The sequence below is a fragment of the Sinohyriopsis cumingii genome, chromosome 1 (genome assembly GCF_028554795.1).
Source record: "Sinohyriopsis cumingii isolate HCF-2022 chromosome 1, ASM2855479v2, whole genome shotgun sequence".
Lineage (NCBI taxonomy): Eukaryota > Metazoa > Mollusca > Bivalvia > Unionida > Unionidae > Sinohyriopsis > Sinohyriopsis cumingii.
In genome coordinates this window covers 502,193-574,281 of record NC_142961.1, presented here as the reverse complement: position 1 = coordinate 574,281, position 72,089 = coordinate 502,193, and the positions used below count along the sequence as shown (strand labels likewise).

The 72,089-nt window shown below is 36.9% G+C and overlaps 2 protein-coding genes across 2 annotated transcripts; both read right to left on the bottom strand.

The window, feature by feature from the left end:
* Window positions 1–18,660: 18,660 nt before the first annotated feature.
* Window positions 18,661–26,536, bottom strand: LOC149806304 (SPRY domain-containing SOCS box protein 3-like). The gene has a single exon (XM_089951382.1). The coding sequence runs from the start codon at window positions 26,277–26,279 to the stop codon at window positions 25,590–25,592; it is 690 nt and encodes a 229-aa protein (XP_089807508.1). The 5' UTR covers window positions 26,280–26,536; the 3' UTR covers window positions 18,661–25,589.
* Window positions 26,537–52,500: 25,964 nt separating this feature from the next.
* LOC149806303 (SPRY domain-containing SOCS box protein 3-like) lies at window positions 52,501–55,706 on the bottom strand. The gene has a single exon (XM_089951368.1). It carries the CDS (start codon window positions 55,407–55,409, stop codon window positions 54,720–54,722), a length of 690 nt encoding a protein of 229 aa, XP_089807494.1. The 5' UTR covers window positions 55,410–55,706; the 3' UTR covers window positions 52,501–54,719.
* Between the last annotated feature and the right edge of the window lie 16,383 nt (window positions 55,707–72,089).

Below are 72,089 nucleotides of genomic sequence, written 5' to 3'. Positions count from 1 at the left end.
TAACAACTCAAGAGATCCATCGCATCGAAGCTCTGTTGGATCAGAGTTGGGAGACAAGGCGAAGAAACGGTTACTTGTCAGACATTTTCAAGCAAAAAGTCAGGATCGAATTGACCACTTATCAATACCTGTGAAGAAGAAAAAAAAAACAAAAAATGGATACCTGAGAACTTTATTACCTTTTGAACCACAGTTTGTACACTGCTTCTTGGAATCCTGTCGTCTGTGCTAAAGATGAACTCCCTCATTGCACACCTCAAAACCATCAAGCTTATGTGATCAACACGGACGACAGTCATCTCCCAGGAACCCACTGGGTAGCCGTCTACTTTCCTCAAGAAGGATGTGTGGAATATTTTGATTCCTATGGACTGCCCCCATTGGAAGACGATATCATTGACTTTATGAGAAGAAATGCTCAGACCACACGATTCAATAATGTGAAATAACAAGGCACATATTCCTTGGTGTGTGGACAGTACTTTGTGTATTTTCTGCATCATTGCAGCCTGGGCTATTCTTTAGAACATTTAGTGACTCATTTTGATGCTCGTCATTCTTCTAGAAACGATGTGAAAGTACATCGATGGTTTTGTGACCAGTATGCTTATCTTTTGTCTCTAACTAGGAAACGTAGTGTCCATCAATGGCCTAATGACTTCCAACAGTGGAAATCACAATTTCATTCACAACGTTGTCAGCCCTGTTTAAAGTAGAGTGTGAATTGAAAAAAAATGTTTGGTATTTGAAAAAAATGTTTGATGTTATAGTGTTGGATTATTGTTAAAAAAATGTTAGAGTTGTTTGTTAGTATGAATAAAAAGATGTTGTATTTTGAAGAAAAAATGCCTTTGTGGTTTATTTGGCTATAGGAATCTTGATTCATGCTCTTTGACTTCTCTCTATCCCTCCCATAACACTATTTGAACGTTCCGGCTAGAAAACCGTGTAGTAATGTTTTCCTTCACGTCCGCGCTTTGACTTTAAGAACCGGGGAAGTTTCCAGTCTGCCCATCCATTGTTAACTCATCCTCCTACGAAGATGTGCTCCAAACTAGCTAAGCTAAACGAAGCCTACGTGAATTTGCATAGGGTCAGACACAGTCTGATACCGAAGCCAGAAGAGATAGAAAATGTGAGAATGCTAAAAGTCACTGAAGACCTGAAAGAAGAGCTCTTCAAGGAGGAATTCAAGAAGGAGAAAGAAGAATGGATGGAGAAGTACAGACTTCATAAACAGCAGAGAGAGCAGCAACAGCAGCAGCATGAACCTGACAGAGGCTTTGTCAACAGTTGTATCGACACCAAAGAGTTCTTCTTCTCTTTTCCGAAGAAGCAGACCTTATCCTGTGAGAAAGCCTGTCGTGAGAGGAGGCCGCCATCTTATAACCTAAGCGATCGCCATAGCTTCAAGTTCCAAAAAAAAAATTTCAGGGCTACCCCATACTCTCGAAAAGAAATAACATTCCATTGTCTATGATATATGTTAGTCAGTTAGAAGAAAAAATACAGAAGTGAGTCTATAAGCACATGATTACTTTATCTTGGTTAGAAAGTGCGACTCTAAGTCCTTCGTTTCCGTCGCTTATCAAAATTTTAAAAATAGTAATGTTCTGTAAAAAAGTGAGAGAGTGTTTCTTTTAGGTTTGTGCGTTGTTTTTTTTTTGTTGGTGATAATATGGATAATGTAAGTTCGGGTACAACGAAATTAAAAGAATTAGGCCCAGAACTCGGTGTGGAGGGAAGAAATATACGCAACAGTAGCGGGAGCAAGAAATGCAGACCTAGCCAGTTAGCACTCCACCCACCTCGAGAACACAAATAACATCTAGTCAACAGCCGACTATACCTAACAAACAACCTGCCCCTTAAAGAGTGGTGGCAAAACAAAGGGCCAATTATGTTAGACAAACGGTATGGCAAACTCAAATGTAATTATCGGAGGCACTACGTTCTTTACTGGGGCCCCGAGTGGCCGAGTGGTCTAAAGCGCTCTCCGTTACGGATCACTGTCATCTTTGTCTGCGTGGGTTCGAGTCTCGGATTCGGCTAATGTGGGTATGTGAGAAAGCTTGCCAGTAGCTTCTCGTGGGTCGGTGGTTCTTTCCGGGTTTTTCCCGGGTTCTTCCTCCACCATTAATACTGGCCGCCATGTATAGGCTATCGCGTGCTGAAAAATGGCGTTAAACCCTACAACAACAACAACGTTCTTTTCTCACTCCGATACTACAGGCAATCTCAGCTGAAAGAACAACCACAACAACAATAACAGCGACAGACACCATAGCAGCGGATTTGAAACTATCTACCTCAACTAAAGAATTAGTATCAGAACCAGAAGAGGAAATTGAGGCGGTTGAGGAGGAGGAGGGGGACGCTGACCCTCGTTGAGAAGTACACCGAAATGGGACTAGATCAAGCATTGTATGACGTCAACAAAGCAGGGCAGTTTATTAGAGCCACACAATACGTTGCCTACAAATCTCTAGACACCTTTAAACCAAGACCTTCTCAATGGGGATTAGGGTCAGAGTTCTTCCCCAATTCTACAGACAAACCTACACTGGATACCCCCTCAGTCAACTGGTAGAAGCCGCTGCTTACATTGCCGCCCATCATGGCAACGCATTTCCTGATATCAAGAATCATGAGACTAGGAGTGCAGGAAAGAACGTGAAAGCAAAAGAGAGACGTGTTACCTTCTAATAGAAAAAACAACCTTTTTTAGGGCTCCAAAAGATTGCTTTTTATTAAATAGGGAACCATATTTGGCTTGGTATCCCTCCTTGACTAAACTATTCTCGAAACAAACTTGACCCATTGGAACACCGCAACAAATTTAACTTTTTAAACCTAACAGTGACCAAACTGGTATATGTCTCTTAGACATAATAATTTAAATAAGAACACTATGGCTATTTTTATGTACACTAAGTACTAATATTAGATAGATATGTTAGGAAGTAGGAAATTTAACAGAATCGTTAGATTTGAACTAATTGCACAAGTGGTTAACACATTATTGGTACTTTTTACTGTCCATTAGCAAAAAACGAGACTTGATTTGAAATAAGTACGGGCTAGCGTTTTGTTGAGTACTTAACACCCATGGCTATCTTTTTGAGCACCTTTTTCCTCCTTTACCACGCTCGGACAGAAAAATGAGTGTGTGGTGAGACTATTCCCACTCATGTTTAAAGCCTTTCAGTCAGGTTGTTAAGGACTAGTTAGTCCTACACCTGAGTGGCTAAATTTAAAAGTAGTCTGTGAGTACATAAAAGCCTGGGAGATGAGGCTCTCTTTCCTTCCCTAGGAGTTATTAAAAATCACGCGGTGCGTTATTAAACCAGTGATATATGCTCCATTAGAGCGAAAATCACTTTAATTCAAGTAAGCAAGCAAGCAAGTTCGGGTACCGTCTCTAGCACTCTCGAAGACACCAACTGTCTGGGTTATTTTCTTTCTTGCAAACCCCTATGTTCCACTTCTGTTTGTGATAATAACTTGTGATACTTCACATTTTCTAAAGTGGAAATCTTTACAAGCCGTACAAAATACAAAACTTATATGACTTTGGCTTTTGACACTTGCACAGACTCTTAACTTTATAAGTATCACGAGAAAATTGTATATCCCATTTTTACCATTTTCAAAAACACGCACACACTTGCAGCTTGACCAGAAATATGTACATCTTGTTTTGTGGATAAGTCACAGACAAGTCCAAGTCCATAGGTGGTTATGAACGTTAGGAATATCCCCTCATTTTTTCAGAAATATCAAAGCTTGTATGTGCATTTTCCCTTTTCCACTCTGTATTAGTGCTTAGATTTGTTCCAAAAAAGAAAAAAGAAACGAAACAATTTATAAGAAAAAACAACTGAATTTTGAATTCAGGTTTCTCTCTGTTTATAATTTTTTTTCAAGTTGATGGTGCATGACAGAGTACATTCGCCTACCTTTCCAAAGTGAGAGCCATTTCTTCACATGTCACTGCCTTTGTTAAATTCGGTTTCATTGGTTAGTTATCGTTAATCTTTAATTTTTTGATGCATTTCTTTTTGATAGAAGATTTAAGGCTTTCTAGTGTTGTAACGACATTTATGTTGTTTAGTCTGTTGATGAAATTATCTATAGCAAAGTGCTTAAGATTTTTTCAGGTTTTTTATTATTTCAAGCCCTACAAAAGGAGACCAAGTTTGTTTTCAAAGAGGATTGAAACTGTAAATTACACGGGCGTGAAGGAAAACATCGTTATGTTCATTCTAATCATGCTTGCCGTATCTCTTTGTGTTTTAGAGGTCATATTTCTTCTTAAATAAATACACGCATCAATAGACAGACAGATTGGGTCATCATCCTTGAGTTTCACTGTACTTTCGGTTCTTTACTTCATACGAACCCCAAATTTATTAGTTTGAAAAAACAAAAAAGATAACATGCCCCTCAGTACTGTAACACGTCTGTTCTGACTCTACCGATGTGAGTGTGAGTGTTTATGTTAAAATGTTTAAGTGAGATATAAAAAAAAAGGTTAGCTTGAAAACGCGAACCAATACTGTGACGCTCAGTATTTTGATGTGGTAAGAAGAAATGGTACAACACACACAAAGAGGGCTTGTAAGTTCACATTTCAGTCTGTCTGCACTGTAACGGTAACAACGCAAGAACATAGGGATTATTATGCCACACAGTCCTAGAACAAAACAATGCATCACCCGTTGTAAGCCATTTCATTGGCTATACTTATTTTCTTACCGCGTTCACTTCGAATTGACTTGAGTAGCTATTCACACAGTGACGAGAATGGCCATGCTTTACTGGGTCTATCCTATAGGCGATTTATATAAAAAAATATTTTAAAAAATTAAACTAATGCACGAACAATGGTTCCATGGGCGATCCCATGGAAATTGTGTCCGTCTTATTGCAAAATACATCAACATTTAATTTAACCGTGCAGATCGCTAGAACAAACCTCTGATCATATACATTTTGAAAAGTGTTGTGTGACACGGATCGCCATTGTCGCTTGGTGTCTGCTTTCTTCTTCGAAAAGAGATCGTTTCGTCTTGATTATAAAAATTTAATTTGACTAAGTTTTGCGCACTACTTGAACTCATACATTTCACGTTGTAGGTGTAAGCCGTCGTTCTCAGTTTTCTGGAAGTTCGTTTTTGCGTTTCTCAGATGTGATACTATTTTTTATGGACCGAACGAAATTTCTTTTGGCGTGAATCAGGACTCGTGGTTTTGTGGTATAAATGGAGAGCATTGATGAAAGCTCAGTTATGTCGTCTTCGAAATCGCTGACACGGATCTGAGCTAACACTTCAGGTTTTGTGTGAGGCGATACGGTACATCATTGCCTTTTACTTCCTCAATGAAATTGTTTCATCTTGTTGCAAAATTACATTTGACTAGGTTTCATACGCAGCAGGTCCCTGTATATAAGGAGAGTGTCATAGCGTCAGAGCATTCATTCCACTCTCAAACGATCAAGAAGATGGAAGAGTCAGCACAGATCGACCTGCTGGTCAAATATTTGCTAAAAGTCATACGAAAGCATAATTCACAGGCGAAAGTGGCAACAAAACTTACTCTTTTGGTCGTTGATTTGATGAGAGTCATACGAAAGTGTGTGCTAATGAAGTTTGCTATATCTGCAAAGGTAAATGGGTATTTGTCTCCAGAATACCTGCTTCGTCTAAGAAAGAGAAACAAAAGTCAAGATACCTAATATCGTTGTCAGGAGAAAGGACACTGGAATTCAGAGTGCCCTACGAGAAAAGAGAAGAAACAGAAACAAGACGAAACAGAGAAGAGGGATTCAGAAGAAGAAGAAATTGAAGATGATGAAGAACTTGTGCCAGTAAAGACATGGAAATGGAAAAATTGACAATGTGAGCCGATGCGTTGGCCCTGATGTGAAATTTCATACTACCGTCTAAAAGAGAATAGACCAGAAAGAAAACGTAAGTGTCTCTTGGTCTTGACATTGTATAATAAGGATGGCGTGTTTTGTTTTTACTCACACTTTATGAAATTGTGCTCTTTCACCTCTCTCTATCCCTCTGGATCACGTTTTAGTTAGAATTGAAATGGAAGGATGTTTTCCTTCACGCACGCTCTTTAGGCATGCAAGTCCGTAAACAATAGTCAGTCTATTCATCCATCATTTTGTGTCTTGATGTTTCCTAAATCACACACTGATGCCATAAAATAACGGGTTAAATGGGTTTTGTAGTGTTGGGATTGGGGGGTGGGGTGTAGGTGTTTGGCAGAGTTGGTCATTGCAGGTGAGGGCTTAGGTGCTTTCAAAAAACTTTTTCTTCTTCACTCTGTGTTGATAGTATATTTGGGGTTTGTATGCGTTCGCGTACGTTTGTGTGGATAGTTTATTTGGGGTTTGTATCATCTCCCTTCTGTGTTGATAGTATATTTGGGGTTTGTATGCGTTCGCGTACGTTTGTGTGGATAGTTTATTTGGGGTTTGTATTATCTCCCTTCTGTGTTGATAGTATATTTGGGGTTTGTTTTTTCCTCTTCCCTCTGTGTGTGTATGTGTGTATGTGTGTGTGTGCGTATGTCTGCGCGCGTACGTTGTGTGTGTGTGTGTGTGTGTGTATTGGTCTCTGTTTGTTCGTATAAAACTCCCTTTATCCCTATCAAATACATTCTACCTACCTACCTACAGTAGCGCGTATTCAGGTCAGCCACTTGCAACACTGTTGACACTTATCCCCTAGTGTTCAGTACAGTGACGTCACTGAGGCTGGAAATTTCGAGACTATAAATATGGACTTGGGGATTTCCACAGGTTGTAGCTATATATATGTACTAGAGTTCATAAACAGGAACGTCACTCAAGCTGAGGCTATAAAAAGATAATGGGATTTTCCAAAGGAATAACCCACAAGTTGGAGCTATAAATAGATAGTGGAATTTCATAGGAATTTTAGCTGATTATAGCTATAAATAGATACATGGGTGTTTATCGACGATCGTCACACAAGTTGATTTTGTAAGTAGTTACTAATTTTATCCATTTTATAGTGTGTGTGTGTGTGTTTGTGTGTGTGTGTGTGTGAGTATGTCTGCGCGCGTACGTTGTGTGTTTGTGTGTGTGTGTGTGAGTATGTCTGCGCGCGTACGTTGTGTGTGTGTGTGTGTGTTTGTGTGTTTGTGTGTGTGTGTGTGTCTATTGGTCTCTGTTTGTCCGTATAAAACTCCCTTTATCCCTATCAAATACATTCTACCTACCTACCTACAGTAGCGCGTATTCAGGTCAGCCACTTGCAACACTGTTGACACTTATCCCCTAGTGTTCAGTACAGTGACGTCACTGAGGCTGGAAATTTCGAGACTATAAATATGGACTCGGGGATTTCCACAGGTTGTAGCTATACATATGTACTAGAGTTCATAAACAGGAACGTCACTCAAGCTGAGGCTATAAAAAGATAATGGGATTTTCCAAAGGAATAACCCACAAGTTGGAGTTATAAATAGATAGTGGAATTTCATAGGAATTTTAGCTGATTATAGCTATAAATAGATACATGGGTGTTTATCGACGATCGTCACACAAGTTGATTTTGTAAGTAGTTACTAATTTTATCCATTTTATAGTGTGTGTGTGTGTTTGTGTGTGTGTGTGTGTGAGTATGTCTGCGCGCGTACGTTGTGTGTTTGTGTGTGTGTGTGTGTGAGTATGTCTGCGCGCGTACGTTGTGTGTGTGTGTGTGTGTTTGTGTGTTTGTGTGTGTGTGTGTGTCTATTGGTCTCTGTTTGTCCGTATAAAACTCCCTTTATCCCTATCAAATACATTCTACCTACCTACCTACAGTAGCGCGTATTCAGGTCAGCCACTTGCAACACTGTTGACACTTATCCCCTAGTGTTCAGTACAGTGACGTCACTGAGGCTGGAAATTTCGAGACTATAAATATGGACTTGGGGATTTCCACAGGTTGTAGCTATACGTATGTACTAGAGTTCATAAACAGGAACGTCACTCAAGCTGAGGCTATAAAAAGATAATGGGATTTTCCAAAGGAATAACCCACAAGTTGGAGCTATAAATAGATAGTGAAATTTCATAGGAATTTTAGCTGATTATAGCTATAAATAGATACATGGGTGTTTATCGACGATCGTCACACAAGTTGATTTTGTAAGTAGTCACTAATTTTATCCATTTTATTCTAAACCGTTGTAACTTAATTTTCGGGGATATGTTTATTTTCCTTTAAATTCTGGGACAATTTCGTCATTTTAGCGTTACTTTTAGTCACATCCATTTTGTCGTTGAGCATTTCCTTGATTATAGCTATTTATAGCATCATTACAATTATGCAAATTTTTGAACACCCCATCAAGATTTCAGGTCTTGGTAATGCTTTATATATAAATCTCACGCTTGTACTACTGTATGTATGTCTCTGTCTCTGTTGTGTTTGACCCTCTACCATCATTGTCCCTAGACAATCCCACCATGTTCAATTCCCCTTGACGCTATACAGACCCACCATGTTCAATTTCCATATGTTCAATTCCCCTTGTCCCTAGATAGACCCACACTTTATTCCCCCATGTTCAATTCCCATTAAGGCTAGAGTGGCCCAAGACTTTTTCCCATGTTCAATTCCCCTTGAGGCTAGAGTAGCCCAAGAATATTTCCCATGTTAAATTCCCCTTGAGGCTAAAGTGGCCCACGATTTTTCTCCATGTTAAATTTCCCTTGAGGCTAAAGTGGCCCAGGGGGTGTCTGTAATGCTAATTCCCATTGAGGCTAAGGTGGCCCTATTCACTACTAACCCGGGAAAACCCAGGAAAGAACCACCGACCCACGAGAAGCTACTGGCAAGCTTTCTCATACATCCACATTAGCCGAATCCGAGACTCAGACTCGAACCCACGCAGACAGAGGTGAGATGGCATTGATCCGTAACAAAGAGCGCTTTAGACCACTCGGCCACTCGGGGCCCCGCAATCAGTGTAAAAACGTGTACATTATTGCAAACAAACGATATTCTCACGGATATAAACATGTGAATGTTGAGCTTCAGGTGCACAAAACATTAGATCGTTATGTGTATTCTCCTAACTGAGGGTGAACACAATACACAGATCGCGTACACAGTGCCGTCTTAAGGCATGGGCACACTGAGCAGTTGCCCAGGGCCTCACGCTTCTAGGGGCATCATGCTGCCCATTTTGTTAATGAATATTGAAAGATCTTTTGGCAATTTAATTTTCTTTAAAAGTGCAGTGGGAAGCATGTTTCCCAACTTAAAAAAATAGTGACATCTAGCGGAATTCATTGGGTGGGTAGGGCCGGTAGGGGGCCCCAGTGCATTGCTTTGCCCAGAGCCTACAATGTTGTTAAGACGGCCCTGCGCGTACACTAGATAGTTAAATGGCCATTCACGTGTTCTCATACTCCGCAGCTCGTGATGCATACTTTGTTACGACCCTATGGTCACAAACTACTTAAAAGAAAGAAGCAAAAAAAAAAAAAAAAAAAAAAAATTCTGAAATCTTTGCAACGAATTTAATTATCTAAATCATAAATTAAAATGTGAGAGGAACTTACAGCATTATAATGTGAATCCAGAATAATCCTGATAAAGTTCCATGAAAGTCCTAAATCAATGAAAAATTCTATATAAATTTCAAAACCAGAAATGTACTGGTCCGCCAACAATCGTGATGTTTGAAATGGCGTTGTCCTTAACGCCTTCGAATAATTCACAGTTCCAGAATAATATTGTAGTCCAAATAATGAGCACCTTCTATTTATACCGAGCAATCCAAACAAAATGTTTTTCCTCTCGAATAATATCTAAGCATGACATAAAACACTTATGCAGACTTACAACTGGAACACGAGATCTAAGAATGACTCTAAAATCGGAATGAAACTGATTGCTCAGTTCTCTCTTAAATTCCACAGTCTACTGCGGCTTTTATTTCACAATAGACCCCACATAACGAATGTTACTACTCATTTTTCGTCGAACTTTCCTATTCATGTGACCTAGCCCAACCAATGGGAAATTACTGAAGTCTTCTAGAAACATCGAAACCCCATCAATAAATGAGAAATTAAGCCAACGGCGCCAATAAGTCTTATTAGTAGGATTATTATTATTAATAATTGTCAACACATATGTAAGCATCTATTTTTAGAATTATATAATACTATGCTCAGGTCTCGTAGACAAAATTTAAATAAAGATATTCTGTACAATTTACAGCCATGAATACAATTTATGAAAATTAGATCAATAAAATCATGTACCAGGAGATGCAATATATATATATATATATATATATATATATATATATATATATATATATATATATATATATATATATATATATATATATATATATATATATATATATGTGTGTGTGTGTGTGTGTGTGTGATTTGGATTTTTTATGTAGCTTGAACAATTGTTCAGTCATATCGCTACGATGTTTTTAGTGTGGCAGTTTACACTGATGTCTAGCACTGGAGGATCATGCTCCAGAATGGTAACATCAGACCTACCCAGCCACATTATCCTGACACCAGGCCTACCAGTCATGTTGAGCACCAAGCGAGACACTGCTAATTCCATTTTTATAAGTCTTTGGTATGACTCGGCCGGGGTTCGTACCAGCAACCTCTCGCATCCAATGCGGACGCTCTAACCAGTTAGGTCACTTGAGCGGTCGTTCAATTGTATAATGAAAACAGAAAGTTCATATTTGATAAGACCAATTTTTAGCTGACATGTTCTCCATCAGTCTTTCCCTTTCTAATTGTTTTAAAAATATGTACACTTAGTTATGGTATAGCGTTATGTTAATAGACGTAAAGACAGGGGTGTAGTGCTGTGGGAACGGTGTTCCCTTTCATTTTGCGTTCCCTTACCTTTTGTGCGCTCGCTATAGCGCCCCCCCCCCCTCCCCGACCGCATCTGAGTAGCGTGCGTTCCATCACTTCTTTATTGCATTCTCTCGCGTCTGTAGATAGCACTACACCGCTGGTTTAAGGTTTCCAGCTTGTATAGTTCTGTTTTGTTTAATATCGTGATTAAAATTAATATAAGAAAATGATCAAATTCTAGTACAGGCTGTGTAGAAGAGATCATTAGAACATTGAGCTTCGCCAGATCTTGATATCAACTAATTAACAAGAGTTTTCAGAAATTGAAACGTTTAAAACTGAATCTGCACGTGGCGAAAACAATATTCTGTTCATGAGAAAACCTTGTGATGATGAGTATGCAGCATAAATAATGCGTATTTCTGGGAACAAGATTATTTAAGGTATAGATCCTTAATATAGATGACTGCTACCTTCTCCTGCATACTGTTTTTTTTTTTTTTTTTTTTTTTGTTTCATTGAACGCGAGCAATTTAGAATTAGATCATGAACCAGTTAGGGAGTGTGCTTCTTATTCGAATTAGCTGATGAAACGTGGTTAGAGATGAATACATTATTCCTTTATAATATTTTTTGTAAGTAAAGGAACGAAGTATTCACCTGAAGAGCATCCATAGAGATAATGCGGAAGAGCTTGAAGGCCCCCCCCCCATCCCCCATGAAAATTGCGTTAGAAATTTAAAAAGTTTGAATTAAATGACTAAGTTTTATACATGTTTTTTTTTATATCCTTGACACTTTTGGTTTACGAAGGTACACAGACGGGAGGGTGTGCCTTAGGAAGAAAAGAAAAATGAGTATATAATAAAAAGGTTACTACATTTGCGTAGGAACATATACACTTGCTTTTTTCTTCTCTGAACTATACTGTACTCCTAACGTTGTGCAGTATAGCTCAGAAAAAATCCATATTTTCCTATACAAACGCAGTAACTTATCAATGACTCATCTTTGTCTTACAGTAGAAGCTTAGCATTCCGCGTACAACACGTTTTATCTTTGTCTTACAATAGGAGTTTAGTATTCCGCATACCACACGACTTATCTTTGTCTTAGAGCAAAAGTTTAGTATTCCGTATACAACAAGACTTACCTTTGTCTTACAGTAGAAGTTTATTATTCCGTATACCACACGACTTATCTTTGTCTTAGAGCAAAAGTTTAGTATTCCGTATACAACACGACGTACCTTTGTTCTACAGTAGAAGTTTATTATTCCGTATACCACACGACTTATCTTTGTCTTTCGGTAGAAGCTTATTATTTCGTATACAACATGACTTATTTTTGTCTTACTATAGAAGTTTATTATTTCGTAGCGTATTAGTTCGTATACCACATGACTTATCTTTGTCTTATAGTAGAAGCTTAGTATTCCGTAGCGTATTACTTCGTATACCACACGACTTATCTTTGTCTTATAGTAGAAGTTTATTATTCCGTATACCACACGACCTATCTTTGTCCTATAGTAGAAGTTTATTATTTCGTATACACCATGACTTATTTTTGTCTTACTATAGAAGCTTATTATTTCGTAGCGTATCAGTTCGTTTACCACACGACTTATCTTTGTCTTATAGTAGAAGATTAGTAGTCCGTATACAACACGACTTACCTTTGTCTTACAGTAAAAGTTTATTATTCCTTTTACCATACGACTTTTATTTGTCTTACAGTTAAAGTTTATTATTCCGTATACCAGACGACTTATCTTTGTCTTACAGTAGAAGCTTATTATTTTGTATACAACATGACTTATCTTTGTCTTACTACAGAAGCTTATTATTTCGTAGCGTATTAGTTCGTATACCACACGACTTATCTTTGTCTTACAGTAGAAGCGTAGTTTTTCGTATACAACACGACTTATCTTTGTCTTACAGCAGGAGATAATTATCTCGTATACAACACGACTTATCTTTGTCTTACAGTAGGAGATAATTATTTCGTATACAACACGACTTATCTTTGTCTTACAGTAGAGGCTTATTATTTCGTAAACAACATGACTTATCTTTGTCTTACTATAGAAGCTTATTATTTCGTAGCGTATTAGTTCGTATACCACACGACTTATCTTTGTCTTACAGTAGAAGCGTAGTTTTTCGTATACAACACGACTTATCTTTGTCTTACAGCAGGAGATAATTATCTCGTATACAACACGACTTATCTTTGTCTTACAGTAGGAGATAATTATTTCGTATACAACACGACTTATCTTTGTCTTACAGTAGAGGCTTATTATTCCGTAAACAACATGATTTATCTTTGTCTTACTATAGAAGCTTATTATTTCGTTGCGTATTAGTTCGTATACCACACGTCTTATCTTTGTCTTACAGTAGAAGCTTCGTTTTTCGTATACAACACGACTTATCTTTGTCTTACAGTAGGAGATAATTATCTCGTATACAACAAGACTTATCTTTGTCTTACAGTAGAATCTTATTATTTTGTATACAACTCGACTGATCTTTTTCTTTCATTAGAAGACTAGTATTTCGTACACAACATGACTTATCTTTGTCTTTCAGTAGAAGATTAGTATTTCGTATACAACACGACTTATATTTGCCTTTCAGCAGAAGATTAGTATTTCGTATACAACACGACTTATCTTTGTCTTTCAGTAGAAGATTAGTATTTCGTATGCAACACGACTTATCTTTGTCTTTCAGTATAAGATTAGCATTTCGTATGCAACACGACTTATATTTGCCTTTCAGTAGAAGATTAGTATTTCGTATAAAACGCGACTTATATTTGCCTTTCAGTAGAAGCTTAGTATTTCGTATACAACACGACTTATCTTTGTCTTTCAGTATAAGATTAGTATTTCGTATGCAACACGACTTATATTTGCCTTTCAGTAGAAGCTTAGTATTTCGTATACAAAACGACTTATCTTTGTCTTTCATTAGAAGCTTATTTTTTGTATTCAACACGACTTATTTTTGTCTTTCATTAGAAGCTTAGTATTTCGTATACAACACGACTTATCTTTGTCTTTCAGTAGAAGATTAGTATTTGGTATAGAACACGACTTATCTTTGTCTTTCAGTAGAAGATTAGTATTTCCTATACAAAACGACTTATGTTTGTCTTTCAGTAGAAGATTAGTATCCCATATACAACACGACTTATGTTTGTCTTTCAGTAGAAGCTTGGCATTCCATATACAACTCGATTTATTTTTTCTTATAGTAGAAACATATTATTTTGTATACAACTCGTTTGATCTTTGTATTTCATTAGAAGTTTAGTACTCCGTATACGACACGACTTATCTCTGTCTTACAGGAGTAGCTTATTATTTCATAAAGTATAATTTAAGAATTCCATATACAAGATACGATGAATCAGGACCTTCATCATTTGCAACAATTGTCTTTAAACTGGTTAGTGAAGCTTAATCCTGTATAACCATTTTGCATAGTCCTTTCGTTTATTGATTATGACGTAACTCCTAATTTAATGATGCATGAAATGAATATCAACTTGAGTGATTACAACAGCCATCTTAGCATAACCCTATTTTTTTTTATGGACATACACATATTTCTTACTAATAATGCCAACACTCGCCCATGCTTCAAAAGGCGTATACACACTCTATCAAGACCAGCTCTAAACAGTGTGTGTGTGTGTGTGTGTGTGTGCTGGAGATTTAACGTAGCTTTAAACAAAATTTCAGTCATATCGTTACGATGTATGCAGTGTGGCAGTTTATAGTGATGCCTAGCACTGGGGCATCATGTCGCAGACATGTAGCGTGATGTCCCACCCAGTCAATTTATCCTGACACCAGGCCGACAAGTCCTAACACTAACCTCTTAATGCTGAGCGCCAAGCGAGGGAGCTGTTGGTACCATTTTTGTAAATCTTTGGTTCTCTAAAAAAGTATTTATTTGGCACAAAGCTTGAATGTGCTTTCAAATTGTAGGATGCACTCTCGAATTTTAACTTGTGTACACTAAAACAATTTCAATTTGAATGTGACAAAATAGTTGCAGGCTTGCAAATTTATGCTGCTATAAATGCTTTATACTGTGAAACATGTAACCATTCTGCACATACATGTATGTAAGATTAGCACCTTCTTAATGTATCATTCAGGTGTGTGTGTAACCTAGGCTATTATTTAAAAAAAAAGATTAATGTTAAAAATTCTTCTAACCTTGGTCACCAAAATATATGAGAGATGACTTCGACCAAACCATAGTTCTGGTCACAGGTAGCAAAACAAGCTCCCGAATGAACATGATGCTCTTCCGCTGAACCTTTTTGACGTTGCCTTCAACTCGTGGTAGAGAAGAATATGCCGATAAATCAACCCTTCACCCGTGATGATATTTATGTTGGTGTACATAAAACAGTAACTTCGTAGATAATAAAATAATAAAATTTCAGTATATGTTAGTTTGTGATTATCATTACGACATACTTAAAGAGATTTGCCTAATATTAAACAAGAACCAGTGAAAGAAATTATGATACAAGCTAAACAAATGAAATAATGATCTCAGCAAAACATTCACATTCGGACATCTTTGTTTCTTTCAACATAATCAGTATGAGATATTACAAACTATAGTCATTTTAATATTATATATTACTTCTTTCGTTTGACTTTTCTTGGTTCAAACATATCCTTGTTTATAATTCATCCACATACAAATATTCTCTTTAAAATCAATGCATGGAAGATGATTTACCGCCTCTCTATCCAGCATGTTCACAATTTCCCTTTTGTATTTATCGCCTCGCTATCAGTCCCTTCCCCACCCTTTTTGAGTTTGTTGAACTCGGATATTTGTTACAAACATATTAAAAGTTAATCCGTTTTAACCCTCAAACCAAGAGGCTCGATTCTTTATAGTGCGACCAAAACTATTTATGTGTTTAGTGTGATAATTTTCAAGGGGAGGGGTGGGAGAATATATTTCTCTCTACATATATGGTGGTTGGGGAGTGTTGAAACCAACCTGTTTCTTCTATGTAGTGATGGCAAAAACAAATATACTACAAGCAGTGGCGTACTAAGGGAGGTGCGAAGGGTGCGGTCCGACCCGGGTGACAGCCAGAGAAAAAAAGGAGGGGGGGGGCATTTGGAGAGTTGAAATACCAGTACAAGTTTTCAAACCAAAATTACAAATTAGCCAAAGTACAAGTTATTTCCAATTTTCTTATGACAGCACTGTACTGTTTAATAATCTACTTGCAAACATCATGTATTTGTCTGTGTGTTTACTTTTTTTAAATTATTTGTGGGGGTGCCAAAGGAAGGATCCGCCACGGGTGCCAAATGCTTAAGGTACGCCCCTGGCTACAAGCATTATTTATTCAGAGAAATACGTCCTCGAAATGAAAGACGCTGTCATTAAGGACGGCTAATTTAAAGACTGGACGTTTGCTAATTTCCTCGCTTACCTTGACTGTCATAATTTTATCCAAGCTTCATAATCTCGACCCATTGACTCGCAATGAGACAATGGGATAGGCAATTCAAAAGAAATTAATTTATTAACGAAAATAAATTGTGTCAAGCACTAAGATGCGGAGTCCACAGTCGGCAAATTTGATAGTTGTCAAGTCCACGATTCTGTTCCCAGACGTATTCAAATTTAAAGGACGTAAAAGCAAATAAATTCAGAGGCACTCTTTGGGGGATAGAGAAATGAGAGTAATTGGAGCTCCTGTAATGCAGCCGCTGTGCAAAGACCGCACGTAAAGGAGTTTCAATAATTAGTGCCCCATAATGCAGCTTTTGTGCAAATGTGGCTCGTTAGAACAGTCACGTACTAATCAAAACCAATCAGAAAGAGAGGTGAACTATGTTGCTGCAAGCAAGGTAAAAGGTGCTTCCGGGTTATCCTTCTACCTCAAAATTTCTACGCTTAACTGAAAGGGCTCAGAATGCCATAACTTCTGTCTAAACATATGGCAAAATCTAACGGAAATGCCGAGAGAACAAAATCAAGCAGATGGGAGAAATTTGTTTGCAGAATGTTTCTTTAATTTTCTAACAATTAATATAGAGGAAGCAATTCAAATAATTATTTTTGTAAGCCTTATTTTGTGAAAATATTTACAAGCAATAGTGTTATAACTATGACAACACAGCATTAGTAATGTCAACAACAATTAATCAGAAACGACAATAATAACAATACTTACAAGGTATTATTATTATTATTTTTATTATTATTATTATTATTATTAGAAGAAGAAGAAGAAGAAGAAGGGCAAAACTGTCTTCATCAGATTACTAAGTCGTCGTCACTATCACCATCACCAACGTCATCATCGTCGTCGAAGTCGCGGTGGCTCTAATTAACATGCCGGACTCCCACTAGAAGGGTGCGGGTTCCAATCTTACTATACGAGTTGCTGAGCTCTGCAACTGATCTGAGTTCCTGGGCATGGCACATTACTCAAATGGCTTCAGCACCAAATCAGCTTCATTTGTTGCTGTGCCTAAAACACTATAAACTAGACCAAACCAAATCTTAATCATCGTCGTCGTCGTCAACATCATCATCATATTAGAACTAGTTCAGGTACACGCAGAACCTAAACCAAAAGCCAAATTACAAAGCTACATTTCAAAGAACCTAGAGGCGACATTCTGTCTAGGGTCATACTGGAGACTTATTACACACACACAAACACACACACACACACACACACACACACACACATTATTATTCCCCCTGGGACAGTTGCACCCTGATTCTGTTTCACCTGAAGTCGCTTGGCCTCCGAGTCTAAGACCTTGGAAAATAACCACCATGCTGTTTTACGGGCTGGATTGTATCATGTGATCGAATCGAACGTAGTGTGATAAGTGTCCGTCCATTTAGTACGTACGCATGGAGGGAGGGGAGTTAACCCAAATGCATACGCTTGCGTATGGGGGAGGGGTCTACTGATAATATACGTACGCATAGGAAACGGGGGTGGGTGTGAAACCTCGATAATAATTTGTCTAATACGTAACCTGTCCGACGGGGTTCAGTCGGTGTTTGATTTTTAGCGGACACTAAACAAACATTTTAAAGTTACGCAGCTTATTTCTTTGATGCAGACATACATTAAATGTCAGTGGACTGTTTTTATTAAACACGTTAATATTATTAATCCTTGATCGTTTCTGCGTGGATTAAATATAGTCGTTTCAATAGAACTCGGGTGGGGGGTGTCAGTCGTACGTAAGCGGGGGGGGGGGGGGGTAAAAAGTACGGATGTGTACAGGGAGTTGGATGGGTGAAGGTTTGCCAGATATTTGGGTACGTACTAAATGGATGGCCCCTAACAGGAGTGAAACGACGTCCATTTGATTAATTCCCTAAAGGGAAGGAGTAGTAATGCCCTACAAGTGTTGTTCCTTCAGAATGATGTTAGTAACTTTCTGAAGGTACACTGTGGCAAGGTCAACTCCCGAAATAAATTAGCTTTATATAATAAGATCGACCCCTCAAAAAATTACACAAAAATGAAATATGTTATGATAGGAAGAAAAAAAATAACGGACAGCTTAACATAATACAAGTATGACTAATATAAGTTAGTCAAAGGCATTAGCAATCGTTCCCTACTCAGCATAATAAACACCTACGTATTTGTGTGTGTGTGTGTGTGTGTGTGGAGAGAGAGAGAGAGAGAGAGAGAGATTAACTCTTCCATACAGATTATGTGACTCATTGAAAAAAGAACAATAGGCATGCCTTGGTAGGAAGTTTGTGAAGTAAGTGTGGATAGTGTAACACTTATTTGGGGCAAAACGATGTTTAGAACTCTTACACAAAAACAGGATGTACTTAAAAATTTTAAACGTTTATCACACAGTCAGCGATTTATAAAAGAAAACATTATATAAAATATAAATCATCCATTGAAAATTCTTGATACTGCATATAACTAATTCAATACAATACATGCATTCATTTAATGTAGTTTTACGAGTACTGGTTAAAATACATACATTCAGATATACACATTTGCAACATCACAAAAATGTATAAATACACTACAACTGTACATTTTAAAATTTTCCACCTGTATACAAATGCTACTTTATAAATACATTTTTCTATATTGCACAATTGGCCTGATTTATTCATAATTTATGTAGATAAATTAGAATACGTGTAAAAATGACACAGCTTACATAGAAAGAATATTAATATGAGAAGAAAAACAATAGTGGAGACCACATGACAACAAATTAACAATGAAATATAAAACAACAATACAAACTTCCACTAAAACAAGATTTTAAAAAAGAAATATGCAAAGCTTAATAGTATTTCGTGTAATCAAAGCAAGTTTCTCCGTTGCAATACAGAAAAGCGTGTATTGCACGCAATATTTACGTTTATTATAAACAAGCGCAGTTATTGTATCATCGATTTCTGAAAACTTGTTCAGGCCGGGTCGAGAACATAAGCTAAATCGTTTACATTCTTCGATACGCTATAAGCAATGGCTTCGATATTGTATTGGACTACACTACAGAAAGTATACTGGAATATACTACTGACAGTATATGGGACTATATTGCAGACAGTATATGGGACTATATTGCATACAATATATGTGACTACACTGCAGACAGTATACTGAACTGTACTACAGACAGCATATTTGACAAAACTGCAGACAGTATTTTTGACAAGACTGCAGACAGTATATTTGACTGCATACTGGTGGTTGTGTAATACAGTAATATTGGGCTAAATATACCTGCTTTGACTCAATTTTCTTTTTCTGAATTTCGAACTTCTATACCAGTTGGCCATCTCATAATGCTAGGGAATTGACACTGTCCGTTAGAAGTTCCTACTTAAGACCTACATAATGTTGAATGCGTGTAAAAAACACACACACGCACGCACACACACACACACACACACACACACACACACAATGCAAGTTTTAAACCAGTGTCATTTTGTTTTTGTCCACATGAATTTCTTGTTGATAAACAAGCAGTTACCGACAATTCAATTATTCAACAAACTTCTTTTATATGTTCATACTAATCGCTATTACGATTTAAAGTACATTTTAACTAGTCGTCCGTGCTTATTTGTTTGAAATGCATTACAAGAATGAGTTATTAAAAAGTGAGAAACTGTATTAAAATCTCTTCGTTCTGACGAAAAGTTGTAATATACGTGACTGATTAGTTGTTCAAAATCAAGAAACAAAAAAAATTAAAAAGTCCATACACAAATATTAAATTGCACTACTTTCTAGGTTGAACAGTTGGATTACTTTCCTGCTTTGTCTGTGATCATTGTGCTGCATTCAGTTGTGCAAAGGAAGAGTGTACAGCACGGACAACGTAGTGCAACGGAAGAGAGTACAGCACGGACAACGTGGTGCAACGGAAGAACGTACAGCACGGACAACGTGGTGCAACGGAAGGACGTACAACACTGACAACGTGGTGAACAGGTGATAATTTTGGGCATATCTTTGTTTTATATATGATGTAACCATCACCAGCCAATAATAAAATAACTGAAACATTGCAATAAACAGTGTTCCCAACAAAATCTTGTCTTCCTTTTCCTCTTCGATTTATTTTATTTGTTCGAGTTTGCATTCCATTTCTTCTAACGCTTTCCTTGTATCATAATTTAATTCTTTAATGTTAGTTTAATATCCAGTATCTGGCTAAAAGAAAGTGTATGATTTTACACCCTGAAGATTTGATACCAGGATGTATACTTATTCAGTTGTTACTTGTCTATGCTTTGTCAGGACTGTTTTCCATTATGTTTTCCATCTCTAGTATTGTCTTTCCTCTGCTTGTGTAATTTCATGTTTTGCTGTTTTAAGTGAGTTGAAATTGTCTATCTCGTTAGTACGGTTGTTGTTGTTTTTTTTTTTTTTTTTTTTTTGGTGGGGGGCATGTTGTAATACGAATCCACAATACGTACACTGTTAGGCACTGTTAGGTCATTACGACCTATTTAAGTTAGGGAAACAGAACGTCAATAAAGTCATCACTAGGCACTAACTGTAGGTCACTAAAAATCAGTATTATATTATGAAATTCCCTAACAGATACTAAAAGTCAGTCTTATAGTATGAAATTCACTAACAGATACTAAAAGTCAGTCTTATAGTAAGAAATTCACTAACAGATACTAAAAGTCAGTCTTATAGTATGAAATTCGCTAACATACTGAAAGTCAGTCTTATAGTATGAAATTCACTAACAGATACTAAAAGTCGCTAATTTATCATTACTGTTTGAATGTTGAAGAAATGTTTCACAAATAAATGGCAGTTGTAGACCCATTGACATTTTTGTCTGCATTCGACAAAACATTTTATGAAATCCGTAAAATTCCTATAAAAAGTAGCCTGAACAAAAACGTGTACATGAACTGAGGAAAGGCAAGACACGTAGATGAGAGTTAAATTATGTGCAACATAAGCAAAAACAAAAAGAAAGAAATAAAACGTTGATTTCCATAAAGGAAAACATTTGTAACATGAAAGTATATGGTATGAAAAAAATCACTGTGCTCAAACATCAGTGGTATCCTATCAATTCATCTCTAAATAATTCGAATAATTCCCAAGACGATTACCACTATATTAAGGTTGTAATCATTTAAATAATTCGAATAATTCCCAAGACGATTACCACTATATTAAGGTTGTAATCATTTAAACCTCAAAACACTCCGTGATCTACGTGATTATTATTTAAAGAAGCATATTTTGATGATGTGTGGTTTACCTGAGAAGTTCAAAATTTAGGATACAATATGTATCGTAAACTATAAATCAGTCTTGCTCACTGTTATAGTGATCCTTGTTAGCAACTAACAGACTTGGATATATTGCTGAAGGACTCACGGTACTAACTCAGTTCCCATAGTAAACCTATGCAAACACCAGGATATTACAAATTAAATAACTTTAAATTTCTGAGTGCTCGTGATCAAACCTATATTTATCAGTAAAGATGAAACCTGGATGACAGTTTCTGTGTAGAGAAAAGGATATGAGCCTCGGCATTTTCTGGACCTGCATGTGTTTGAAACATGTGCTTTCAAAAGAGTCAGGTGCCAATTTTAGTAATGAGTGTTTCAAACTCAAAACTGTTAAAGGACTGAAATTCTATCAGTAAAACAATGTATCAATGTTTTTCACTGACAACTAGGACAAGCTCTCAAAAGATTCTTTTTCCTAAAACATAACTTACATTATTAGCCAATCCTGGGCAGCCAAACCCATAAGTACTCTTTTTATGTTCACCATTTCCAGGCTGGTTACCATTTTTCCAAATAATTAGTACCGTATGTCCTGGAGGCCGAGGGTGGAATGCAAGGAATTAGCATGATACCACTATATGAATGGTAAAGGAACAAAGTTATAAAATTAGGGAAACCGAAGTCCTTCTTTTTGTTTATAAGTGCTGACAATCTTCAGGGATATCCAATAGTCAATAAATACCAGTAGTGTGTATACATGCTGACAGTCTTCATGGTAGTTCACGAGTCAATAAATGAAAGTAATATTGTAATTTATATTTAATTTGTATTATTTTTGTTGTTTTTGTGTGCTTTTCTCCATGATTTTATGTTATGTACATCTATACTGTGTGACTGACCAAGTCAGTCATCGAGTTAAGGGTCCACCTGACTAATGAGATTTATTTTGTAAACAACATGATATATATTTAATATTTCTTTGTGATTATACATTAACTATTAAGATCGTTACTAAAGGAAGTAAACATGTTTACTGGTATTTGATTTCAAGCACTTGGAAAGTCCTGATCTTGTTGGCAGCTTGGAATGTTTTAGAAAGTAAGTTGACCCCATCGTGGTTTCGTTATTGTGTCGTATCGTTTTATATTAATATTGTTTACTTCAAATTATTCATTCCTACCTTAACAACCACAGTATAATCAGTCGTATTGTTGTGTTCAGTGTTTAATTTTAGATGATTTGTGTATTTAAGTTATTCACTGGAATTACAACGTGATCTTTGACTCTCTGACTAAATCACTATTTTTGGATTATTGTGAATTCATTCAAAGACATTTTGGATTATATCATTGTGATAAATCAAGACATGGCACATTAGCATTTTTGAGGCTACTGACACAACAGCGCGTTCAATCTTGGAATTTATTAGGAATACCACTGTAATTCATTTGGAACTCTATGATTTTAGATTTGTGATAGAACTTTTAGGACTTTGGGGGATTTAATTTACAATACTGAACGTTCTTTTTAAATGTTTACTTTTTATTGAATCGAAAAAAATATATTTGCTGAATTTTACAAAACTTGTTTGTTTTTGTTATTTTCGGATACTTATTTTAAGACCACAGTCTCGTAACAATGTTTATAGATGGTGACAATCTTCAGTGTAGTCCATGAGGCAACAAATCAAGTCATGTATATAGACCCTAACAATTTTCGCGAGTCAATCAATGCCATTTTGTATACAGATACTGCCAATCCGTGTGGTGGTCCATGAGTCAAGTTGAAAAACGAGTATGGTGATAGGATACCATGGCTTGCAAAAACTAGACATTTTTTTAAAAACTCGTTTAATAAATTAAAATATTAAATCATTACCCATTTGAGATCCTGTGACTATGTCCCATATGGATTTTTTTATATATCTATGCTGAGACAAAATGTTCTCGTCATCAAGTAGTATGACACAAGCAATTACAAAAGAATAATGCATCTACTATACCTCTAGCAAATAAAACAATTCCTTGCCTTCTCAAGAATAAAATAAGCCGTACACTTATTAAAGACATCGTAAACACATTCTTTGAGGTTTTTATGAATATGGGGAGGAAGGAACACACAGAGAGCTTGCCTACACGCACGAGAGCCTAGGAATACATATTATAAAATCATGATGGCATTTAAAAAAAAATAAAAGTCAATTAAAGAAAATTAAAAGTAACTTAATCCATCGAAACAAACAGGTGATGTCCCTTCAATATGTACTATAAAAACTGATGGAGCTACCGTCCGCCATAATCCTACCGCCGTCGATGTTGGTGCTTCAACAAAATCAAAGTAGAAATAAAAGAGATACCAGTAATGAAATAAAAGAGATACCAGTAATGAAGCAGATGTTAGCCAGTTAACACTAATTTTAAAAAATATAAAAGCAGCAATCACCGACGTTGATGCGGAACAACATGACTTGTATTCAAGGGACAGTGACAAGAGTGAATTTGCAGGTGATGGAAAAATTAGCAACGGGTTATCCATGGCTTATAATGCCATTTTATTTTTTTTAATTTTGAAAAGAAATATTTGAAGGGATGGAAGGCAAATATTATAACGCGTGAGTTTTGGTCATTTTGGTTAATTCATATAATATAGAACATGAAATATGAAGTTTTATTATCGTCCCTCCCCACCCTCTCTCTCTCTCTCTTACATAGATAAATGCACAAATACAAACACAAACCAGAGAAATAATTTAAGTTAGTATATACAAATATATACATACATCCTTGTACGTTCGAACGTACGACTAGATTGCCTCATCCATGATTGATTTTGCACATCTTTCAGAATGTACAACAAAACATAATGCATTTCAATCATTACGTCTATACACAATTCTTTATAAAAAAAATCACATATACGTAAGTACAAACATCCATATATACTTCCAAGTATAAAGCTACATTAATGCAGTACAACAAATATACGCAAGATTTTTCAAAATGAAAAACACAATTTGAAATGAATTTCACAATTCCAACAAATAAGTTCTTGGAAACGACAACTTATACAATTTGAAATGGAACAATGTTCTCTCTCACACACATTTTCAGATATCAAAACAGATGAATATTGTAGTACTGTAGATGGTCACTTGTCCTGTATTTTTCTTCTTGTTTCAATGACCATCTAAAGATATCATGAAGAGGGTATAGCTCACGTACATTTTTAAATATGGCTAACAAGATTAATGCATCTTAAGCTAAAGTGCATCCATAATTCCAACATGTTAACAGTTGGCCCAACTTATTAGCGATGAATTTCGGTTTTTGGTACAGGCCATATTGGCTCCAGCAAACTAGTCACAGAGCGGTTCATCGTAATTAAGAAATGATCGTTGCTGTCACAAACGAAAAACGGCGAATTGATACCTTATTGGCGCCATATTGAATTTATGATGAGCAATACTGACTTTGAGAAAATAGATTGAAACAGTCATGTCTTTTTTTTTTAACAAAGCCTTTGTTATCACAAATATATAAACTTAGTTTAAATAACTGATGAATTTAATATTTAAAAGCAAGAAAAGCATAACGAAAGAGACTTGATTACTGCGCGTCTTGCACCTACATTCATATAGGTCTTAGTTAATGAACCTGAATAACTGATCAATAATCGAGCTAAAATCTGATGTCGAAACTATACTTGATCATCATTATTTACTGAATAAATATCACGCAATCATAGATTCATAATCATGTCTTTTAAATATTAATAGGCACCATAGGCATGCGTCCTTGTATAAAGAGGGTTTGAGCATTATGTGTGTATATAAACAAGAAATACCTGCAAGAATCACCGTACTAAACCAAGTTAAAGCTCTTCTTCATGAATCACAGATAATGTCAATGCAAAAAATCCTTGACGAATGTTCGAATACGGTTTGGCAGAGGAAGACTGTCAATTTCATTTTCCTGTCGGATTTTGGAAACAATGGTCGCCCTGCAACGGTCTTGGAGATTCAAAAAAGATCTACGTCGTTTTCCTAACGTCATTTCAGTTTTAGCAGCCGTGGAGCACACGATGGGATAGAGGCTATCCTGACATCTATTTAGACCCGCAAACGCCACTCCCATGTCTTCCCCGTCCTTGTAATAGCTAAGCGTTCCGTTATTCCAGTCTAACAACATACCAATCACGGTGGATTCATTTTCTTTCAATGGCTTACAATATTGCCTACATTTTCCGTTGTGCCATATAAGTCCTTTATGGGATAGTCCCCAACTTTCGTTATTCTCCCCTAATAAGTTGACAAAAGCATCCACGTGAAGACGGGCCTTTTTTGTCCCCACTCCAAACATCATACTGGTTCCGAAAATCCGTTGTGAAACTTTGATTTCCCAGTAATGTCTGCCATAGTTGAGGCATCTTGTTCCACGGACTGCCGCAGTACCATTCGACCAGTTGGGATGAAAATGAGCGGTCTCACATCGATTGCCGTATATCCGCACTTCGTGGGATTTGTCTTTTTTGTTCCAGGTCCAATAATCATCACATCCCTCTCGAACTGGTTCTGGTACGTCTCTTTGAACCATGGTTTATGTTGTTGCTGCTGCTGCTGCTGTAACGAATATCGAGATTGCAGCTGTATGTACCGCAGCCGACACTGATTATTGACAGCTGAGAACTTATTGATCTTTTAACACTGCTTCTAAGTGCAACATCTGATAGCACTTCTGTGGGTCGAGATACAAATCGCATGCTGTACACGGATTTATGTCATCTTTAGATAAGTCCTTTTGATGTTTCTAATTATTGAAATTATATTAATATGACGAATTCAGTGCGCAACCTCGAGATTATGTCTGTGTTAACCATTACGGCCATACACTCAGAGTCGGCATAGCCATTGTGCGAGACAGAAATTAGAGCCAACGGTTTTTATAACGGTCCATTCATTCGCGCGGAATGCCTATCTACAAGGGTGAACAAAGGACTGCTAGTAAAATTAAAATTTCCCCCAACCACGCCTCACAGGCACGTGCCGCTATCAGTCCGTACAGCCAGGTCGCGTGTCAAACGTTGTGGAGAGTAGTATCATCATGACTGTGTACGAAATTATAAGACTGCAGTAAACGATATGATTCCTAAAGAGCATTTGAAAACTATTACTAATTTGTTTCTACCATTAATATACCTCTCTTTAATCTTGTTTTTGATTAGTAATCTTAACCGAACCCTAATTAGAAGGTATTATTAGACACAAAATGTTACTATTAATGTTTCGCTCAGGGAAACTGCTTCCATCAATATTTAACTACAGACAATACATGAGCCCATTATGTACAACAACATATCACACTTCACTTTACTCTCAGCTTGAAAGTGTAAAAAAAATCTTTTGTTCTTTCTTTGATTTGGTAAGGCGTTTGATTTGGTTTAGTTTATCGCTCCTTGGCACAAAGTGTTAGAAAATAAATGGTAATTTATTCTGAGTTATTCACAACATGTATGGAAACATTAAATCATGTCTGGAAACTATTATAGTCAGCAGTTTTTTTTTACTAGCTCATGCAGATAGAAAATCTCTCCATTTTTTTCTTCATTTCTCAACGACCTCTTAAGTGAACTTTTTCAAAAAGGAGGTGTGGGTGCATGCATTAAACCAAAATACATTCATATTGTTTCGACATATTGTACGGCACCCAATAATGGTGTCAACAGATGTCGAAATGTCGAGTCAAAGAAACATTTTATTTTACAATTTAATTCGTGAAAACAATACGTAGGTTTTAGTTTTCTCAGGGCAGTAAATACATCAAAGTATTCGTTTAATATTTAAATTTAAATTTAATAGAAATGACTGATCATTTTAAGATGTATAAGTTTATTTTTCCAAAATAAAGAAGTTTAAGTGAAACAGGTATTTATGACCGTAAGTGATCACAGACATATAAAAAATGTTCAGCTAGATGTTGATTGAAGCGATAATGGTACTACGATTTATTATTATTACACAAACAAACAAAAAACTCAAATCCACCGGGAATAATCTATAAATTAATATAGAAACATTTGGATGAGCAATTCTCTTAGTTTTCGAAAGAAAATGATTTTAGACTTTTAAAGAATCGATTAATTTTAAGTATATCTAGCAAGTTTTCTGTAGAGTAACTATATTGTAAGTAAAAATAAATTCACTGGAAGAATATAGAAATCTCAGATAAGAGGTGTATGCTTAACAATGGAGATAAACGCTATTATCTTCAAAACTGCGATTTGTCTTAAAACACTTGTTTTAAGACATATTTTTACAAGATGGAAAATGTTTTAAAATTTAGAATGTTAATACAATCCTCTTCTTTAAATATGCTACTATAAAGCTAATTAATTTTGCTAGACTAATTAATTTTGCTAGAATAATTGTTTATAAATTTGAATAGATGTATGGCTGAATGTTCATGCTGCCCCCACCCCAACTTCTATTTCTACATCTCTACTACTTTTATTATTATTTTGTTTTCCTTTTTAGATCCAAAAATTAAAAGACATGTCTTTTTGTAAAGTTGAATTAAATACACTCCTGATATCTGAATTTGAAATGTCACATAAATATGGTTAATTTTAATTTTGTTTTAAATTTCATATATTCTGTTATCGTCCTGACACCTGCGTGTGGTCAAAGATCGTCTAATCGAAATACAAATATTGTTCAGTCCTGTTAAGGTGAATGGAAAAGGCATGCCATAGAAATAGGCGCCAGCTGTTCTTGCTTGATGCGCCAATGGGGAAGAAAAGTTAATACGATCTCCTTTATTCCTGTTTGAAATTTTTAAGCGAGAAAACTGAACCCACTGTCAGGTAACTCACACGATCAATATCAGAGCGTGTACACCATCGATCAAAAATTATATCTTCAAATCGGAGAGAAATCAAAAATCAGTCCTTGTTGATTATAAGTGATTAGTCCATATGTACCCAGTAAGAAATAAATATCGAAGTTTCGAAGCAACATACTACTGTTGTGATTGAAATACTTGAAACAGGTTTTTATTTGAAATAAGTAAGTTTTGTTAGAAACGTAGTCTGAAATTGGGCTACAACAAAGAGAGTCATAAACAACAACCAATCAACCAATATATCAAACAACGAACCAGTCAAACCAATATATCAAACGAATAACCAGTCAAACAAATATATCAAACAATGAACCAGTAAAACCAATATCTCAAACAATGAACCAGTCAAACCAATGAGCCATTATATCAGTAAGTCAGATCTCCTACAGAGCTCTGTTAATTTTATAATTGTATTCCTAAAATAGCAATACTAGTTGTATATCATATAAATAAAGTGTGAAGGACATTTTACTTCATTCGTATTAGACAGTACAGATTTTGCTAAAGAATAACTTGTATATAATCGTCATTTCTTTATTATTCTAAGGTTAAGGATAGCATGAAGATAGGTGTATGAAGAAAAATTGCTCGCGTACATGTGATTGAAAGATATAATGTTTGAACAAAACATAGATGGTCGAATAAACCATTGATCCATATTTACATCTGAGAGAGAGAGAGAGAGAGAGAGAAAGAGAGAACACACTTTGTGTTATGTACATCACGTTTGCAGTAAAACATGATCTCTCATTCAAGTAGTTTTAGAATAAAAGGAAAATAAAAACCAATTGAGAACACACACACACACACACACACACACACACACACATATATATATATATATATATATATATATATATATATATATATATATATATATATATATATATATATATATATATATATACCAGATCCAAGCCCCAAAGAGTCCTCAAAGTTATATCTTAAGTTGAACAATGGAGAGTATTCCGAATGAATTACAGAATTACAGTGGTGTTCCGGATGAATTCCGATCTTGAAAGTACTGATGTGCTAATACCCTGGAATAATGCTGATGTGCTGCCAGTCTTGATGAATCACAGTCATAAAATCGAACATGTCTCTAAATTGATTCACAATGATCCAAAAATTAGTGATTTTGTCCTAAAGTGTTAATGAACACTATTAATTCCAATGAATAATTTAAATTAATAAATCCTCTCAAACTAAAACAACACGACTAACAACCTGATTTCAGTTAAGATATTAATAGGAATGAGCATATTCTAATATTTAAAAAAAAAATTAATATACAAACCTAAAACACAATAACAGGCCCAGGAAACGTTCATGTCTAGAATATTTCAAGTCGTAAAGAAGATCAGGTCTTTAACTTAAATTTTCATTTAGACTATGGCAATCATCACGTAGACAGGGAATTCCTGAGGGGAAAACTAATGTCCTGAACTCAAATCCAAGTAAACAGGTTTACCTACACATGATAATTATCTTAAAATATAATTTACTATCAACAACAAGCATTAGTTATGTCATATATTGATTACAACAGCAACAAATAGACATTAGCAAGGTAGGCCCAAGCTCATACCCTCATTATAGACAAAGGTCAATCAAACAATACAAATTAACTTTATAAAACTCTTAACTCCACGAAATCTGCCAAGGTTAGAAATCTGGGAAATTATATTAATATAACACTAATTGAACGTAGCAATATATGATGAATGACGTAAAGATAGTTTTCAACAAGAACTAAATGGAAAGGCAAGTTCAGTGGATAGATTACGGTTCTATAATTAGATTAGAAAAGATCTGAGTTGCCAATACTAAATATATTGTTTGAACTCTACACACAGTGTTAACTTACTATGCATGTTCAGAAATGGAAGCTTTCCCATAATGGCAGATATAAATAGGTATAAAAAATATATCCTATGTCGAGAGACTGTGCCCTTTTATGCAGATATAGAAGATACGTTTCACTGTGCTATTAAATGTCCCATGTACGATAGGTCGAGAAAGGCTTATGTGCCTTCATGCTTTCATTGTAATGCAAATGGCATGAATTTTTTTCACTTTGTCCAGAGAATCAATAATAATACTAATATCCTACATAATTTCGCTATTTATCTAAGCAAAATCGATAAAAGTTCGGATTACTGTGTTAATCCTATAATTATTTTGGGGTCGTACCACATTTTTAATACATGCATGTGATCTCAATATCTACTCCAGAAACCTCAAAAAGTTCAAAACACAGCTGCTCGGATCATACTTAGAGTACCACGATCAGAGCACACCTCCCCGCTGCTCTCTACCCTACACTGGCTATCCATTCGATCCAGAATCAAACACAAAATTTGTTCTCTGTGCTACATTTCACTGTCGGACTCTAGTCCAACATACCTATCTGACCTCACTCATGTGTACACACCAGCAAGATACTTGCGCTCCTCTTCTGACAATCGTATACTCATTATTCCAAGTATGAAAACAGAGTCATATGGACAGCGTTCTTTTGCATACCAGGGCCCAGCAACGTGGAATGAATTGCCCACTGAACTTAGACACAAAGACACAGTGATCACATTCAAGAGGGCTCTCAAAGCTCACTTATTTCGACAGCAAGAACAAACTTAAAGACCTAATAATGTTTCCTACCTGAAATATTCTCAGCATGTTTTTTATTTTTTTAAATGTTTTTCTAATTTCATGTTGTTTGTTTTTGTAATAATATTATTATGTTTCTTATCTTATAGGTGTTGTCTAAAGTTGTAAAGCACTTAAAGCTTCTAAAGATTAGGCGCTATACAAAGTCCTCATTATTATTATTATTATTATTATTATTATTATTTGGGCCGGTGGCCTAGGTTCCAAATAAAGATTATTATTATTATTATTATTATTATTATTATTATTATTATTATTATCGTTATTATTATTAGTTATGTTCTTTCATTCTCTGATAGTTTCATCTAATCTCGATTTCCTTGTTTAATACATGGATTACTATCTACCATAGTTTATGAATAGCGTTCTTATGATATTGATCAGAAGGGCATTTTGAATACGGCTTATATGTTAATGACAATTTTTATCTTCTCCCAAATGCGTTGGTATTTAAGCATGTTCTTACACAAACACTGAAGCGCATTTTATGAAACATTAACATGTGTTGTATCCTTATGTTTTATTATATGCATGTATGTACACGTGCTCGTGTTTAAAAATATGTGTACATTTGTGTATCTATATTTGTGTGCATGTGTATGTACATGCAGTATATTTTATTTTACTGTAAGCATGCCACCGTCAATTTGTATGCATGCGTAGAATGTCTCGTGGTCAGTAGGTTCTATTCAAATGTAGCTATGTACCTATATTTATCTATCTACACAAGGCATATCTAGCGGGACTTTCTTCGCTACAATTTAGACTTTCTCTTTGGATTTTTGTCAGCTCATAGATTTATTTTGACATGTAATTAGTACCAGATAAAAATAGTTCTAAGCCGGAAATAATCACCCTTGACACTATTTGCTAATCTTTCTAATGCCATTAAGTGTCCGGAATCCCATCCGGCACACCGTTTGTGAAAGTGTTGTCAATTTTCGTTGTCTTCGGGAATGTTGTATGACGTACTAAAATTGAGTAATATCCCGTTTCTAACAAATTTTTAGTTCACGTGACCTATAAGCCCAGCGAGTTTATGATACGGTCCTTTGTCCGTCGTGTGTCGTCTGTCCGTCGTACTTCGTCTGTCGTCTGTTTTATAATTGTTGTTTAAAACATCTTGAAAAACAGGAGCTTAACAGATTTTTACCATTTCTTACAAAAGCATCATGGAACAAAGCTTCTTCAGATTTGGTAAAATGTTACCAATCTACTATCAAATATAGCCGCCGTTTCTACAAAATAGCCCAGCATAATTTTTAATGATGCCGGCGGCAAGTGTAACAGCTCTTGCTAAATAGTGATACTTTTAATCGACAAACTCCTGAAAAAAATGGGGAAAAAAACAATAAGTTTACCAAGATTAACAGAAAGTATCAAGGCGCAATGAGACAAAAGCACGTAAATTCTTGCAAAAGAAACGATATTAGTATATATTTGTATTCACAAGCCAATAAACAGATGAATATTGAACTGAAGGTATACAAAGCAATATCTCACTATGTATACACAATGCTCAGATCATGCATACGATGCGTATAAATAATGTTCAACCCATTTGTTCCCAAGGATGCACGTTCATGTCTTTCTAAACGCCTCCAAAGATAATACCCGTCCATCAATAGTTATATTCGAGTACATTTTTTGATCTTCTCAATAAGGTGTCAATGCATATTTTGATCTTCTCAATACCGTGTCAATGCTATGATGGACTACACAACTGTAAGCAGCAGAGGGGGTGAACAGACCGAAACTAAAATAGTACTGAATAGACAAAAACAGTTTCGGTTTACTTATTTCGACGATAAACCTTTCCATGACGACCACAGAATAAAAAAAAAATATCCCTGAACGTCGAATAATTTCTCTCGGAGAGACTCTTCGACGACCGGGGAAATGCAATAACATCCGCGCGCTGACGTTCTTGGTTTACTTCAATAAATCTGAAACTATTCCCCCGCGGGTCATCATTGACACGGTCGGTCGGTCCAGCCCCCCCCCCCCCCCCTCTGCTGCTCTACGAAATGAGTTTCCAAGGAAAAACATTTTTATGTTAGCGGAATTAAATCATTGACAAATAAATAATGGCAAATATTGGAGAAGCACATACGACTAGATTAGCTCGAGAACGTCTCGAAGCAATTCAGAAATTTCTTCCTGTCCGTGATAGTGTCAGACAAAAATTACAACTAAGACAGCAAGCACGGGAAGGCTTTGCAGAGACTACGGAGGAATTATTTAAACCCGTGACCAAAGCTACTGAAAAATCCGCAGCTGTTACCAAAGAGGCTTTAATAGAGCAAAGGAAAATTTTACAGGATATTTCAGCTGGACTTAAACCCCCGCCTCCACCCGATGAAGTTGTTGTGTCAGTACCTGCTGGTAAGCGAGTAACAGGGAGAATTACTGACCCCGCCAAAAGATTTACGCCGGATTATATTGAACTTCTTAAAAATGTACCAGAAGAGAAATTACCTGAGACAATACTGTTAGGATTGATTAGAAGAGATGTGTCTTTAAACCCAGAACACGGTTCTATGACAGATGATAATTTTATCAAATATTCGTATCGTATACGTGAAAATAAAAAACAAATCAGCAGGGACGATACAAAATACGATAGACTTGTAGATGCTATACGTAAACTTGAAATTCCACCATCGCAACCTCAAGAAGAAAAATCACCGTTGCAACACACAGAACGACAACAATATCCTTCACGGCGAAGAGCAATAGATCCTGACCTAACTCCGTTAAGTGAATACGAGGCTGCATCTGAAGGAAGTCCGCGGGGCCAAAAATTCAAACAAACTAGGTCGCCGATAATTAGCTTAACAACATCTTCTGAAAGTTTGCCTCAAGACATTTTATCCCCAAGAATTGTACCATCAACAGGGGAGGGTTTAGGATCCGGTTTTATTGCCTGCCCTAATAATATCATCGATGATGTATCACGGTTGGAAGTTCTCATCGGAGGAAGACGTGCCGGAAACAATTCTCCGGAAATTATAAATGAAGCCGCAGATATCTGTCAGAGACTATTTCAGCGTGGCATCATGGATATCAGCATCTACCGGGGGCTCATTGATGAACTCGCAGACGGTTACCACAGCGACTAATAATTAAATTTGCTAGCAAATTCAGTTAGATAAACAATAATTAAATAAAATGATACTACACGATTCTTTTCGCAGACCAAGAAGTGTCAGAGTAGTAAACTCACGATTACCAGTATACGAGGTTGTTTACGGAGATGGAGTCGGTGATGTTGTTAGGGATTTAGTCACAAGAATCGCTCCGAAAGCTGGACCGTTAGCAAAACAATTCGCGATGAAAGCCGCTGATGTTGTCAAGGATAAAGCCATTGGCACTGTTGGTAGTCTTGCCGGGAAAGCATTTCAATCAATCAAGGATCGACTAGCACAGCTGATACGAAAAAAAAACCCAGTCGAGAGGTTGGTGCCAGTAAAACTACCATCCACTGAAGCTATGCCGGCAAATGTTAGTAGCGTAGTAAATAAGGCCGTAAATCAGAAATTAGCTGAGATCGCAACAGCAGGAATTACCTCCAAAGCGTTGCAAGATAGTGTAACTGCTAATTTGATAGCTGGTAGTGGTTTCCGGTGACGATAACATTTTAATTAGATCATCACAAATAATAATAATGTTTGCACGAAAATCCAATGACGCGTTTGATATGTCCAAACCAGTACTTAAAGATGATTCTGTACGTGATTTTCAATATTATTCTTATGAAGCACGTGATCCTAACCAACGCGGAAGAATTGAACTACAGGTCCAGGATACAAGTAGATACTTCTTGCCCGCTGAGGCCTTCATCGAAGTTGAAGGTAGGCTTTTAAAGAATGATAACACTAACTACGGAATCGGCGACCGAGTTGGATTTGTTAACAACGGCATCATGGCGTTATTTAAATCCGCTATTTACATGATAGATGGAAAAGAAATTGAAACAATTCATGATAACGTCGACGTTGCCACAACAATTCTCGGGTTGGCGAGATACTCGGATGATTACACCAGATCAGCCGGACCATCAATGATGTTTGCAAAGGATATAACCGACAGCCCCGAGAACAGGAATGTAACAATGAATAATGCCGGTGACGCAGTTGCATCGATGAACGAAAATTTTAATTTGGGTTTTGCAACACGTAGATCGATGTTAAGTGGAGATGAAGAGTTCTCAGGTGTGATTCCATTGTCTCACATCTTTGGATTCTGCAGAGATGTCCACAAGGTCATATTCGGTGCCAAACACACAGTTGTACTTGTGCGAAAACCTGATGATAATGACGCTATCTGGCGAGATGCTGCTGTTGCCCCTGGTCAGGTAATACTAACTAAACTGTGGTTGTGGATGCCAGTGTTGTCTCCGTCAATCACCGAAGAACAACGACTGTTGTCTTTCATGGACACGGGCGGTAAATCACTGCTATCCTGGAAAACAACAACCACAGACGTTATTCAGGGTGATAATGGTGGGTTGTTTACATGGCATATATCATCGCAACAAGGAGTATCAGCACCACGACATATTTTCATTGCATTTCAATACCGTGCTAGAACAGATAGCCAGGAAAGAAATCCAATGGTATTTGATACACTTGGAGTTTCTGAAGTTTCGTTGAGAATAAATGGGCATCAGGAGCCATCTGAGGATATATTAATAGATTTCGAACATCATCGTGTCGCACGCGCGTATCATCGTCTGATGTCATTTATGGGGCGCGACCTTAATGTAGACACTGGCCTGCAAATATCACAGCGAGACTTTATGAGTTTATATCCGATTTATTACTTTTCGCTGGAACATCTTGATCTGGTTAAACAATCTGTTGTCGACCTACATTTCCGAGCTCGTGTAGGTGTTCCTGCTGGTGGTTACAGAGCGATTGCTGTCATACTCTCCGATAAAGCAATGCTGCTTGAAGGTGTTGGCGGACGAATGAGGGTCATCGACGCTCCAATCGAGAATATGTAACGCAATTAAAATCAAACTTAGGATATAATGTCATACAGTCATGTTAATGTCACCTTGACTTCCGGTCAAACGAAGAAATTGCAATCAAAGAACGCAAGCACGTGCGGGACATCAATAACACTAAAACGAGATCAGATTACTGGTGGTCCAAACAAATTGTCGTTGACTAATACTCAGCTTAAACATTTTAATAAGGCACTAACAGCAAAAACCGGTGTCCGACTTGATTTCTCTGCTGCAGCTATCAAGGACATGACTAAAACCGGTGGAATATTTCCTCTTCTCGCAGCAATACCGGCGTTGATTGCCGCGGCAGCACCAGCCGTAGCAAAAGCCGCAGCACTCGGTGCAGTTGGAACTGCAGCTGGAATGGCACTAAAAAAGGCAACGGGAAAAGGATACAAGAAAAAAAAGGGACGCGGTCTAAGACTACCAGGAACTCCACCATCATGGTATCCAAAAAAATTCTAACGCCGTTGAGCAATTTTGATTTACTCGATGCTGTTAAAAAATTGCGTGTAAAACATTTCAGAGGCGTATTTATGCGAGATCAATTACCGCAACGACCGAATAATCCAGAAACTGGCATTATCAATCTCGACAACAAAGATGGTCCGGGAACTCACTGGGTTGCTTACGCGATCGATCCACGTGGAATTATCTATTTTGATTCGTACGGTTTAGCACCGCCAGTTGAGTTTCTCAAGTATGTCAGCAGATTTTCTAATGTTCCAGTGTGGCAGTCGACGTTACCAACACAAACATTAATTGATCCGCCCATTTGTGGGAGGGAGGTTTTAAATGTTCTTGATGCAATCTCAAGAAATCCAGCAACTCCTCCTCATAAAGTAGTGTATGAATATACCGCATCGAGAAATGCTAGCATTTGAAAAACAGCAATAAGAATAATGGTGGATATTTACGGAAGACCTTTCACACGAGGAGGTAAACCAAGCACAGATGCTGATCTCTCAAAATATGCGACCAAAGATGAAGTCGATAATCTTTTGAATATAGCTGGAGTTGACCCAGATGAAGTTGCTATTTTCCAAGACAGGCAAGGAAAACTAAGAACGAGCAACATTAAGTGGAATGATATAATTCGCAGAGTTCTTGGAGCTACCAAGGATAACTTCGTTGCATTTAGTGATGGCGGCCGGATCAAGGACTCGAATATATCAATCGCAAGCATCAAAGACAGTATTGATAAAGGTGTTGATAAATGTGTGAAAAAAGCCGGTGACACGATGACAGGCGAACTCAGCATGAGCGGCAACAAAATAACCGCGTTAGCGAATCCCGAATCCGACCAGGATGCGTCAAACAAACAATACGTGGACATCGTCAACGGTAAACTAAATACGCTGCGTGCAGAGCATGATGTTCACGTGGGCGCGTTTACAAGATTTCGAAGAAACTTCGTAAAAACTGATGAGGTCGTGGATAAGTTCTTTGGGACTCCTCCAGTCGTCGATGTAAAACTCGCTGATGTAAAGACCGACATTAACACGATCAAACAAACACAGCAGGATATCGTATCGGGTATTCCTGATATCGTTAACAAAACCAGTTTGATTAAAGTTCCCACTGGAGTTACTCCGGGGCATATCACCAACATCGTATTCACGGTATCATCGGGATTCGCAACATGGTCACGACAAAATAACACTATCAAATATACAGCAACAGCCACCGGTGTTTACAGGTTGTCTGTGTTTTCAGCCGCTAAATTTGAAATCTTCACAACATATCCTTGGAGACATTCCACCGATAAGTATTCCGGGGTTTGCACTGTAATACTAAACAGCGGAACCGAGGAAACATTTATGCTTGAAGCCGAGGACGATAGTTTAACAGCAACATCTTACTGGTTTTGTTTGGAATTCGTCGCTGCAACGCCTCAATTGGTTACCGCGTAATTGAATAATGTCAACGACGCCAGATGCTCAACAATATCGATACAATCAAGTCCGTGAGTGGCAATCTGAGTTAAAAACTGTCATCGAAGTAACTAGTCAAAAAGTAAAAAAATACAAGCGCCGCATAACAGTGCTGGATATTATGGTTTATTCAGTATCTGCCGTTGTTGCATCTGCCGGAGCAATACTATCAGCGGTCACTCCGGTAACTGCAGCAGTCGCCGCCACGATCTGTGTTTCCGCGGCCACAACAACAGCTGAAGTTTTCGGCATCATAGCAAAAAAAATATCATCATGTGCTAACACAAAATTACACGATTACACGACAAAATTAAATACAGCCACGACCGCATATCAGAAATTATCATCGCTGATATCATCATCGTTAGACGTGCAAAGTAGCGACGCTACGATATCAGATTCTGAATTCAAACTAATGTCAGATGCGTACAATGACTATTTGAAAACTAAACAAATAAATAATGTCAATAGAACTGCTTCAACAAATAGTCACAAACACAACACCGGTAAGGACCACAATGATCTCAGTGTCCTCGACGACACCAGAATTCGGTATTAATTTTCGAACTCCAATTCCAGTGAGTGAAATCGCGTTAGCAAAGCTCAGTGTGTATCACAGCTGGCCCAATGTTAGGTCGGCATCATTTGGTGGTCTGCAGCCAAATAATTCATTCGTGTTCGGGAAAAGCAAAGCCGACTCCGGCGAACAGGGTGAACTTGACTGGAATACAATTACACTTCCCACTGGGAGTTATCAGATCGAAGAAATCAATAATGAGATACAACGCCAAATAAAACGAATCACCGGCAAGGAAGCCAAAATATCTATAACAGCTCATGAACCAACGCTGTCTGCGGTCATTGAAATCTCAACGCCAGGATACGCCGTGGATATTTATAACAGCTCAATCCGAACATTATTAGGATGGCCAAAGGCCCCCGAGGTTAAACCTCGTCCACCAAAACCTGAAAAATCGGATTTTATGACCTATAAAGAAGCACTACACGACCTCGAGTACAATTATTATTTACTCCTTGCAGATCAATTACTAGCAAGAAAAAGTACTTTAATGCCCGATACTTGGAGTATAGAAGCTCCACGTGTTAAGGGGGGGCAGGAGCTCCGTGTTTACCGTCTAGATGATATAGAATCTGAATTATTTATTCCGATCAATCTAGTACATAAACAACAGCTACAACTCCTGCGAGTATATTTCCAAGATTATATTTCTGATTTAACAAGTCCGCGTGATAATATTATCACAACCATAGAAAAACTAAACAAACTCGCATCGGCCATGGAAACTATAAATCTAAGAATAATTCAGGCTTTACTGGATCTTAAAGACTATATCGATGATAATTATAGACAGATAGCCAGAGCAGATTTTGCAATTAAATATGGTATTCAAGTGAATGATATTTCAGATTTTAAATTTCCTGGATATAACGTGCCCGAGCTGAGAAAATCAGTCTCTGATCTCATCGATCAATCTTTCGAAGATATTCTTGCCGCGTACGAACGAATAAAACCACAACCTGTTATTCTCAAGCACGACAACAGTACAGCATCCGATGGCAGACACATCTCACCCGGGATCGTAAATATCACAGATGTTATTGCGGTCAATCTTGTATGTGACGTCATCGATGGCAGTTACAGCGCATCAGATACTACGACGGCACAACAGGGGTTTATCCTGTATACGTTCACACCAAGAGACCCCCCTGGTTTTCTGATTGTGCAAGAACCAATCAATCCGGTCTATCTACGGTGTCATAACCCGTGGTTGTCAACGATAAATTTCAAACTCACCGACCAGAGGGGGAATTTGTTGGACCTGCGTGACGAGACTGTTAGTATAAACTTACTGGTGAAGTCCTAAGTCAAGGGATCCATAATATTTATAATAGTTTTTTTTTTCTGCACTGATCCATTTTCGTCATTTTATCGTGCAAATACCCTATCAAAACCAGCATAAGTTATCGTTGAAAGTGCTAGCACGCATTTAAAAAAAAACGGTTGTGTATAATGTATCAACCCGAGTACATTCATGCACGAGTTCATATTCATGATAAGCAAATTCTTTACGAGGCAATAAAAACCGCATTTCAAATACAGACATTCCCAGAACAGTATTTCCCCGTTAAAATAGTTATTGACGTGTATGGTGACGAAGACTTCTTGTTAACTCCGTCACAATTAACAGAGCTACAGCAAAATCATATGATCATAGTTTGGTGTCAACGAGAACAGATTATGAACTATTCTCATTCCTGTATTGATGTTGAAACGCTTAAGCAAATCCTGAAAATCTGAAAGCGCCCTTCACTTGAGAAACTCTTTGAGTTTCCAAGGGCCAAAAAAATAATACACTTTTTTTTTTACCCGTGGAAATGTGCTTTACACTCCAAGCGGGGGGGGGGGGGGGCGCTAGCGTTCTCAGGTTCTACTTTCACTTTGTGCTGTGAGTCACACGCTATGCTAGGTTTATACTTCCTTGTCGGCCTCGTAGTCAGAAACACTAGTATTTTTGTCAGAAATGCAAGGCATTTCCGTGTCTAGATTCTTTATATAACCTTTTAACCGTCTCACCCTGGTGCTAATTAATTTTCGAGTCTCATACTCTTGTGACAATCCAAGACGAATCTTCTCAACTGCACGGCACAGTGGAATAAATTCAGATACCTGATTTTCAGTTATCCCGGCAAGTGATCTGTAAACACGATCTTGCAAACCCTTAATGAACCTATAACGAGCAGGGAGATTGTTCTTCCCCAAGCGTGATAGCTCATTCAAGGATTCAAAATCTGACATAATTGTTTCAGTGTCTAGTAAAATATTAAAACCTCGCTGTTGTAATTCTTTAATTTCAACAAGTATGGTATTTATATTTTCGTGATTCATATTATTATATATTTTTATATTTTTAATACAAACACTTTGCATAAAAAACGCTAGCTTTCCAAAACAAAACGAGACAGTCGGAAACATTTATCCCCTGCAAGGGCCTAGATCGTCAAATAACGTTCTAGAACCCCACGAGGACTGCTTCCGACATGACAATACAACATGTAACACCAAACACTTTATCCCCTGCAAGAGCCTCTAGATCGTCAAATAACGTTCTATAGGCTCAAGAAGACGTGTTTAGTGAATTGACAAGGACAAACATATAACACGTAACTTATCCTAAGGACGGACCCCTCTGACTGCCAAGTGACTCAGAGGCACATTTATTTACAAGACGAGACAGCCCTGGCTTCTAGGATCGAGTTCTCTAGCAGGCCCGGCAAACATTTATTTGACAACACAAACAACCTTTACCTCTGATTCGAGTATCACAGCAAGCAAAGGTACAATGAACATGTAATCTTATCCTAAGAGACGGTACAGAACAGACAACCTTTACCTCTGATTCGAGTATGACAGCAAGTAAAGGCACAATGAACATGTAATCTTATCCTAACTTATCCTAAGACCTTATCCTATGACGACACAAACATACACAGGTGGGTCATTTTCTACGGTCAGCAGCAGAGCAAAACCATCCATTGAATCGACCATTGGATGGTGCACAAAAGACACCCGCCATTGGCGGATTAAATTTATGGTTTTGCTTGCGCGTGCTGACTTTCGATCGACCCAAAGGTCTTAGGGAGCGATTTCGTATATAACCCAACTGTTACTTGCGAGTTGGAAATTCGCTCTAGCAGTGGGCGGGACTTGTTTAAAATATTTTAATTGTATGTTTTCTTAAGCGCGGTCATATAACAAGCACAGAAGAGCAAAACAGTCGGATATATTCAGTAAAACGAGGATATTGTTTGTAAAAAAATATATATTCTACGGTAAATAAATGATTACATGTTATGAACTCGATAAAATATTTTATCAAGGTGGCTTTCTTAGGGGGAGCAAATCCTCTGACCAGCAACGACAACTCTGCAAAGCGTTACACACTCTCGGAGGAGTTATCGTCGTTTGTGTCAACGATAAGAGTTATATAACAGAATGAAATCTTCTGTTTGAGCTTCTTTGAAAATGCTGTTTTGTAGATCCCATCTGCGACATGCTGTACAGAAGGTGGACAAATACCGAAATACCTACCGGCGGCGTTTATTGACTGGAATACAATTTCTTCACCTGTAATTGCGTTTATAGATTTAATAGCTCTTCTTGCAACTGTTTTACAACGCCCTGTGTTACCCAGTAGGCAGTTCTTGCTCTGAGTGACCACGCGAAGATTGTTTATAGAGTTATCAAGTATGTTACCGTTAATGTGATCAATGACAAAACCCTTAGGGATCACTCCAAAGAAACATTCGTAAATAAAACGATGACATAAATACCTCTTTCCGCACGTGGCAGTAAATCTTGAATAACCACCATTATCAACTCCACCAACTGGTCGTCTTCGCGTGCAGTGTCGTACTATGCCATCTCGGTTTGCCTCATAATTTGGAATAGTTGGATGTCGGACGAATTCTTGATTCATTATACTATAAGCAAATCATTTGTCTAATTCATAATTTGTCTGAAAACTTATTTATGTAATCACGCTCCGAGAGAGCGTTATCACAGTCTGGATTTTTTTTATCATAATACCGTTTTAGTTCTCGATAGCGTTTTCCCCCACACGCTGAACATAATTGCGTTTTTCCTCGTACTCCAATGCCGCATCTGATACACGGTATCGGTCCTAGACTCCCACCGCGGACCTGTTGAGCATGTTGTCCACAGTATTCGCCTCTGCAGGGTTTGCTACACGGCGCTGATGAATTTAGTTTGATCCACTTGCATTGGTTCATCATATAATATATTTGTCTATTTAAATATTTGTCTTAATTATAATAATGGGTTTTGAAAGACTATCCAGAATAAAACCCATATCAGGTTCTAGATTCGATCTTGACCGGTTAACCGCTGATCCACGACGAAGAGAGTTAGCAGAGGTAATTGGTGTTATCAAGAATGCCAAAGAAGAGTTTCGTCGTGATGGTGCCGCACACACGTGGTCTTCGTATAAAATTATCCTCGGAAACGCGAGCGTTTCTCGGGAAATGCAAAGCATTTCTCGTGACCGTATCATTGATGCTACCATGAACGATACAATCGCGCGTAACATAATTGGGTATCTCGACGATAGAAGATATTTCGTACAGATAAAATTTATTGTTGGAGTCGGCGAGGGAACGTGGATTATCAGAGACAAACTAGACCCTGTTCTTGATGCCAGAGGCGTTCGTGGAAAAACCGTTCTGTTAAGTAAAGACTCAAAACCGGGAGTACTTGTTGGGATTGATATACCATATTATGCCAGAGCGTATCCTGTGACCGCAGTTGTTTATGGAATTTATCCGATGAAGAAACCACGCGTTGATAAACTCAAACCGATGAAGGTGTCGCCGTTGACAGAGTCAAGGATGAATTGTGTAGCTGAGCGAGTAATGGAACATTTTAAAAATGCAATGCGAGGAAACGGCCTAACACCGCTAAGACAAACTAAAATAACAGCGTGGGCGACACGAGTAGCGGATAAAGGAGCGTCAATAAATGATGTTGCTGAGCTAGAGCGATTACTAAAATTTCCTATAACGGTTTCATCGTTAACCGGTGAGGTATTGTATGAGTGTAAATACAATTCCCGTGGAACACCAATAACTATTATCGATCATAACAGTCACGCCTGGACTGACTCGGTTAGGATATTCCCGCGAGACCGTGTTGTGAAGTATTATCCGGAATTGCAAAGCAATTCTGGGAGCATGTTTGATTTTATTTATCAGATAAGTAAAACCGATCCAGTGTCTGTGTGGTTATTCAGAAGTAGCGAAGATGGAGAATATGATCAGTTTGTGAGACCCAACGGGGAAATATACAGAACAATGGCGTTACAGCAGGAAATGAAAAAACTCGCAGAAAAATATCATGCTGGCAACACTGATACGTTACTGACACACTGTTTTACTGTCCCGGGTGTTGTCGCGCATGTAGCCCGGGAACGAAATTCATGGAGACCAACTCCGAAAAGTTTTCTTGCTGATATCCAGCAGAGCTGTGTCGAATACGGACACGGCGGTTTGTGGAATACTCAGTATGATCACCGCGGTATGATATCCGTGGACATGACGGCGTGTTATCCAGGAAGTTTCCTTGGGCGTGGAGAATGCAGCGAATATTTTAAACGATTTGGCCACGCTGGCAATACCATGACAAGAGTAGCTGTCAACGGTGTTTTACCCGATTTTGACTTGACCGGATTTGCTTGTGTGTCGTCGTTTAAATTCGCTAAGGATTTACATCCTGTGTGTTATGTTTGGTTTGGCAGACATTTCGTTGAGAAGCGATGGGCACCGATAGTGTTATTGCGATACATGCTTGACAGTCGAATACTGTTGTCGCTGACGGTCAGCGAAGCGATTATATGTTATTGTCGTCAAACCGAAGTTTGGTTGCCAACTCCAACGCCGGTTACGTTAGAAGAAGTCATCGAAGATTGGTCACGAGAATATCCAGAAACTTCTATCGACGCTATCATCAAGAAAGCTCCTGAAGTACTTAAAAGCAAACTCAGAAATGATGAAAGCACAGCAAAAGATCTAGGACGAAGAATAATAGGGAAATTCACTCAAGGTGGAGCGTATGATCATAAACAACATCACAGTCGATTAATCATGGACAAGACTGAATTGGATCTTATTGTCGCTGATGCAGCCACGAACAACATGTTCTGTAACCGCAAAGATGTGTTTCTGTCAAACGGGGAAAAACTAGGGACTGTTTTTAGTTATATTGACGGAGAATCATCTCAGTACATACATTTGAGATCTTCGATGCTGGCTTATGTATCCATAAATTTGTTGTCGATGATCAATAGATTCCCTGTTGCCGCAGTGAGAGTTGCAACGGATTCATTTTATATTGATAAAAAACACTCAGCGCTGTTGGATAACGTTATATCGGATGATCCATCGTGGGGCTCGTGGAGAATAAAGAATGAAATGTTACACGGATATTGTAAATCGGCTGATGTTGAAATCGAGGATGAGTATCGCAGCGCAGAAATATCTTCGATGGTTTCGTCGGGGGCAACTTCGTTGTTGCCGCCGGTGCACGATCCTGTTACAAGACACAAAACAGTTTATCTGAACGGTCCTGGTGGTTCTGGTAAAACAACTCGAGCGATTGAATTATTTAGAAACTCTGACATGATTGTGCTAACACCCACACACAGACTTGCCAGGGAGATGAGACAACGGGATGTTAACGCGTGCACGTATCACAGTTTTTTCAAATACAGCGGCGGCACGTGGACACCTGAACGAATGGGAACGAAATATATTCCCGAGAAAATCATCTGGGATGAGATAGACACTGTGCCGTTGGATACATTAAAACAGTTTCTGGATTGGCTGCTAAAGAAAAATACCGCAGTGGTGATGTGCGGCGATCATGGTCAACCACCCCCATTTACAGGTGAATCTCCACACGAGTGGCTGAAAACTTTTGTAGATTATTATGAGGAAATAACTAACGATGTTAGAGCACTCGATGAAACGCTGAAAGAGTTTAAGGCACTGATCAGGCTACAAACCAATAAAGTCCAGTGTGAGATAATGCGTGAAATAATTCCAGAGACTTCGCTGAGCGACTTTTGGGAAACGTGGAAACCAGGTGATTTAATTGTGGCAAGTAGAAAGATAGTCAGGGACACACTTCAGCAGCGGTTATTTCAGTTACATCAGAAGAAATTTCCCATGTTGCCAGTGCCGTTGTGTTATAGACCAGCTGATACGCGATTGCAGAATATTGATGTTGATATTCCAGGGCGCCTGACTGCGTCGGGTCCGGAGAAACAGAATTTAGTATTAAATGATATTGTCACAGTTGATGTTGATGCTGTTGAACAGGCACTGAAAATGAGCAAATCCCCGTGGACGCTAGGATACGCTATGACCATCCACAGTTCGCAGGGACTAACTATTTCAGATACAACAGTTTGGATTGTTGATGATCGCATCGAGTGGTCAAATTTAGTTTATTTAGCCGTGTCAAGAGTAAGAAGGATAGGTCAGTTACGAAGAATTGTATTAGATGATGTTGTCAACGACAGCTCAATCGCTGATGACACAATAAGAAAGAAATTAGCCGGTTACAAACAGAGCGACAAAAAAAATGGTAGAGAGTTTGATCCCAAACAAAGTTTGGATGTTGAATTTGTAATACAATTACAACAACAGCAGAATAATCACTGTGCGAGTTGTAATTGTTTATTGCTGTGGCAGTATTCGAAAAACGACCCAAGGCAATTCACCGTAGATAGAATAGATAGCAGTCGCGGTCATACACGTGAAAATGTGATGTTGACCTGTCTTGAGTGTAACCGACGCAGAGGTGTTGCTGCAGTTATTTAAATGATTGAATCACTTCAGTGCGGATCACTTTAGTGATCGGGGTGGTAATTGTGTATCCTCGGGAATCACCTGAAGTTGCTCGCGTTTAAATCCGCGTTGAGGAGCAGTCGAATCTAATCTGTAGATTGCGTTTCTCCCAGTTGATCTGGTTATGCTGGATATCTTATGTGTAGTAACACTCCATGTGGGATCGGTTGCTCTTTTTTTTCCTCCTTCTAGTTCGCCTGGTTCGTATAAATACCTAACGGTGACATTACCCAGCAGTGGGGACGCTAGCGTCCCTGGCTGCGTTGAAACATTTTGTTGCTGTTGTCCGCGTTCACTGACGCGGGGTATATATTTTTTGTGATTGCATTTACAGGTCTCATGTTTGTTGTTCTGGTAATTTCATTATTCAGTGCGGCTATCACGTTTGGCAGTCTTGCAACCCATTCACGAGATCTCGTATCGTAAATGAATTCCCTCGCGTACTGGTATCCGAATAATCTCTCAGCGAGTGTTCTATTAAATCGCTCAACAATTGCCTGATCCCGATGAATTTCAGTATGTCCTCGTCGTATAACAACGTTATGCTGCTTTGTCAGTGATGACACCGCGCCCTGAAATTCCTTGCCAGGATCAACTTGTAATAATCGTGGCCAGTTTAGAGGTCCTCGCTGATAAATTCGTTTAAACGCAGAGGCAACTTCAGTGGCTGTTTTAGTCGCTAACGGTTCTGCTTCTTTGTATCTACTGGCAACATCAACTACTGTTAGCGCGTATTTGTATGTTTTTCTACGGACAGTATCATGAGGCAGGAATAGTATGTCAGCCTGATGAACTTCATTGGGGGTACTAACATCAAAATGTGCAAAGTTGATTTGTCGAGGTGGTGGTAAGTAGATTTGCCATATTGCTTGTTTTGATAGCCAATTTTTGGCAACCTCGCGTGTTACTGATGCCGCGTTGGCGAGTTTATTAATTGCTGAGTTACCTCTCCAGTATCCGATTGGGGAATAATAAATCGCTTCCATTGTTATTAATTATCCAGCGCCTAATGCTAATTTAGATTTCATCGCTGATCTTATTAACCAATTAGCGAGTGACTCCTTAAATGATTTATTTTTTATGGCGCTTAGTGCATGAATTAATTTCACATCCGCGATATGCCTGTCTTGTAGATCTTTACTTCGATAAGCAACATCATGTATGTGACACGCTGCGTCGATAGCGTTTATCGGATACTCTCCCGGTTTTGGTTTAGACTGTTCATCAAGTCTGATATCTAGTCGTGTCCCTGGACCGCAGTAATTGTATCCTGGGAGATGTTTTTCTCCGGGATACTTTGCCCAGGGAGTTCCGGGGAGCTTTCCAAGTTTGGCTGCAATGTCACCTCCGCTAAATTCTCGCTTTTTTTTTGAAATCTAAATTTTTTTGTGCCACATCGCGTACACTTACCAGAAAGTGCTTGTCTGTTATTTTTTGTTGTAATGGTTGTTAGATCATTCGTAGGGGTTCGTGCCTTACACTTCACACAATATAGATCCATAATTATTATTCTTTATATACAAATGGAAATTACAGATTTTTCTGCGACGCGAAGAAAGGAGCCAGTTAAGCATAATTCAGTGCTACCAAACTCTATCAGAATGATCATCATAGGACCGTCAGGATCGGGTAAAACGCAACTGCTGTTGAACATGATAATGAAGTGGATGAAGTGGGATAAGCTGTATTTGGTAGCACCATCTGTAGATGATCAGCGATGCTATAATGTTATAAAAGATTTTAATGAGAGTGCAAAAGCGCTGAGTGAAGACGGCGAGGAAGTAGTTGAATTTATCACTGATATCGAAGAAGCTCCCAGCGTTGAAGACCTTAACGGGGAAATAAATAACCTAGTAGTGTATGATGATGTGATGCTGGACAAGCAAAAAAATCCTGCAAGAATATTTTCCCGGGGTCGTCATAAAAACACCGATGTCATTTATATTACTCAACGTTACACACAAATACCAAAAGTAATCAGGGATAACTGTAATCTTCTTGCTGTGTTTAATGGAGTTGATGTTCATACGCTGAGAAATATTCATCAAACCTGGTGTAGCGGCGATATGGATATTAATAAGTTTAAGAATTTCTTTAGTCACGCTCAAAGAAACCAGCACGGATTTGTGACAATAAATTTACACGACCCGCGGACACGATACCGTATCGGACTTGATACATTGTATGGTTAACATAAAAATGTTTTTCCTTGGAAACTCATTTCGTAGAGCAGCAGAGGGGGGGGGGGGCTGGACCGACCGACCGTGTCAATGATGACCCGCGGGGGAATAGTTTCAGATTTATTGAAGTAAACCAAGAACGTCAGCGCGCGGATGTTATTGCATTTCCCCGGTCGTCGAAGAGTCTCTCCGAGAGAAATTATTCGACGTTCAGGGATATTTTTTTTTTATTCTGTGGTCGTCATGGAAAGGTTTATCGTCGAAATAAGTAAACCGAAACTGTTTTTGTCTATTCAGTACTATTTTAGTTTCGGTCTGTTCACCCCCTCTGCTGCTCTGTATAATGAACATACTACTTATAATTTTAGCAGACCTATTCAAAGCTGACACGTTTTCCATCGAAGATTCCTTTGTCTAATATTTAAAAAAGTATGTAGTATTAAATATTGCTAAATATTATTAAACAGTGTTGCGAGGTTATATATGTGTGTAGTTTTGTAAAAGTCGCCATTAAAAAGGACTGAAGGTATTGATCAAATCCTGGTACAGATTGTAAAGAATTTATAGGTTACTGAAATCGTATTCATAAAACAATGCATGCATAGTGTATTTTTCAACACCTTTACGTTTATAAGGACGAAATTTATAAATTTATAGAGAATAATTTAATGGCTTGAAATCCTCTGGTAAACAGAGAAAATGAATCAACACAAAATGTCCTTAACCAGACGGCATGGATATTAAAACTTTATAATTGTACCAGCACTTCTGCGTAAAACATGTTCAAATATCATACCTGGGCAACATCACACACACACACACACACACACACACACACACACACACAAAGAGTGGTACGTGACTTAGTGCTACATTTTTTAAACATCACCTCTGTGTTGGGGTGGGTGTAGATATATGCCAGTGTCTTTCATGATAGTGATTTTGCAATGCATAGTTATATAAGCACTGTGAAAGTTAAAACAGAATTGAACAATGTATATCCAGATTACATTTTGTTTCCGTCAATTGTTGGGGTCTACACAGTTCCAGTCATAAAAGAATGGACATTTTCTGCTGATGGGTCAAACAAAATAATGCATATGTTACATGTTTACAGGAAACATAGTACGGTTGAAAAATATCTGGAGGCCGATTCTGGTTATAAATGTATTTTTAGCCATATCACTAGTGCTGGTATAGCATTCCTGTATAGAAATTTGAGTTTTCTATTGATGGACGGCCAGGTCAGATAAATTCTCTTAGATTTGTCCTAAAATGAACATAGATTTACACGGTCATAATGACAATAATGATGATTTTTGTTTATTCTTTTGTTTTGAATTGAAAGTGTATAGAACTGAAATTGTTAGAATTCTTCTGTCAACTCTCATAATATTTCATACGATTAACGCTCCATGGCCAGAACTGCGAAATAAAATTATATATTAAACAAAAATGTATAGCCAACACAGTTGAAGAAAACTGTCGTAAAGGTGATAAGAAAACCCCGCTTCAGGTGAAGCTAACTTGGAATGGTCAATTATTTCTTTTACAACTACTACGATGATCATAAACTCACTATTAGTTTGGTATTCACGCGTTAAGGCAAAACAAGAGAAACAAAATTTCAAGAAATCTGAAGTCGAAATACAAACTTTACTAAGTAAATCAAAATTATTGCAACAACCGAATACAATTACTGCAGATTCTGATGAAAGTGTGAAGTTAACATCAAAATAAATGTATGAGTTTGGTGAAGGAGAATATTTTTGCTAATTGGATAAAAAAAAATTACAAAAACAGAATAATAAAATAAATAATAATGGCAGTGTAATAAAAATATATATATATTTAACCAACATATTAAAAAAAATACATAAAAGCAAACATAAAAATAATGTGAAAATTCAAAATTGCTTACTTAACCGTGAAATAAAAAATGGATGACAATTTTGGGTAAAGGAGGATATGCAATCAGGAGTCACATGACTTCAAAATGATCAATATTCCAGAAATACAACTCCGTTTAGGTCTAACCAATAAAAAACCGCACGTGTATATGAGACTGAAATTCAAGTAACCAGTTACCTGACATTAATTGCAATATTTTGTTCCTAGATGGAAAGGAGCTCGTTTCTTTTTTGGTACAAGGTGGATCGCGCAAGTCTTTGATACAAGTGTAACGTTATCTACTGCCTTCTGTCAGCCGGGCTTAGAGAAATTTGATCAATAGGCAGAGTACCAGTCTCGAAGTAGGGGTGAAATATTATACCTAATAGTTCGAGATTGGGTAAATATTGTCACAAAGAAGATATTCGTACTGGTCATAAACTGAAGTCTGAATGAAATTTTGACGAGATTGCACTGTGAAGATTAGGTTTTGTTTATTTGTGTCGAATTCCTCGTTTGTTTATCAATATTGCCAAACGAAAATGAATATTAGTAGTTTTATATCAAGTGTTTCGTGTGAATTCTGATTCAGCGAGGGCAAAAGATCAAGTATATCCAGTCAAGAAAAAGAATAAAAGTATTTAATAATGAAGAGATTCTGCAATCATTATTTCATTCGAAGAATTACGCCGGCAATGTGACAGACACTGTCAATAATTACGGAAAAAAATCAAATTTTGAGTGTTTGTTAGCTAATGTGACAATTTTAACAATGCTTCACAATCATATTCCTTGACTCACAAGGAAATTATGAGATCATCGGTTTTAAACAAACTTCCTTTTCAGACGAAATATATTCTTTTGAGCACTAACACGACGAGTCCGTGGTCAGCATATATTTGCGATACTGTCAAAACTACAAACGACTATGTTAAAATTTAACGGAATAAAAAGAACAAGAACACATCGAAATATTGATAAAAAATGAAAACAACCGTGAAATATGTTATGAGAAATTTAAAAAAAAAGAAAGAAAAACGAACAAAACGGGTAGTTTAGCTAATTAGAAATATACCAAATACAAGTTTTACAAAACGTATAATAATTATAGAAATGTCTTTATTTTAAGAAGATAACTTGTTTGGCATTAAAGCTAATCTCCTGTTTGGTCCTCGTGCAGATTGTCCATTTTTGCGTTGCACTCGATACCCTTACGCTAGGCGCGCATGCGATTATATCCTATGTTGTAGAATCGTGGCAAACTGCATGTGGTACGGCGTTGGGGGGGTGGGGGTGGGAATAGTGGGAAGTATTATTGAGGACTTTGTGCATGTGGTACGGCGTTGGGGGGGGGAATAGTGGGAAGTATTATTGAGGACTTTGTGCGTGTGGTACGGCGTTAGGAAAAGTGCTCAGTATTATTGAGGACTTTGTGCATGTGGTACGGCGTTAGGAAAAGTGCTCAGTATTATTGAGGACTTTGTGCATGTGGTACGGCGTTAGGAATAGTGCTCAGTATTATTGAGGACTTTGTGCATGTGGTACGGCGTTAGGAAAAGTGCTCAGTATTATTGAGGACTTTGTGTATGTGGTACGGCGTTAGGAAAAGTGCTCAGTATTATTGAGGACTTTGTGCATGTGGTACGGCCCTGGTAGAAATATTGTGAAGTGCTAATAGGTTAACAGTTTAACACGGATTGGGACTCCGTTACCACAACATCATAAATTCAGCTGTTAAGTTTAGTTACACATGGAGTTGCACGAAAGAAAACGTATGACAGAAATTATTTCATGAACTTTTTAATACACATCAAACAGTCATACAAAATTATTCACAATTCATACAAACAACTCAGTTTATACAAGCATTTATTCGCTGCAATGTTGACTACAATTCATATACACGAATATACAAATTTACATCATCACGTTAAAAAGGACACATCACAAAAATCTATAAATACATTACAAATATACATAAGAATTTTCCACGTGTATGAATATGTTGAACTATATATACATTTTTTAATATTGCACAATTGGCCTGATTTGTTCATAATAATTTAATGTATATGTAAAAATACTCAAGACAGACTAAATACAAAAAAGTATATATAAATGTAAAATCAGAAAACATTGATGGAGATCAGATGGCAATAAATGTAATAATAAAACCATTCTTACACAGAACATGTAAAACTTGACCAAAATTAAATGAACAAAGAAATATAAAAGGCTGCGTGGAATGAAATCTACTAAAAACATTTATGCAGTGAACCGGATTGGGCAATAGGTAACTGACCAGCTGTTAAAAACTTATACATGTACAAAAAGGCAGCTTAAAAACTGTGATTGCACAATTTCAAATGACTTTCGTGGTGGCAAAATAAAATTTAACAATCCAAATGCCTAGACAAAGTTTCCTCTGAAATGGACATCGAAATAATAAAAAACGGGAATTCGGTCTATCATAATGCTTAGTGGAAGAAAACTACTACTACAGAAGATTAAAGGTTTTGATTGACATGAAATTAAATGGGGAATCTCTCTCTCTCTCTCTCACACACACACACACACACACAAGTTCAAACTGAAAAATTAAAAAACAAGTATTTTTAAGTTAATATAACATGAAATATATACACCTTGCACGTTAGAACGTACGACTAGATTTCCTCATCCGTGATTGATTGTGTACATTTTTAAGCATGTACAACAAACTATTATGCATGTCGAATTTAACATGTCTGCCCACATTTTCAAAATAAATGCAACTTGTCTGCACACATTTTCAAAATAAATCAACTCGTCTGCACACATTTTCAACAGAACAACACGTATTTACATATATACAAAACAAACATTCATCCAATTGCGTGGGTATGGCCATTATCCAAGTACATACATACATACATACATACATACATACATACATATATTGCACAAAATATACATATGAATATTCAAAATAAAAGTGAAAAAACATGAAATGAACTGCATAATTCCAATAAATAATTTCTTTTGTTTATGAGACATTATTCCTCCCTGCTTGCATCGTTAGTTTTTCAACCTTCGTTGCAACTATGTATAAGAATACTTGACCTAACATTTCATGAAAATTTTCTTATATGGCGATATCTGCTTTTATAATAAGTTTCTTGCTGAAATTCTTATAATCGTGATTCATAATCACTTTTTAAATACCAACACAGATGAATATGGTACTATATAATGAAGCTGACGTCTGTTTTTCTTCACGCATCAGTGTAGCTCTTTTGATATCATAAAGAGGTTATGGCTAGTATAAATTATTAAATATCCTGAATTTTTATTGAAGTAATGTTTCTCAAGATAAAATTAATCCCTGTTTGCAGCTGTTGGCAATTGGCCTAACTTACGAAGGATGAACTTCGCTGATATAGGCCATAGTGTCTTCAGCAGCCTCGTTACATAGCAGGTCAGAATTAATAATCGATAGTCAAACGAACTGGCATACAGTCGTCGCCATATTAAATATATGATGATCAGTATCGATTTTTAAAAATAGGGCGAAACAACACTTTTCAAACAAAGCCTTTGTTATTCCAAAAATAAACCTACTTTAAATAATTGATGCATTTTTTATTTTAAAAAAATCCAAGAGAATACAGACTGGAACAAAGCGGGTATTTCGCCCACGCGTATTTAGGCCTTAATCTAAGAGCCACAAAAACGTACCTTTGATTGCGATAAATGTGGTGTCGAAGACGTTTACAAACATAAATATTTACTGAAGAAAATATCACCCAATTAGGTTTCCATGACAAATACATGTACTTTTTTTGTTACACCATATACATTATTTTCATCAATGATCGTAATACAGAGGACTTGAGCATTATTTATCAGTTAGCATCACCGAGTGAAGAAAGTTTAAAATCAACATAAATACAAAATATATACCAATACCTGGAAAGAAGCAATGTACTACACCAAGTCAAAGCCATTCTTCCGTGAATTCATGTTAATGCAAAAAATCCTTGACGAATGTTCGAATACGGTTTGGTAGAGGAAGACTGTCAATTTCATTTTCCTGTCGAAGTTTAGAAATAATGGTCGCCCTGCAACGGTCTTGGAGATTCAAAAAAGATCTACGTCGTTTTCCTAACGTCATTTCAGTTTTAGCAGCCGTGGAGCACACGATGGGATAGAGACTATCCTGACATCTATTTAGACCCGCAAACGCTACTCCCATGTCTTCCCCGTCCTTGTAATAGCTAAGTGTTCCGTTATTCCAGTCTAACAACATACCAATCACGGTGGATTCATTTTCTTTGAATGGCTTGCAATATTGCCTACATTTTCCGTTGTGCCATATAAGTCCTTTATGGGATAGTCCCCAACTTTCCCCATCTTCCCCTAGCAAGTTTACAAAAGCGTCCACGTGAAGACGGGCTCTTTTTGTCCCCACTCCAAACATCATACTGGTTCCGAAAATCCGTTGTGAAACTTTGATTTCCCAGTAATGTCTGCCATAGTTGAGGCATCTCGTTCCTCGGACTGCCGCAGTACCATTTGACCAGTTTGGGTGAAAATGAGCGGTCTCATCTCGATTGCCATGCAACCGCACTTCATTGGCCTTATGTTTTTTGTTCCAGGTCCAATAATCATCACATCCCTCTCGAACGGGTTCTGGGACTTCTTGTAGAACCATGATTTAAGTTGCTGCTGCAGTTGTTGGTATTAATAATGTTCCGGATAAGTTCTTTTGGTAATTCTAAAACAAACGAAATTGCAGTAATATCTCTTACTTGTGATGACGCGCTAACCGTAACGGTCATCTATACGGCTTCGGTAGACTGCATGAGAAGCAATCAGAGTCAGTAGTTTTTATAACGGTCTATTCACAATAGCCGACAGAGAACTCCTATAACATTCTGCGTGGCTGAACAAAGGACCGCTTGTGAAATTAAAATTTCCCCCAATCCACGCCTCACAGGCACACACCGCTATTAATCCGGTATTGCAAAGTCGTGTGCCAGGCGCGTGTTGGGAAAAGTATCTTGTCAATCATTTGCAGATCAGCGATAAACGAATGGAAAAGGCGTACCTAAAAATACACACCAGCTGTTGCTCGTTTGAGGCGCCCGTGGGAAACGTAAATTTATAGATCTCTAATTTCTTTATTCGGTATTTGAATTTCTGAAATACAAAAATTGTACTCCCCTCGGGTGAACTCGTACTACCAATATTAGAACTTGTACAGCATCGATCCAAGTCATTATTTCAAACGCGAGACTTCCAATCGGGGAGTAATCAAGTTAGTCCTTGTTGATTGTAAGTCATATTAGTCCATACAAGAACTGTGAGTACTACAGCTGTGGTTTAAATACTTAATGTAGGTTTTTATTTTAAACAAGGCGTTTTGTAAGAAAAGAAATATAAAATCGATCAGTTAACTAGCAAAAAACAAACCCGAAAAGATATAGGATCGATCATTTGATAGATCAATCAATCGATCGATCAATCAATCAATAAATCAATCAATCAGCATAAGTTATACAGTCAAGAAAGTCGGTCAGTTAGGCAGCTTTCGTATAAACCTCTTTATCCACTGTATAATTTTATTTTATAATAAATTCTTATCCAAACAATTACATTTGTAAATCGTATACATTAAACGTAAAGGACCTTTTTCTGATTCAAATTAGACATTAAGTATAAAAATTAGTTTTCTTTTGTTCATTTTTGTGGGTGGAAAGTGTGTACAGAGAATAAAATCAATAAAAGTAACCTTTCTTTATTGCCGCAAAGGTAATGAGCATGAACGTGTATGTTTTAGTACGAATCGCACGCGTACATCTCATTCAAGCATATGATGTTTGAAACGAAAATCGTAATGATTCCAGTTGTCTGAATAAAAAATAATTGATGCATGTTTGTGTGTGTGTGTGTGTGTGTGTGTGTAATATACAAGATAATCACACGGCCAGGGCCGAGAAGAAGGAGCAGGGGCAAGGCCCGGGCCGAACAACACTTTTTAATTTTATAAAAGAAACATTTTGTTGGAACAAGAACTAGGAGAGGCCCGGGTGTTTCTTACTCCCATATCCCGCGATCGCTCTCTACGACCCTGCACACGGCCAGATTAGTTTTAAAATAACAGAAACAATAATGTTTTAGATTTATTCCTTAAAAAAAAACAAGCCCCCTCTCTCTCTCTCTCTCTCTCTCTCTGTGACCAGCATGACGTGTCTAATGGTCATTAAGCAGAAGGACGGTTCTAAGCGAGGACGTCTAAATACGACCGCAAGCCAAAGAACTGGTTAACTACTTCCACATTTCTCTGTCAATTTCATACATACGATCAGGATCGATGTTTCCGGTACCAATTTCCCCACGTCTTAAGTACATAGGATATTCTTTGTAATGAGTCAGGTTGAACATTTGGTTCCCAGATTGGCGTGGATTTCCTAACGAGATTACGCAAGAATAGTAGTAGTAGTAGTAGTAGGTTTTCGCTATTTCGCTATTGCCCTGTCGACGAACTACAAAGTACTTGTAAATTTCAGTTTTTACAGGCACAGAAATATATAAATAAATAAATAAAATTATGGAATAATTTTCATCAAGCAGATGATAAATCAAAACCAGTAAACGTTTTCCCATGAAATTCTAATGATCTACTGGCATAAAGTGTACCCAACCTATCCTGTGAATTTCTAATGATCTACTAGCATACCCAACATATCCTGTGAATTAACTTATTAATAATACAGCTTAAGCATATTTACCAGGAGAATATACAATACATACACAGCCATTTCCCATGTTTTGAAAATGGCGTTAAACCCACAAATCACATCCGTTTCTTCTCCATCTTTTCCAACTAACTACATCAGGTGTATTTGTTTCGATTTTAACGTGTTACATTATTTTGTTTAAATTGATGTCTGTGTCTAAAATGTGTTAGTTTCATTGTTAGGATGCAAGGTTAATGTAAAGGACCAACTAAATGGGTGGAGACAATTTTTAAAACAACACTTACCTAAACATGATTTATAATCCATCAATATGTATCCAAAGAAATTAATGTGAAATCAACGTGGTATTGATAAAATTGTAAAAATTTCTGTTTTTTTTTCTTCTTCCCCTGAGAGATTCATTTAGACATAAAAGTGACCACAAGGAGTCCTAAGCCGGAAATACATATTGATACGTGACACTATTTACTAATCTTTGTAACGCTACCATGTATACAAAATCACACCTTTCAAACCCTTTAAGCGGGTTCTGTCACTTTTCATGTTCTTTAAGAATATTGTATAACTTTTGTTGCGTTTTTATTTAATCGTTATTGCAGGTAAATAGTCAAACAAAAATCAGGAATTACCGGTGTTCATCAGAAACGCATAACACATGTCTGGCTTGGTCGGACAAGTTCACTTTGATGCGTTTGCCTAGTGGCTTTATATAGTATATTTTTGGTTGGACAATGGCAGTAACGTGCCTTAACTAAGGACAACATGGCAGCCGACCCAGCCTGGTCTGGAGCTTGATCCTGGTACTCCTGCGTAGGAATCCAGCGCGTTTATCAATGAACTACAGCGTCTGACAATGGGCATTACTGAATCAACACATTTGCATTCCATTTCATAGAGATATAAAAATGCCAATTTAACGATTTAAGGTACACTTTGTCAACGAGAGACACATACATGTTTAGATTTGTAGGTGTGGTGTCCCATTAGCCAATCCTTGATGTACCAAACGAAACAAATGTCTGGAGGGAGAAAAAAAAAACATCTGTGATATGAATACTGTTTATTTTCTTCATTATCTCGAATAATTTGTATCAAGGTTGTCCGTATTTGTAGATAAGGATGAGATTTTAACAAAATCCACCTCAACCCACACAATTTATAAAAGTATATTTCCATGTTGAGAAGGGATCTTATCGGTTTTATGGAGCTTATACATCAGTTGTGTCATAAGAATTCTTGGACATGAGAGATTTGTCCAGCATTCCGAGTTTCCCAAAGCAATGTTGTATTCTTTTCTAAACGCCTTAGCTTCTTTTTGTACCTCTCCTGTTCCGTGTTGCATGTTTCTTTCTTAACTGGAATAGAAAGCTGTGCAAAGGTGGTAAAAAAACCTCACTATATATATATTCTTTATGCAGATAGAGTATGTATGGAAATATTAGTGTTAAATGCAGGAGGCCCCGTAATATGACTGGACACTAATACAGCAATAACATACAGTGTATAGACTCTAATACAGCAATAACATACAGTGTATAGACTCTAATATAGCAATAACATACAGGGTATATACTCTAATACAGTACTAACATACAGTGTATAGACTCTAATACAGCACTAACATACAGGGTATATACTCTAATACAGCACTAACATACAGGGTATATACTCTAATACAGCACTAACATACAGAGTATAGATTCTAATACAGCAATAACATACAGGGTATAGACTCTAATACAGCACTAACATACAAGGTATAGACTCTAATACAGCAACAACAGATAGGTGTAGACTCTAATACAGCAATAACTTAAATGGTATAGACTCTAATATAGCAATAACGTAAAGGGTATAGACTCTAATACAGCAATAACGTAAAGGGTATAGACTCTAATACAGCAATAACAGATAGGTGTAGACTCTAATACGGCAATAACAGATAGATGTAGACTCTAATACGGCAATAACAGATAGGTGTAGACTCTGATACAGCAATAACAGATAGGTGTAGACTCTTATACAGCAATGACAGATAGGTGTAGACTCTAATACCCAACATATCCTGTGATCTACTGGCATACCCAACATATGATGTTGAAGGTGTAATACAAGGTGTAGACTCTAATACAGCAATAACAGATAGGTGTAGACTCTAATACAGTAATAACTTAAAGGGTACAGACTATAATACAGCAATAACGTAACGAGTATAGACTCTAATACAGCACTAACATACATGGTATATACTTTAATACAGCACTAACATACAGAGTATAGACTCTAATACAGCAATAGCAGATAGGTGTAGACTCTAATACAGCATTAACATACAGGGTATATACTCTAATACAGCACTAACATACAGAGTATAGATTCTAGTGCAGCACTAACATACAGAGTGTAGATTCTAATACAGCACTAACATACAGAGTATAGACTCTAATACAGCAATAACATACAGGGTATAGATTCTAATGCAGCACTAACATACAAGGTATAGACTCTAATACAGCACTAACATACAAGGTATAGACTCTAATACAGCACTAACATACAAGGTATAGACTCTAATACAGCAACAACAGAAAGGTGTAGACTCTAATACAGCAATAACTTAAATGGTATAGACTCTAATACAGCAATAACGTAAAGGGTATAGACTCTAATACAGCAATAACAGATAGGTGTAGACTCTAATACAGTAATACCATACAAGGTGTAGACTCTTATACAGCAATAACAGATAGGTGTAGACTCTAATACAGCAATAACAGATAGATGTAGACTCTTATACAGCAATAACAGATAGGTGTAGACTCTAATACAGCACTAACATACATGGTATATACTTTAATACAGCACTAACATACAGGGTATATACTCTAATACAGCACTAACATACAGGGTATATACTCTAATACAGCAATAACAGATAGGTGTAGACTCTTATACAGCAATAACAGATAGGTGTATACTCTAATACATTAATACCATACAAGGTATAGACTCTAATACAGCAATAACAGATAGGTGTAGACTCTTATACAGCAATATTATCAGGTATAGACTCTAATACAGCAATAACTTAAAGGGTATAGACTAATACAGCAATAACGTAAAGGGTATAGACTCTAATACAGCAATAACTTAAAGGGTATAGACTCTAATACAGCAATAACAGATAGGTGTAGGTAACAGATAGATGTAGACTCTAATACAGCAATAACAGATAGATGTAGACTCTTATACAGCAATAACTTAAAGGGCATGACTATAGACTAATACATCAACAGCTTAAAGGGTATAGACTCTAATACAGCAATAACTTAAAGGGTATTATTTTAGACTAATACATCAAATATTGTCAGGTATAGACTCTAATACAGCAATAATTTAAAGGGTATAGACTCTAACAATAACATATAGGTGTATACTCTTATACAGCAATAACAGATAGGTGTAGACTCTAATATAGCAATAACAGATAGATGTAGACTCTTATACAGCAATAATAGACAGGTATAGACTCTAATACAGCAATAACATATAGGTGTAGACTCTTATACTGCAATAACAGATAGGTGTAGACTCTTATACAGCAATAACAGACAGGTATAGACTCTAATACAGCAATAACAGATAGGTGTAGACTCTAATACAGCAATAACAGATAGGTGTAGACTCTAATACAGCAATAACAGATAGGTGTAGACTCTAATACAGCAATAACAGATAGGTGTAGACTCTAATACAGCAATAACAGATAGGTGTAGACTCTAATACGGCAATAACATATAGGTGTAGACGCTTATACAGCAATAACATATAGGTGTAGACTCTAATACAGCAATAACAGACAGGTATAGACTCTAATACAGCAATAACAGACAGGTATAGACTCGAATACAGCAACAACAGATAGGTGTAGACTCTAATACAGCAATAACAGACAGGTGTAGACTCTTATACAGCAATAACAGACAGGTATAGACTCTAATACAGAAATAACAGACAGGTGTAGACTCTTATACAGCAATAACAGACAGGTATAGACTCTAATACAGCAATAACAGATAGGTGTAGACTCTAATACAGCAATAACAGACAGGTATAGATTCTAATACAGCAATAACAGACAGGTGTAGACTCTAATACGGCAATAACAGATAGGTGTAGACTCTAATACAGAATAACAGATAGGTGTAGACTCTAATACATCAATAAAGCTATATGAGAGTTTAATGCCTTAATTGCAGGAAATAACAAACGTTAAAATTTTAATCAAACACCGGAATGTAACGGCTTCTCCTGTCGTCGGGATCTGCCTCTTCTCAGTCATCACATGTACACACCCGGTATGCAATCGGAGAGAGAGCAGGGAGAGTAATGACTGACGAACGACAAATAAACAATCGGGATCGTTTATTTTTATTGCACCCACATCCATGAAGACATTCAGTTTGCATATACGTTTAGTAAGGTCAGTGCCCGATTTAGACATAAGCTATACAAGCTGCAGCTTAGGGCCTCACAGTTTGAAGGGGCCTCTCAAATTTATTTTATACCAAATAGGCCCTCTACATTTTCCCATAGCTTAGGGCCTCGCTATGTTTAAATCCGGCATTGATTAAGGTATTATACTCTTGGCCTAAACATAGTGTCCTGAGTGATGCGAAACGACACAAATGGCATCAGTTACTAACTCTTAAAAAAAAACAACAGAATGAAGCCCCATCTGTATACCAGCAGACTCCATTTGATTACTTCACCGCTGCGCACGTGAATAAAGAATTTCGTAAACTAATCCATCTAGTCGATTCCTTTATTTTAGTTTCTTTAATATCACTTTTCCTAGTTTAGTTTTGTCATACCATTGTCAGTTGGTATTTTCCGATTGTGAGTTAGAAATTCTATATGTGGTGGAGTGTTCTCGTATGTATGTATGGATGGATGGATAGATGCTGTATGTATGTATGTATGTATGTATGTATGTATGTACACACAACAATCAGAAAATGCTTGATATCATTAACATACTTTTTAAATTTGTGAGGTACGAACCCGGGTCCGCAAAGTACGACACCCATCGCCTTGTCTGAACACATCAACCCTATATGAACCCATTTTATTAAGTTTATGGACGTAATTCAAGGAATAAACGATTATGATCCATTAAACAGACGCGTAAGTAAGTCAAACAGAGGTTTCACGGAATTCTTCTTGATGTATATATATGTTCACAACCGAGACACAAAAGAGTTAACAACACGGCGGCTGTCACTGGACAGCTGTAGCATACATCTGTTGCAAGCCTCCTGTCGGATCTGGGATTACAAATGAATTTTGTTGGATTACTAGTCCATCTGACATGGGATTACACAAAATTATATCGGATTGTAGATCCTGCCAGTGTCAGATTGTTTACCAGATGGTAGGAGTATCACTCCACCCCTTTTCGCCTGTCCCATGTACATGGATTCAATTTTATTATCCCAACTACCCCTATAATTTTTCTACTCTGCTGTATTAGTATCATAGAACACATGTGCATTGATCAAAGGATCCATTTGAAATGTGACCGGTGAAATAGCTTCATTTGTGTGGCTTCATATAATGTTATCTTCCTTTTCTTTGTTCTGCATATTTTTTCCTCAAATCTTTAATGATTTATTGGATATAAGAACAGTATATACACGCATATAAATCCGCCCAACCGTTGCATAATGCGCCGGCAGATTTTGGTATGTGCAGTATGTTTGGAGTAAATAAAGAACAAGGACCCTGATCTGCTGGCGCATTATGCGGACTTATTGGAATTGGACTCGACGTTTAAGCTATAGGATAGTAGTATGGAGACTGCTCACTTTATTATAGCTGTCTTTTTCGTATTCAATTTATATGGTGGTCACACAGAAATCAAAACGTTACCATGTGTGTCCCTGATCGATATTAATCGATACTTTTAATTCCATACCAATCAGATTGGGAAAAATTATCATCACATGATCAAGTGCCGCGGAATCGGAAAAGATCTGTTACTGCCTTTAAAATATTTTTCAACAGATATTATGTATTAAACCCTTTGTATATTTCTTCATTTCAATCGTAACAAAACTAGGACATATGAACGATGGACGTTAAGAGCATTCATATGTGTTATGTAACTTAATCCATTAACAAACCTTTGCAATATAAAGCGATTCATTCGAAGAAGTGGCTTGACAGTGATCACTAAAGCGCCTTATACCATTCGGCCACCCGGGGTCCCGTAATTAATTGTAATTTGTATATTAATATAAATTGTTACTGCTGTTTGTACCTGGATCTGCTTAACTGACACAATGCTTCACGCGTTTAGGGTCTAGATAAGTGTTATCGATTTTTTTTTATAGAAGACATTTCAAGTTTTAAGAAAAATAGTATTCAGTGTAAGCAAGCGCATAAACATTTAATAAAATAAAGAAAAATACTGCAGTCATATATGACTTGTATGAAATACTTATTTGGCTAAATATATGCATTACTCCGGTAATTTTTTAATTTCTTTCCAAAATGATCTGTCAAAGCAAAGTGAAAAGGCTTGATTTCAGTCCGCGATTCCCATTGCATTAGGATATTTGCTGGAACCAGTTATAATGTCATTATTACCTTGTAATCAATAATGTTGTTGCTAACATTTCCACGATTCCCATTTGCGTTCTATCCAGTGTATTCATTGGGTACCATAAGTTTATGCTTTGAGGGGTTGTATGGCAGTGTATATTCTTTTACGAATTCATTCCTAAATAATGAGTCTTTTTCAAAGAAATATCTGATATGAAAAAGATGCCGATGACGCAGAATGGATTGCCTATGTTTTTGTTGTTCACTGTTATCTTTGACGCTATACTGTAAAACGCTGGAATCGGTATCATTTTGGACTGTGTTGATTATATTATTTTTCATATTCAAAAATAACCAGTCTATGTCGTCTTCAGTGTAATCAGTGGACTTGCTTTTGTAATATACCTGAGAAATGTTTGCCTATTCGTTGTAAACAAATTCGCTTGTTTAGTGTTTTTAATATTAGCAAAGTCTGTTGTTTCAAAATTACAAATAAGGAAAAATATGTAATGATAAATGGCACATTAAGCTGTAATATATGCAGTAGGTGTTAAGAAGTAAAATAAAATAAAATAAATGGTGAATTCCAAACGGGCAACTAAAACACTTGCAAAGTTTTCTGTACGTGGCAAAAGTAAACAAATTAATAAAAAAAACAACAATAAGGTACATAATACTAGTTAAGCCGGTGCATCATGCAACATGGTTCTAGTGGGATCTTTTCCCAATGCCTTCATCTGTTCATGCAAGGCTTGGCTAGCGTGGGTACGTGGGAAAGCCTGCCAGTAGCTTCTCGTGGGTCGGTGGTTCTTCCCTGGGTTTTTCAGGGGTCTTCCTCCACCAGTTATACTGGCCGCCATGTATAACCTATCTTGTGCTGACAAATGGCGTTGAACCCTAAAAAAACAACAACAACAACATCATCTGTTCATGTACTTCTATAAAACACGATGTGTGAGTTACACGCACACTTTCTGTAATGTGTATGTGATTATCACATAAACAAATATTAAAACACTTCGTTGCAAACAAACGGCTGGACCCGTTGCTGTAAATATTAACAGAAGGAACGACAGAATTATATTTTAGTGAGACGCCGCTTCATAACGGTGTTATAGGCGTCTTTGATCTAACTTGGTAACACCTTAGTGGATAAATTAATCACAAGAAAGAAAATGTATTGATGCGGAATAGTGAGTAAATTTTATTTTTAGTGAGACGCCGATATGCCTCAGTACTTTGGTATTGCCGAAATAGCAGTGTAGTTCTATAACGGGACTTCAAACTGCCATTGATCAGTATGCGCTTCAGTATGGTAGCGTGGGGACTTCACATGCGTTTGATGTTTATATTGGGAACTCGGGTGCATACGAGTTAGGACCAGTTTTCACCTTTGTTGCTAGATACTGCCATATGTCGTGATATGAAAATCACCACACGCCTATCAGCCTGATTTCCCACAAAGGCAGTAATTGTGAATACTTATGTCTCTATTCAATCTGAGTTGCTTAAATCTGCAAGCTCATCATCTTCATAGTATGAAATTCCGTTAATGCCAAGATTCAGTCTCTATCGCATGCTGACCAAATGTACGGGAATTCATTTTCACATCTTTTTGCGGCGTGTTGCGGACAGACGGACAAATAATCCAATAGTGAAGATTTCTTAATGATTCCGCATCAACAGTTTATTTTCGTATCCCCTAACTCCCCAAAAATCTTTGATGATTGAAAATATGGCTAGATTGGTGATTGCAAGATTGGTGATGAATTATGGAAAATGCCATGGAAATTAAAGGTTCGTCCGTCATAGATTTCCTGATTGATATCCCTGTAATGCGAATGTGTTTCGTAACTTCGAATTAGAAATGAGAAGGGGAGCAAAACTCTATAAGCACCCTCCTGTCCTTACGGTAATCATTCATTGTAAGACCTTTATTTTGAAGACTATCTGATATATATTGTAACATAACACCTTTCTATAATAATTTAAACATATAGCCTATGTTAACACGTTTAGTTACATCATTTATTAATTTATATGTATCACTCTTTTAAATGGCATTAAAAAATTAATTGATGTACCTTGATCATGGCACCCATATGTATATATGTATGTATGTATGCATGTATGTATGTATGCATGTGTGTGTGTGTACACACGCACGCACGCACGCATGCATGCATTTATGTATGTATGTATGTATGTATGTATGTATGTATGTGGTTTACTGGTCATCAGCACGATGCTGACATATAAGCCTAGGTATCATTTCAATAGGTATGCAAAACAAATAAAAAGGGAAAAAGGTACAAACCTTACAACATAAAATCAAATTTTTCATATAAACTACACTCTTATAATAGTGCAAGACCTTCTCAGCTGTAACATCATGACGGAGCACGTCATGGGATACCACCATGTGTCACTTTTCACGATATGCTGAAGGGCGTATCCGACCACTTCTACATCTTAGAGTATACAGGAGCAGAAAACGATTGCTAAATCATTGTAAGATGGATTGGTTTTGGGGTAATCTTTACTTCTTCTCCAAAGCCATCTATATTGTTACTGACATGAAATGCCATAAAAGACGTTAATAAAATATGCCCACCCACCCACCCCGGTTAGGTGACAATACACTAATATTCTAAGAAAAATGCGAAAGTTTTCTAATTTTCAAAACAGTATTAAAACCATACTGAACAATTTATTGCCTCTTGTATATGGTCAGTACTGGTCACTTTTTTGTCTTTTGAAGCTAAGGATTTTCTAAAGTATGAATGTTGTTTTTGAAAAGTTGACTGCCATATCTAATATATAAAGAAAATGCTTAAAAATGTTTGTAGGATATTAATCAGTCTTATAAAATTTAAAAAAAAAGACAAAAAAAAAACTTATATCAGTTTATAAGTGGATTCTCCCTCGTAGACAATTTGGTCACAAGGTCAGATAATTATGCCGATCGCCACAGAAAAAGATACAACTCGAATATCTAGGTCCAACGAGGACAATACCAATACGTAATCGAAATGAATAATAATTAATTTAAGGATGAACATGATAGTAATTTATCACTAGATTACAAGGTACAAGCCCATGTCTAGGCAAATTACAAATAAAACAACTATTAGATGGTGTACAGACTTTTCAACTATTTGAAAAGAGAATGAACGTAATAGTATACGGCGTGCGACCAGAGAGGGCTCTGTCTAAAAAGAAATTTAAAAGAGAGAAAAATTCCGTTTACTAAACACATGTTGATGAAATTACAAATCTTCTGAGTTATGATGTTTGCGCGGCCCATTTTTTAATTTTTTTTTTTAATGAAACAAAATATTATTTGAACGAAAATGTTTTATATTCTAATTTCCCCACTTAGGGGCTCTATTATGGCAGGGTAATCTTAGGCTCTCTCCTTTAAAGGCCTCTGAATATCATCTCTCTCTCTCTCTGCGTCGGTTCGAGTCTCAAAGCTTGCCTTGCAGTTGCACTTAGTTTCTCGTGGGTCGATAGTTCTTCGCAGTTTTTTCTTCTCCATCAAAGGTACTAGCCACCATGTATACTATCATGTGCTGAAAATAGTGTGAAACCCACCCAACTATACCTGTTTCTCCTAAACTCCCATAACCACCCTCTGGCAGAAGTACTGATCTTTGCATAGGCCCCGCCCCCAATACAGCTGACGATAGAAGCAGTCGTGTGTCTTTTGTTATGGTCATTGTCATGTTTGTCTTTGACTACAGGTCACAACACGGCGTCAGGGCAGGCAACTATTTGTGACCAAAACACAAAATCAAAAACATGTATATATATTTATCAAATATGTATTTGTAATTTGTCATCCATACACAGCGCTTAAATTGTCAACGACAGAAATTAAACCAACACCGGAGACAGACCGTATAAAATGAAAACATCGGAGTGTACAAAACACGATTTACGCCAGATGAGAAAACTTCCCTGATAAGGTGCAGTAGTGTCCGAACAAGGCGGGGGGGGGGGGGGACGGGGAGGCCTGCGCCTTAAGTTCTTAAGTTATTGGGGGCAAGAGTGGAAGATGTCTTGGGGTGCTAAAACCCCTTTGGGCTACCATCGTCGCCCCGGGCGCCAATTACCATTACTACGCCATTGATAAGGTGTACATTTTAATCCCCTTCGTTGAAATTTTAGTCTACGTGATAGTACTGGTTCTCTCCATCATCGTTGACAGTTGAGCCATTGTGTATGATTAATGCAGTCGGGAGAAGTTTCCAGCTGCTCTAGAAAACGAAACTGAGGCAAAGGTAATGTGATTAACAAGAAGTTTAATTTATTCTAATGCGGTATTTTCTCTCTGAAGTTGTCACTAAATCTAAATTAAATCTAAATTAATTTCTAAATTTAATTTTTAAAAACAACGTTCAAACCTAGCGAGACTGATGCGTATTTAGTTCTTTACTTAATAATCTTGTTTTCTTAGAATATCAAAATACGTTTGCTCTTGACAAATATGTGTTATCGAAAAATTATTTATATCGTCATCTTTGACGGGAATATTGTCTAATGCTTGTTTATCTAACATATATGACACGAAAACTGTTTAAGTGCACGTTTATCGGATGTCTATGACAGGAATATTGTCTATACTCTAATTGCTCAACCGCTTTGGTGGCCTAGTGGTTAGAGCGTCCGCCTAGGATACGGTAGGTCGTGGGTTAGATCCCCGGCCGAGTCATACCAAAGACTTACAAAAATGTTATTAACAGCTGCCTCGCTTGGCGCTCAGCATTAAGAGGTTAGTGTTAGGACTGGTCGGCCTGGTGTCAGGATAATGTGACTGGGTGGGGCATCATGTTACATGTGCGTCGGTTCGAGTCTCAAAGTGTTGCGTTTATTCGCAATACAATTTTTTTACAGACACGATTTGGCACTAATGGGCTTCCGTAGACATACACCTTAAACTGGATACAACCATTTTTTATTATTGTAAAATTTTAGTCAAATTGTGGACTTCATTTAGTTTGGCGTCAAGACAGTTTGGTAATTTTTCTATAGCTAACTTTTAAACAGTTTTTTAGGTTTGAAGAAAGAAAGATAGGTCATCCTTCTGATTTCTTTTCACATGTCGGATATTAATATGACGTCCTTTTTTATCCAAGGATATGAATGGTATGCATCTCTCTGTGTGTACATGTAAAAATTCTAGACTTGCATAAAACGAATAAGAATCATCAGCGTAATCATCGTCGTCATCATCATACAAGGTCCTGAGTACCATAAAATGGAGGATAGTCTTATCAACAGTACCGATAAATTTATGTTTTACATATTCTTGTACTGTTGACGAAATAAACATGGTTTTATTTTTGACAATGTTAAAACTAATCAGTCAAACTGTATCGTAAATACGGTAGTAAGAATCGATGTCCGTTCAAGTCACTTAAAGTTGTAACTTTTTCACAAAGAAAAGCTTTCAGTTAAAGGATGACTATTTTGCCAAAATGTGTTTTTTTAATAACCAATGGTTCTTCCCGTCAATAGTCTAAATTTTCTTGAGATCCTTTTGTCGCATAAAGAATATGTATCCTGACAGAACATGACAAAATGGAAGTGATTTTTTAATGAAACTACACAAAGGATATATATCCTGACAGAACATGACAAAATGGAAGTGATTTTTTAATGAAACTACACAAAGGATATATATCCTGACAGAACATGACAAAATGGAAGTGATTTTTTAATGAAACTACACAAAGGATATATATCCTGACAGAAAATGATAAAATGGAAGTGATTTTTTAATGAAACTACACAAAATATGTGTATCTTGAAGAACATGACATAATTGAGTGGCTTTTCATTGAAATTACATATCAACTATTTCCATGAAGACTGTTACTTTATTACATGAAACATTTGCATCGACATGTAACGGTGTCTTTTTTAGTATAAGAAAAGCTGTATTCTTCATGAACACTGCACTTCATTTACGATGAAGTAACAAGTTTGGATCCAGTTGTAAAGACACCGTTTTCCGTTAATAAATTTCCATTCTTCATCATTATCACAAAGTTATCAGCAAAAAAAATGTAATCTTTCCGTTAAAAAATAAAATTTAAGAATTTCACTATCTTCAAAAGGTGCCTTCACATGTCCATGCATAGCCTTTAAAAAATAAAGTGGCTTACGTGACAAAATGAATTTCGTGAAATGTTCTTTTTTACAAAAATATGTCAGTTTCTTTACTTGTCCATGTAAATTGTTCACAAAATTTGGTTTTTCGTGAAAAACCTAAATCTTCACGATAAACGTAAATGTTTATTTTTTTGCCAATAATTCTTTTATGCCGAAAAAATTATTTTGAACGAAATGCTGCCAAAGTATCTAAGAATAAAGCTTATTTTCAACAAATCTTTTGCTTGTCTGCTTTAATGGAGAAAGTGGTCCAATCACTGCCGAAATTTAACATTTCTGAAACATTTTCTCCGATTTATTTGCAGTCAGCTATCAATATTCAGTTATTAAAAGAGAAAGTGATGTAGCGCCAGAATAACACATGTTGACCAAGCGTGAATCATGTAGCTGGTCGGTACTGTTTAATCTGACCATCTCAGCAGTGGACTGGCTGGGTCAGACAATGGGCGGCCAACTGTCATTTCATTAGATGACGTTTTGTGGCGTAATTTCGCTGTAACTGTATCTCACAGCAACCATCTATTCTTTCATCATGCTCCACCTAACGAAGACATAACGCTATCTTAATTTACGGTCACTTTAGCTTTGGCAAAAAGCAGCAGGTCGCATCTGTAATTCATTTGATTTCAATTCTTTATTTACAGAACACCTGAACAAACAGTGAAGATATTATTACAATCTACGTGAGATATTTTGTATAGAATTAGACGGGCTGTATTTATTTTTGACACTGTTTGCTGACAATTTAGTTTTATTTTCAGAAAACATTGAAGGTTTACAAATGATAATGGAAAATTTGTACGCACAATGTTAATAATTGGGATCTAAATATTAATCTGATAGAACTACAATTGTGGTCTTTAAAAAAGGTGGTCCATTTAGCAAAATTATGTATGGAATACAGTCGGGAGTAATATTGATGTGGTAGAAAATTTTAATTACATTGATCATATTTTCTCAAGCAATGGTAAATTGCAGAAAGCTCAAAAATCACTGGCTGATAAGGTACTAAACGCAACATAAATATGATTTCTGTAATTTGAAAAAGATCTTAATTAAATTATAATGAATGGTTTAAACATTTTGATATTTAAGTTGTTCCAGTTTTGATTTACGCATCAAAGGTATGTGTTTTCACCAGGCTGACGCCATTCAATTGGTACAACGAAGGTTGTTAAATGTAAACCATCTACACCTGACATCAGTGTATGAAATGAATTTGGTAAAATCCCACTTAAAAATGTAAGTCTGGTTGACTTAGCTAAATATTGATTTAGAATTAAAAGTTCTGAAAATATTATACCGAGCGCTGCATACAGGAAGTTATATGTTGAATATGAATCAAATAATAGTATCAACAGGTTTACACTCCCAAAGAAAGTTTAAACAGATTTGGTTTTGATAAAGTGAGGATGTTTCTTGATTAAGTAAATGCACAAGTCTATTCCAGTTTTCAAACAAAGAGATACAGAAGATTTTCTATCAGACCAAAATAAATAAATTACAACGTTCTAACAAACTGTCTGTATATAAACATATACAAAATGATTTATGCCTCGAACATTATTTTAAGTTCTTTTGTAATTATCAACTTCGATCGGTTTCGACAAATTCCGAATGTAATCCCATAATCTGAAAATTGAAACCGGGAGATATGGAAGCAATAGAATCGATAGAACTTAAAGATATTGCATGCTCTGTGCCAAGCATGATATTGAAGATGGATATCACGCTTATCTGCTGTGCATACTAATTTGCGTATAAACTTAATTCGAAAGAACTTGTGGAATAACCCATCCATGCACAAATACATTGCATTTTTAACTTCTAGCAATAAGAAAATA

What these genes read in the sequence shown, in the direction of transcription:
- LOC149806304 (XM_089951382.1), bottom strand. Translation starts at nt 26,279, where the DNA reads ATGGTTCAAAGAGACGTACCAGAACCAGTTCGAGAGGGATGTGATGAT.
- LOC149806303 (XM_089951368.1), bottom strand. Translation starts at nt 55,409, where the DNA reads ATGGTTCTACAAGAAGTCCCAGAACCCGTTCGAGAGGGATGTGATGAT.